This window comes from Panthera uncia, chromosome D4 (assembly GCF_023721935.1).
Source record: "Panthera uncia isolate 11264 chromosome D4, Puncia_PCG_1.0, whole genome shotgun sequence".
NCBI lineage: Eukaryota > Metazoa > Chordata > Mammalia > Carnivora > Felidae > Panthera > Panthera uncia.
In genome coordinates, this window is record NC_064807.1 from 68,876,823 (window position 1) to 68,948,911 (window position 72,089).

General features: G+C 42.1%; 2 protein-coding genes across 3 annotated transcripts in view; both read right to left on the minus strand.

The window, feature by feature from the left end:
* The window catches only part of TXN (thioredoxin), a 15,250-nt gene extending 11,953 nt beyond the window's left edge, over nt 1-3,297 (minus strand). Inside the window, exon 1 of the mRNA XM_049636985.1 lies at nt 3,182-3,297. Coding sequence (XP_049492942.1) covers nt 3,182-3,205 — 24 coding nt within the window. The 5' untranslated portion in view covers nt 3,206-3,297. The remainder of the gene's footprint in view (nt 1-3,181) is intronic.
* A 25,856-nt stretch (nt 3,298-29,153) lies between these two features.
* Nucleotides 29,154-52,387, minus strand: TXNDC8 (thioredoxin domain containing 8). Of its 2 annotated transcripts, XM_049636942.1 has the most exons (6): nt 52,271-52,387; nt 49,369-49,473; nt 44,137-44,196; nt 41,266-41,331; nt 30,199-30,264; nt 29,154-29,268 (listed from the first exon to the last, which is right to left on the minus strand). In XM_049636942.1, exons 1-6 carry the CDS (start codon nt 52,292-52,294, stop codon nt 29,206-29,208), a joined length of 384 nt encoding a protein of 127 aa, XP_049492899.1. In that variant the 5' UTR covers nt 52,295-52,387; the 3' UTR covers nt 29,154-29,205. The 2 variants fall into 2 exon arrangements, with proteins under 2 accessions (XP_049492899.1, XP_049492908.1); XM_049636951.1 differs by lacking the exon at nt 30,199-30,264 and having other exon boundaries at nt 52,271-52,384.
* Between the last annotated feature and the right edge of the window lie 19,702 nt (nt 52,388-72,089).

Below are 72,089 nucleotides of genomic sequence, written 5' to 3' on the forward strand. Positions count from 1 at the left end.
TGCAGTACAGTTACTTTTCTATATTTCTAATTTCCAACTCCTGTTTTTTGGTGAAGCAATTCACAAGTGGCATTCCCATGTCATGACTTCTATAACCTTTTCAGTTATTCAGGTACAAACTCTCACCCCACCTTCAGGGTGTGGGGAGATATTAGGTGTGTGTGAGGGGATGGGGAGAGAGAACAAATTAGAATTATAGAAATCATTTTTCCAAACCATCACCATGTTTTCCAGATGAATTTAATGCAAAGCCTTCACTAACATGATTTTTTAAAAGGTCAAACTAGCCATTCTACTGCAAGAACCAGGTTAGACAGGAAAAAAGTCAATGAATGATAACGTCCAATCAGATGAATGCACTGTTTTGTGAACATGGTTGGCTCCCAGTAAATACCTGAGATTACTTTCAACACAAAATATTATTCAAACACTCTCAAAGGTTCCCTCAAACCTTCTGATTTGCTGAATCAAATTCTAGCAAAACTACGTAAAATTCTGAAAAACAAAAAACAAAAAACAAAAAACAAACAAACCATGCAACAATAACTTTTGGCTTAACTGAAGAGTTACAGAGCCAGGTATGTGTAGAGGTCACAACAAATTGTCTTCTCCTGATACTTAAGTTGGTCTTAAAGAGACATCAATTGGAAAACGATTCAAGATTATCTCACGAGGTCTAACTCCCAGAAATTAACTATGAGGATAAATAAAGGTCCCCATCACGGACATAAATACTCAGAAAACAAAACAATGTATTTGGGGTAGATAAGAACAGATTCTAGGATTTCTTTTCCTAAACATACCCATTCTGAAGGTAATTAACAAGCATGAACGCTCATGTATAGAAGGTAGGCGTTCAATAAATGGCCGATGCTATTCTTAAAAAACAACACACAACTGGGTTGATTTCTTTCTCATCACACATTTACAGTCCACTTATATCTAAAATAGATCCCAGTGACTCTAAACTATCACACTTCAGAAAGAGAGGTCTTGGATGGCCAATGGCACCAACTTTAGCCCATCAGGATGGAAATCTAAGGTGTGTTCAATATTTACTAGTAACATTCAAATGAGTTTAACTTTTGATTAATGCCTCTGGGTCATAATTTTGAAGGTCAACTGATTATCAGGGTCTTTAGGCCCCAGGCTGTAGTCCTTTCTTGTGTAACCAATCTCCAGTCACCTTTGTACATGTCTTCCATTAATGAGGGGAGGAGGGTGCCATAACTATGACAGCTAAAATGGGGAAAGACTGAAAGGTGTGTTCTAGGAATTAATCGATTTTGTTTGCAGTGTATGGGGATTCTGAGACAACTACTATAAGCCACTCAAAGTCCTACTCTTTTAATGGGTTCTCACCTCTTAGGTTATACTGATGACATGGCCAGACCCTGGAGAACAACCCGTGAACTGATATTTGTCACTCAGTAGGTACTGAATAAAAATAGGAGGAACAAAACTCAATGACCTTTCCAACAAATGAGAGGGCTGCTAATTTTAATCTAAAAATTCACACAATAATAATAAAAAGGATGCCATTAGGAAAAAAAAAATTAAGGACAAGCAGATAATGAACTATAATCAATCAACATATATATAGGGAAAAGTTCAGCATCACTAAAATAAGATACAAGACCATTTTTCTTATTAATGATTTGGTCAAAGTTAGGGGGGAAATGTCACTGTTGATGGGGGTGGAGTAAAAGCACTGTCCTGTGTGGTTTGGGCATTTACAAACCTGAAATAAAAGGTTCATGTCCCTTGACCCAATCGCTGCACTGGAGGCCCTAAAAACTGCCTGAGTGTGCAGCAATGTGTTCAGATACTCAAATGATTACAAAAGCTTCTAACTACCTGAGAAGGGCTCAGGCTAAACTTGGCGGGGGGGGGGGGGGGCGGGGACGGGTAGGGAGAGGCTCAGAAAACAGGATACATAAAATAATCTCAACTACTTTGCAGGTGTTTCTAGGAAACAGAAGATCTGTCTCTGGCCAAAATTTCTACAATGACCATATACGTTTCCTGATTATAAAGTAACAAAAAGGGACCATTACAGAGAAACTTCCATTTTCGAAGCCACCCCAGCACCTCTGAGGTCCAGACATTGAAGGCGGGCGAGGGCTTGGGATGGGAGGTACCGCAGGGTAAACGCTTTGGAGGGGTTTTCCACTGTTCGAGCAACATCAATGTTCTCCCACTCACTTTTTTGACTGCATTTAACAAACACTTCTTGAGTGGCTACGGCATACCAACCAGACGCTATGTCAGGCTCAGAGTTTCCTGAGCAGCAGGGCATTAGGCTCGCAATAACTCTCGATGATGGAACACTATCCTGGACATTCCTAATAGGGCAGAACCACCACCTGGCGCGCCCGCCTCGGGGGCACTCCTGCTGCAGCGAAAACCCCCGACCGTGGGTGAATCACGGATGGGCAGGGCAGAGGAGGCCCCTGGGCCCAGTCTTGGGGACTGAGTCATTCCAAAGGCAGGGCTGCCGGAAACACGCCCAGCGCCGCAAGAGGAGGAGTCCCGAGGGCGCGGCCCCGGCCTCACTTCCTTACGGCCACCTGGGCCCCTCGGGCCTAGAGGCCGGACTCGTACTTGCGAGGGGGCTCCAGACCGGAGCCGCCCCCTGGCGTGGAGACAGCACTCGCCAAATCTGGGGCCGGGCAGCGATGGAGGCGCCCGGGGTCTTCGGCCAGGATACGCTCCCGGGGGAGTTCACGCTGCCCGCCCAACGTGGGTGATCACGCCGCCCACCGGGGAGGGAGTGGCGGCCCGCAACCCCGCGCCTCCTTCAAGGGGCCCTCCATCTCTTTGCCCGGCCCGTATCCAGAGACGGACCGGGTCCAAGGGCAGACTTCATCCCCTCAACAGGGGCTTTCCGACCACGGGGGTGCAGGAGGCGCCGTGGGGGGACGCCTGGCGCACCGGACACAGGCAGCGGGGGGCACCCGGAGCACGCCATCCAGAGCGCCCTCGCCCCTCTCCTCCCTTCCTCCGGGGCGTGCTCGGCCGCCTCGGGCGCGCCCAGGCCCGGGCTTCCCGCAGTCTCAGGCCGGACCGTCGCGTCCCCTGCCCCCAGGCTGCGGAGGGGCGCCTGCCCACCTCTCGCCCTCGCCCTCCCTGGCTACGGAGGCTGCGCGTCGCGTCCTGGCCTTCCCCGGGAAGCGCGTACCTTGCTCTCGATCTGCTTCACCATCTTGGCGGCTGGGGTCTGACAAGCGACTGTACAGACAGATGAAGGCGGATCGTAAACGCCGGACAGAGCTCGCAGAGGGCTCGGCCCGCCTTCCCTTTATAGCAACTGGGGCGGGGCGGTCGGGCGCGCGCGGCGTGCGTGTTGCGGGGGCGCGCCCGCTCGGGCCTCCCGCGCCCGCCCAGGCGCCCAGGCCAGGCCCCGCCTCCCGGAACCGTCGGGACGTCCGCTAGGGGCGGGGCCTCCCCGGGGGCGGGGCCGGCGCGGGCGCTGGGCGGGGCCCCAGGGAGTGCCCTGGACTCAAAGCCGGTGGCCCCGCCCGCCCGTCCGCACCCCAGCTGGGACCCGGGATCTGTCCGGGCGGCCGAGCGGCTTACGGGACGCGCACACTGTGCACGAGGGGGTGGGCAGGCGGGGACGCGGACGGCCACCCCCCCAGAGCCACAGGGCCACCTGGGAAGGGGTCAGCCGGCCTTAACCAAACGCCCCTGGGTTTGTGAAGGGGCCGCTTAGGCAGAGGTGGATTCCTCGAAAAGGCCCGCTATGCTCCCGCCCTCCAGCCCCGCAAACCCCACAAAGTGCTGAGTAACGCTGACCAGGAAGTATCTCTGCGCCCTCCTTTCTGGAGCTTATCGCGATGGTTTTCTTCTCTTCCTTTCTTCTTGTTCTTTTACTTTCACCCTTGAAAACGCTGCTCCAGCGTGACACTGCAGTTTGGGGTGGTAAAGACTGCCGGGAACGGGCCGGGCTCTTGACGAGCAGACAGATGCAGGCGGTGTTCTTGGCGTCTAGAGGGATGCAGGTGTGACCACGAGCTCCTCCCGACCTACCCGAGCCCCAGTGTTACTTTATGTAAAATGGGAACCATGAATAGTCTCTAACTCAGAGTGGTGGTGTTTTGAAAATTAAATAAAGTGCTTGGAAAGTGATTAAGACAAGTGCTTGGCACGGAGTAGGCACTCAATAAATAGTTATAATTAAAGCCGTTGTGCGTACTAATTAGGCTTGCTTGGTGTCATGGAGCGGGGCATGCTGATCTTGGCGATCTTATATTTATAATGGCGCCAGCACACACGTTTGTGTGAGTTTTTTTCTCCCCGTGGTAGAACCTGGAAGAGAGAAGTGGGTCGTTTGTGTTGATCCAGGGATGCATTTGCAGGTTGGGTCTGGCAGCAGTGGAGTTGTGTTAGCAGGCATTGTAAAGCCGGGAGGGCCCATCAGCAGCGGGAAGTGAAGGTGGAGAACTTGCTGAGCTGGAGAGAGAAATGAAGGCATTGACGTGGGATGATGTTGGGTGGGGGTCTGGGCAGGAATTTTCAGGGTGGAACAACTCTGGATGAAGCTACATGTAGGTGTGATTGGCTGGGATGGTGAAACGGCCCCCTGCCTTCCTTGTCGCTGCTCTTGCAAACAGAGGAAGGAAGAAAACCAGAGGTTTTGAACCTATTGTGCACACCTTCTACAGGGTTGAGGAGCACATGGCCACGAGTAAGGCTATAGACAAGACACACGTTCTGAGGAGTGGCCCGATTGCAGAAACTTTCCCAGGAGAATAAGGACTAGTGGGGCAGAAGAGGTTTTATGGGGTACCAGGACAGAATATATAACTGCTTTTCTGTTGCTGTGTCTTTGGCCCAACTTAAATCCCAGTTTTGGGGCCTTTCCATTAGTTGGTACATTCACATGGGCAATGGCAATAAATCATGTGCTGTACAAAGGGGGAGGTACAGACCTTCTATGACCATCCAAACCACCCTCAGCTGATATCTCCTCTTCTCCAAGGACCTTCCAGATATACAATGACTCAGTTGGAAGAGGTACTGACTGCCCGCCACCTTCACAGGACCAATATAGAGTGGATATGGGGGATGCTACAATTTTAGAGAACACGAACTAGGAGGCTAGCATGTATGTTAAGAGCCCAGACTCTGCACTTAGACTCTGTGTTCACATTCCCACTCTACCACTTAGGAGCTGGGTAACTCTAGAAGAGTCTAAATAGCCTTTCTGTGCCTCAGTTTCCTCATCTATAAAATGGGGGTAATAATACTTCATGCTATTACAAGAGCTGAGTGAGCTAAAATATATGTACGCTGCTTAGAAGTATGCCTGGTACACAGTAAATGCTACATGAGCTATGATTACAGGCTATTAAGTGGAATGGTGAAATCCCTCTGGAATGATGGCAAAGGTGGAAGTGGAGACTATGAAACAGGTGTCAGAATCCTAAGTGAATTAAGTGATCAGGAATCAGTAATGAACAGTGAGCTCTATAACATGCCTCTCAAAGGAAAAGGATTTTTGTCCCCAAGAGTGGAAGAAAAATGAACTAAACCTGGCCCTAAAGAACAAGTCCCCGACCTGGAGGGACATGGGAAACTTGTGTCCCATTGTGGCAAGGAGGTGACATCCTGGGAGGCAAGTGAGGTGCAGGGGAATTGTTTGGGACAGCCCAGTGAGGATTTGTTTGGGTAGAGAAGTAGAGGTTAAGAAGAGGAGAGACAGGGTGATGTAAAGGCCTCCATTTGAGGGGTCAGTTCTGTGTCTTAGAACTCCCAGCTATAAGAAGAAATTCCAACTCAAACTGACTCACACCAAAAAGAGAATTAGTAACTCATATTACCAAGAGCTCCAGAGGTCTAAAGATGTCACAGGGCCACCTTCTCTACGGTTTCTTTCTCGGTAGGCTCTCCACCTTATGTGAGACTGGCCCCGGCCACTCTAGGCTTAGGTTCCTACCAGCCCCATAGTCCTGAAAGAAAAGCTTTCCTTTTCTTTGTTCTAGAAAATGTTCTGGAGGCTGACCTTCATTGACTTGAGTTGGGGGTGGGGAGGGAGGGCAGCCACCTTGCTTGAACCATTTTAACCAGAAGTGAGGAAATCCAGAGGGTTAGCAGAGAAAAGGGAAATGGATGCGGGACAGGCAAAAATGGCACTTCCATGTCATCAAGCAGAACAGGAACAAGTGGCATGGGTGATAGACTTGCTTTAGGTTTCTGGGTCAGCTCAGCCTGAGGCTCCATGGGGGACTGGAAAACTAGGTTTGCTGTCTTTGTAGAGGTCCGAATTTGAAGAAAATGCAGCTCTAGGGTTTCTAAAGCAAGCTTTTTCTCAGATCATAGATTTCCCTAAGTGTGGCCCTTGACCATCTCATTCAGCATAGCTGGGGGTACTTGATGACGCTGGACCACACCCAGACACATGCATGGGATAACAATTTTTTGAGGTAGATCCATGGGATCTGCATTTCAAAGAAATATCCTTTGGAAATATCCACTATGGAAAACAATTTGGAGGTTCCTCAAAACTTTAATAATAGAAATACCATATGATCCCGTAATTCCACCAGTAGGTATTTATTTGCCCAAAGAAAATGGAAACACTAATTTGAAAAGATGTATGCCCTTCTATGCTTATTGCAGGATTATTTCTAATAGCCAAGATATGGAAGCAGCCCAAGTGTCCATGGATAGATGAGTTAATAAAAAAAAAAATGTATACACACACAATGTAATATACTCAGCCATAATAAAGGATGAGATCTTGCCATTTGCAATAACACAGATGGACCTAGAGGGTATTATGCTAAGTGAAATAAATCAGACAGAGACTGTCGAACATACCATATGATTTCCTTTATCTATGTGGAATCTAAAAAACACAACAAATGCATAAACAAAAAGCAGGATCAGACCTATACATACAGAGAACAAAACTTTGGCTGCCAGAGAGTGGTGTGGCGGCAGGGGTGGGGGGGTGGGGGGATGAGGTAGGGGAAGGGGGAGGTGGGAGGGAGGTTTGGAGGGGATAGGCAAAATGGGTAAAGGGGGATGGCAGATACAGGCTTCCAGTTATGGAATGAATAAGTCATGAGGATAAAAGGTACACATAGGGAATAGAGTCAATAATTTTGTAATGACATTGTATGGTGACAGATGGTAGCTACATTTGTGGTGTGCACAGCATAATGTATAGAGTTGTGGAATCAATATGCTGTACACCTGAAACTAATATAACATTGTGTGTCAACTATACTGAAATTAAATACATACATACATACATACATACATACAACCAGTCCTTGGGGCATGGTGGGGGGGCTTGAAGATTGTTTAGCAAGAGTCGATTTGAGAACATGGTAAGTGATATCAAAATTGGGAGCTCAAAATACCATAGTAGAGAAGATGACTGAAGGAAAAGGAACACACATGTGGAACGATCATTGAGTGCCAAGCCTAGAGCTGGCTGTATTGTATCATTCTTCTCAACACTGCCCTTGGAAGTAGATATTATTCTTTCCATTGTACAGAGAAGAAAATCAAGGTTCAAAAAGTTTATCTGGTCACATCAAATGCACACTGATTCTTTTTAACACTGTACTTCAGGTTCCCAGCCAGAGCAATTAGGTAAGAAAAAGAAATAAAAGGCATCTGAATTGGAAAGGAAGAAGCAAAACTCTCTTTGCAGATGACATGATCTTGTATATAGAAAATCCTGAAGATCCTAAAAACTATTAGAATAAGCAAGATTAGCAAGGATGTAAGATTTGTCTCAATTTACAAAATTCAAAAACAATGAATTACTTGTATCTAAATTTAATAAAAGAAGTATAAGACTTGTACAGTGAAAATTGCAAAATCTCATTAAAAGGAATGAAAGAGTTAAGTAAATGGAAAGACAGCCCATGTTTATGGGTTGGAAGACAATATTATCAAGGTGTTAATGCTTCCCCAATTGATCTATGGGTTCAATACAATCCCTGTCAAAATCCCAGGTGCTTTTTTTGCTGTTTGACAGCTTTGACAAGCTGTTCCTAAAATTTAGTGGAAATGCCAGGGACACAGAATAGCCAAGGGAATCTTGAAAGAGAACAAAGTTGGAGGACTTACACTTTCTAATTTTAAGACTTACTACAAAGTTACAATATTCAAAACAGTGTGGTACTGGCAAAAGGATACTCATATCAACCAATAGGATAGAACTGAAAGTCCAGAAATAAACCAATAAATTTATGTTCAGTTCATGAGTGCAAGACCATTCAAAGGAGAAAAGATAGTATCTTCAATAAGTGGTGCCGGGACAGTTGAATATCAACCCACATGCAGAAAGGATAAGGTTGGACTTATACCTTACACCATTTATAAAAATTAACTCAAAATGGATCAAAGATCTAAACGTAAGAGCTAAAACTATAAAGCTATTAGAAGGAAACATAAGTATAAATTTCTGTGACCTTGGATTAAGCAATGATTTCTTAGATATGATAACAAAGAACAAGGAACCAAAAAAATGAGATAAATTGGACTTCAAAACTATAAAAATTTGTGCTTCAAAGGACATCCAAGAGAGCAAAAAGACAACCTACAGAATGGGAGAAGTGTATTTGTAAATCATGTATTTGCGAAGGGACTTGATTTTAGAATACATAGAGAATTCTTACAACTCAACAGTAAAAAGACAGCTCATTAAAAAAATTGGCAAAGTGTTTCTCTAAAGAATATATACAAATGGCCGATAAACACACGAAGATACATTCAACGTAATTAAACATTGGAGACACACAATTAAAACTACTATGAGATACTACTTTATACACACTAAGATTGCTATATAAAAGACAGACAACAGTGCACCTGAGTTGAGCATCAGACTCTTGATTTCGGCTCAGGTCATGATCCCAGAGTCATAGGATCGAGCCCTGTGTTGGGCATGTTGAGCATTGAGCCTGCTTGAGATTCTCTCTCTCCCTCCCTCTGACCCTCTCCCACACTTACATACTCTCTCTCTAAAAAATAACAAAAATAAAAATAAAAGACAATAACAGGTGTTGGTGCGGATGTGGAGATATTGGAATGCTCATACATCACTTGTGGGTATGAAAAATGGCACAGCTGCTATGGAAAACAGTTTGGCAATTCCTCATAAGTTAAACACAGAGTTACCAAATGATCTAGCAATTCCACTCCTAGATGTATACCCAAGAAGGTTGACAATATATGTGTACATAAAAACTTGCACACAAATATTCATAGCAGCATTATTCTTAAGAGCTAAAATGTAGAAACAACCCAAATATCCATCAACTGATGAATGGATAACAAAATGTAGTATATCCACTACACTATTTATTTGGCCATAAAATGGAACAAAGTTATGATACATGCCACAATATAGATGAACCTTAAAAACATGTTCAATGAAAGAAGCCAGCCAGAAAAGGCCACATATTGAATGGTTCCATTTGTCTGAAATGTCCAGAATAGGTGAATACATAGCATCCGTAAATGAGTGGTTTCCAGGAGCTCTGGGAAGAGGGGAATGGAGACTACCAATGGATATGGAAGTGTTTTTTTTGAGGTCTTAAATATGTTCTGGAATTAGATAGTGGTGATGATTATACAACTTTGTGAAAATACTAAAAGCCACTGAACTATAAAACAAAACTGAGATAAGGGTAATCTATCTGCCTTCACAAAATTATCTCATGTAAATAAATATGTTCTTCAAATTCTAAAAAAAAAAAAAAAAACAAAAAGAAAGAAAGAAAAGAAAAAGAAAAAAGAAAACCCTTTCAACTAAAGCCAGATGAAACCAGTTCTTGTAATTGTACTTTGGAAACCAAAAGGTGTGAGTTAATGTGAGTAGAATATCTTTGTCCAATGCCTTTAGCCACTGGTCTAGAGCCAAGGGTAACCTTGACTCCCGTGGGAAGGACAACTTGCTAATCTATAACCATCAATCAACCAGGAAGTACATATTTTTTATTATCTACTCCTTACCTAGAGGGTGCTGGCATGCCAAATCATTCAGTGGTACTCTATCAATAACCCAACTATGAATGATTATTCTTACAAACAGTTAAACTTGAAGGGAAGGAAACTGATCCCAGAAAAGGGTTTTACATGCTTGGATCCTTAAGACCTAAAAGAAGTGTTCAAATGAAATGAGATACGTAGTTGTCCAGGACATCAAATCCTGGAACCATTTAGATATCACTTGACTACGAAGAAGTAATTAAATGGTCCAACAAGCACATTCAAGATTATTTTGATGTGGCAACTTTGAGGGTATGGTCAAGGTGTCACAACCCAAGATATAAAACACATTATCAGTCAGATTACTTTGTTATATTGGCCTTTACCTTTTGTTCATCATTGTAACTCAGCACATGTTTGTGAGGCATGTTCTATCATGACTCTCTTTCCCAGGGCAATAGGGCTAAGTCCTTAAATTAGAGTCTTTATCAGAAATAAAGGTGAATTAAAGAGAGAACAAAACTTTAAAATGTATCATTGTATGTAATGTATACCAGATGTGAGGTGATCTTCATTTTGCTCATAAAGGATATCTTTACTCTAATAAAGCACTTGGAATTTCTCTATTTCTCCATCCATTGCTACTGCCCCAGTTCAGACCACTTCATCTCTTAACTAGACCACGGCCATCCACTGGGAACCTATCTCCCTTCTTCCATACTTCCTCCCTATACTCCATTCTTCACACAACAATATGTAAATCTGAACATGTCACTCTACTTGAAACCCTCCAATCATCTTTTCATCGTTCCCTGAATAAGATGATGCTTCCCTCAGTTCCTCTCTTCAAGATGTTCCCACTTTGGGATCAACTCCTAACTCACGGAAGAAGACACGGGAGTCAGACCCCCAAAACATCAGCTTTATTCCTAAAAATGCTGGATTGGGGCACCTGGGTGGCTTAGTGGGTTGAGCATCTGACTTTGGCCCAGGTCATGATCTCATGGTTTGTGGGTTTGAGTCTTGCTTCAGATTCCCTGTCTCCCTCTCTCTCTGCCCCTCCCCACTCACTTGTGCATTCTCTCTCTCTCTCTCTCTCTCTCTCTCTAAAGCAAATGAACATTAAAAAAATAAAAAAATTAATAATTAAAATGCTGGATTGGAATACAGATGTGTAGCTATAACCAGACCTTAGGAGCCAAAATTTCCCTGTAGAAACACAAGGGCTGAGGTATAGGGGTTTCGTCTCTACTTACTTCAGGGCCCTTCCTGTTTTATTTCTTGATAATTGCAGAAACCAGTAAACACTTTGTCTAAAATGGCATGTTTATGGTACCATTACCATGTAAGCACAGTTCTTAAAACAACTGGAGAGACACTGAGCTTTTTCTCTTCTTTATCACTTTTATAATTTACAGGAAATTCATTGTAGTGTTACTCACACTTAGTCATTTTCTCAGGAACACATTTAGAGAACTATTAGAAATTTGATAACTGAAATGTGTAACCTAGCACTGTCCCACCTCTGCCCAAACAAACCAAACAAACAAACCGAACAAACCAGTAGGTCAATTTCATTTAATCCTGAGTTGCAGGCAGGGTTTTATGAAACAGTGCTTCTTGCACATTATTATAAAAATTATTCATAGACCTCAAACAGATATTTTAACTTTTAACTATTCCCACAGGCCATGAGCTCTTAGTGGAAAATGTGGCTTGATCACCAAACACTGAAATGCGAAGCAAAACATGAACTGGTTGAATTAGAAGGTAATATATCAGGTAAACTCTCTGGGGTTGGAACACATCATGCCCTTCAGGAGAAACAGAAACCAAAAATGTAGTTCCAGAGTTGCTCATTTCTTTCTTGAGAGAGAGAGAGAGAGAGAGAGAGAGAGCGAGAGAGAGAGAGTGTGCACACAGGGGAGAGGAGCAGAGGGAGGGAGAGAAAATCCCAAGCAGGCTCCATGATCAGCACAGAGCCTGATGCTGGGCTCGATCCCTTGACCCTGGGATCATGACCTGAGCCAAAATCAAGAGTCACTCAACTGACTGAGCCACCCCCAGAGTTGCTTCTTTTGGTTAAGCTCCGCAGACTGCTTGGAAAGCAAGTGGAATACCGCTATGTCATAACAGAACAACACTGTAGCAAGTGCTTTGCCATATCAGTTCCTTCCATATTGCTATCCTCACAATGACCATGTGACTCTCTAGAGCAGGTAGGAATATTCTTTTGATAGGGAGGAGACAGAGACACCCAAGAGAGGTGGTTTGCCTGAAGTTACATGGTATAACAGCAGGATATCCTGGAGAGGACTCTGCCTGATGGGGACCTGAAAGTCCCAGGACTTGGTCGCAGGCCTGGCTGTGACTGTCGTTCATTCTAGACAGTCTCACACTGTCCAGTGAGTGGATGGACCTCATTGTATCAGTTAGAACTCTGTCTGTTCCAAGGAACAGGAACCAAAATTGACCTAGAAAAAGGAATTTGGCAATTCTGGGGCTAGGTCTGGCCTCGAAACTTGAGGAAAGAAATCAAGTGACATCACTGGGACCGAGTTTCTTTTTCATCTTTTGGTTCTACAACCTTTGATTCACCCAAGTCTACCACTTGGGCTAGGCTGGGGCAATGAGAAACAGGATCCTGTAGAGGAACCTTCAGGGACCCCTCAGCTTATTTAGGACGGAAGGCTTTGGCTTTGCTGTCCCTCTTAGAGTTCACATCATGAGGGGGCCATACTTCCCTATGGAGAAAGGAGGGATAGATGCTGGGTACCACCCCCCCACCCCCGCCATCCCTATGTTTTAGTAGCCTGTGCATGTCCAACACTGCCAGTTGTTAAGAGAATCTTTGCTTCATATTTGGCTTCTAGAGCCATGCCAGCAGCTCTAGCTAAGAAAGAATAAACTAGAAAGGGTCAGAGAGGGTGTGTCCGGCATATAAGCACCACGTACAACAACCTTTATAATCACTTAGCCAATAGTCCATGACACCCAATATCCCCTGGTATGTGTCCAAGATACAAATTTCATGATCTAGAACCAAGATGCTTCTTTCATATCTAGAGAAGAAAGAAGGGCAGCGTTTCCAGTCTACAACCATTAGTTTAATTAAACTGCTTCATTATTTGGCCCAATGACAACCAGTAAGTTAACATCAGCCCCTGCTCCCCAAGAGGAAACATATTATTCTGGGAAAGTAAGAAGGTTAATAGAAATACGATATAATTTAGGAGCCAAAAAGTATTACTAATCCTTTTCATGTTACAGGTTGTCAATGTATTCATACTATTAAACTTAATAATAGGGTGATTATATGAGAAGAGGTTACTTTTATCAGTCACGAGAGGCTAAAGGAAAGGAAGAGTCCTAATAAGGGAAAGATTCGGTCTATGCCAGAATTTTGTAATCCTTAATTTTGAATTCATCTAACATTCCAGAACTGCTGCCATTTCACACTTAGGTCAACTGAAGCGGGAGACATTGTGTGAAATTCCTTAAGCCACTGATAAAGCAGAAACTTTACATATATATATATATATATATATATATCTCAAACAAACCCTAGTCTCCCAGGGCCCAGACTTCAGAAGGCAGTACCACGCTGCCTCTGCTTTAAAAATGTTCCTTGCCTCCTTTGTATCCCATCCTGATATCACTGCTCAAGGAAGGGTTCAAGTTTTGGTAATGGATGTTGAGGTTTGTGTGGTAAGAATTCACAGTTGCAAGCAAGCAACGGAAGCTTGTGCTGCAGGATTTCTTCTCACGGACTTTCTGGTAATGATGCAGAACTGGGCTTGGAAACTGAGCAGGAGCGAGGGAGGGAGATAGCTGCATGGACCACAACCAAATAAAAGTCACAGACCCAGTCTGGGGTTTGGAGAGAGCTGCCACTGCCACCGAATACGCCGCCACCCTTGGGAACCAGATGGCCCTGGATTATAGTTAAATAAAACAGGATGCTTAGTTAAATTTGAGTTTTAAGTACATAGTGCGTGAGATTTCAGAAGTATTGCTATGCCCCATCCAATATTTGAGATATACAGAAAAAATTATACTAAACATTAGGTTTTTACCTGAAATTCTGATTTAATCGTACTCTCATTTGCTGAGTCTGGCAACTCTATACTGGATGTATTGTTGCTATTGCCACTGCTGTCCCTGGAAACCAGCTACCACAACCACTCAAACGGATACGGATCTTTCAGGAGGCTCTTTGCATCATGGGTTCCAAAAGGAACCTCACTGAAACAGTTATGTTTGATTGGTGGTGCCTCTGTTACATGCCCCTCTTCCAAACGCAAGAAAAGTTGGGAAAGCTGATGGTGTCTCCATTGTTAGTGTGGTAAATGGCCTGTGTCTTCCACTAAATCTTAAATTTCTCAGACACAGGGTTGGGGCAGTAGTCAGGTTCAGATACTGGGGGGAAAATAAAATCAATGCCTACCTCATTTTCCTTTGACATAAATTCCTCCTTTTTCTCATTGTGTAGTGACCAGTGAGTTGGGAGCCAGGAAAGAGAAAATAATTCTCTTTGCCAGTGACTGGTTCAATAACCCAGATCTAAGCCAGTTAGCATCAGGCATCCTCTTGGCCACAAGGATTGTTGCGGGATTGGACATGTGATCCAATCTGGACCAAAGATGAGAGTGAAGTCCACCCGAAGATTATAGGGAAAGTTACCTTATTCCGGAGACTTACATTGAAAAATGATCGTGAAATGCCTGGGCGGTGGATTAAGCGTCTGACCCTTGGTTTCAGCTCAGGTCATGATCTCATGGTGCGTGAGATTGAGCCTCGTGTCGGCCTCTGTGCTGACAGAGAGGAGCCTGCCTGGGATTCTCTCTCTCCCTCTCTCTCTGCCCCTTCCCCACTTATTCTCTCTCTCTCAAAATAAATAAACTTCAAAAAATTATTTAAAATAAATGAGTTCATCTTCCTGCAGTTGTTGTGTTGGGTACTCGTGGCGCCTGAAAATTCTGCTCCCTCTTGCTTCCAGCCTGAGATAAAGAACACAGAGAGAAAACAAAGGCAGAAAACATCAGGGTAATTGCAGAGAGGTAGAGCTGGAACCACTGGATTAAGTCCCCCGATGCCTGTCCTACATCTGGACATTCAGTTCTGTGCACCAATACATTTTTGTTTGGCTGAAGCAGCACCATGTTGGGTGTTCTGGTACTTATAGCCAAGAACAACCCACTGGAAAAAGGCTTTGTGAATATGTGAGCCACTTTTGTAAGCTTGTCATTTGTTGAATTCCGAAAGTTTAGCATAATATGTTTTGATTGAACTAGAAATGATTGCTGTTATGAACTTGTGAGGCCAAGATTAGTATTTAAATTAATGCAACACAAACAACTAGAGAGCAGCCTCGCTAAGCCCGGGAGAGAAGCCCTTTATGATTATTGCCAGATTGTTGCTCTTTCTGCTTTTATGCCCCGCGGATGAGCCAGCCTCTCCGGGAGTACCCTCTGAGGAGAGAAACATTTAAATTCCTGGAAAGGCCTGCGGTACAAACATACACAATATTTCAGAAAACACTTCCCACCCTCTTTCTTTCTTCATGAGGCGGACAGCTGCTTCTTTGGCCTGCCTAGCAACCCTCCCCAGTTCTTTGGGCGATAACACCCTGCTTTTCCTTGGGAGGCTCTCTCTCCTCCATTTCTAATAGTCCCACCGAGCCCAGCCATCCAGGCACACCCGCTCCCACCACGAGGCCGGAGGGTGAGCACGTGACTTCAGACCAAACTCCTTCAAAGAACGTAGCTTTCTAAGCAGTGATGCTAGAGGGAAACTCACTGGGATCATTCCTACAGGGATTCTTCATGGGTCTCTGCTCTTGACACCCCTGGAAATGCCTGATTCCTGATTTCTGACGCTCGATTCCAGAGGCCTCCCCAGTGGCTTTGTATCGGGTAGCCAGAGTGAATTTCTCTTGCATGCTGTCAAAATCCTTAGCTGATACACTTCACCAAAGCAATCCTTGAACACACCAAGCCTATATTTAGGAGATACATTCTTTTTTTTTTTTTTTTTAAGTTTATTTCTTTTCAGAGAGAGAGAGAGAGAGAGAGAGAAAGAGAGAACATCCGAAACAGGCTCTGCGCTGTCAGCACAGAGCCCAACGCAGGGCTCGAACCCACGAACCGTAAGATGGTGACTTGAGCTGAAATCAAGTCAGATGCTTAACCGACTGAGCCACCCAGGTGCCCCTAGGAACTACATTCTTAATTTTTACTAGGTGTATATATAAAGCTTTTTATAACATCTTCCATCGTGTGCCTAAGTTATCATATAATCAATTATTGACAACAATTTTATCGGGAACTAAAGTCTTGGAAATGAAAGTTAATTTTAAGGATTTATGTTTAAAACATTGATATAGCACTTACCGTGTCCAAGGCATTGTTTATTTGCTTAATCCTCATTATACTCTAGGGGCGTAAATACTGTCATTATCCTCATCTTACAGATTTTTGAAACTGAAGCAGAGAAAGGTTAAGTAACATGCTCAACATCACACAGCTAGTAAGTGGTAGAGCTACAACTTGACCCAGGACTATCTGACTCCAGGCTGACTCCTACACACCGTGTAAGAGCTGGCATCCTCAGAAGCCTGAGACAAACTATGAAATTGACTTCTATGGCAAAAGATTAGTTCTGTGTAAAAGCAACTTCGTGATGGAACGTCTTCTAGTTCAGAAGCAAGAAAGATCAACAGAGTTGGCTGAGGCCTCAGGGTTCCGAACCAAATGAAAACGCCTTAGGATTTCCAGGGGAAAAAATCCTCATCTAATTAGTTAGAAGCATGAACTAAGTCCAAACACCTGCTGCTGTCTTCCTTTCACTGTTGCCAGGTGTTCTGCGAGCAGGCTTGGATGAGGAAGTAATTATAATGGCAGCGGAATATAATTAATTATATAACTTCAACTTATTAAGTTTATTTCTGTTAAAATTGCCCCATAAACTGGGATATTTTAAAGGCTGCCATAGAAAAGGGGAGACCAGAGGACTTAAGCCTCTTTTCCATTTGACTCAGCTGTGAGTCATATCCTCCAGTGCGAATTCTCTCATATCGCAATTGTTAACTCTAGTAAATATCTGTGGAGCTATTCGCCTATTCATTCAGCTAAATGTACGGAGTACGTGCTAAGTGCCAAGCACTGTCCTAGACCCTGGGATTAAGACAGTGAATGAGCAGATGAAAATCCTTGCCCTTATGGCGCCGCCTTCACGGCCCTTATAGTTCTTGTGTGGGGTTGCAATTCCACGGCCACAAAATTGAAAAAGCCTGAATTTCTCCCGGCTCTGGATCGTTTCCATTGCAATCATGAATGGAAGAATGGGGTTGCCCGAGGGCTGTGCTGAGCCTGGGAGTCTGTGCAGGGTTAGCTGGCCTGCTACTTCCAGAAATGCCCAAGAGAAGGACACTGTGGCTCCAGACTGCCTGGCAGAGGCCATGGTATCTGCTGGGAGATAACGAGGATTTGTCATTGTGTGCCTGGAATTTCATATGAATACACCGTGCCCTTCATATATTCGAACACACCTTCTTCTCAACCTAACATCCAAAAGTAGTAGCACTCACTGCACCCCCTCAGATTGCCGCCTTGGCCTCGTCCTTTCTCCTTTTGTAGCCGTTCCCAAAGGCGTACCCCCTTCCCTGCACCCCACACCTTGGACATGAACTTCTTGCCTGAAGATGGTAAAAACTAACTAGTTTGAAAATGAAAAACCAAGAACTGACACCTTCGTCTCAAAATAGCCAACAGCCTGTTATTTCAGGGGAGTTAATCTCAGAAGGAAAAATGGGTCAAGCTTAAAAAAACAACTCACATGGCACCACCTGGGTGGTTCAGTTAAGCGTCCCGCTCTTGGTTTCCACTCAGGTCATGATCATGGTTCGTGATCAGGTTCGTGGGTTCAAGCCCCACATCAGGCTCTGTGCTGACAGTGCAGGGTCTGGTTGGGATTCTCTCTCTCCCTCTCTTTCTGCCCCTCCCATGCTCATTCTCTCTCTCTCTCTCTTTCTCTCTCTCAAAAACAAATAAATAAACTTTAAAAATTAAAAAAAAAAAACTCACATGGATCCTACTGGTACAGCAAGAACTTGGGACTCTGTGAAACACAAACCAGGAAAGGACAATCGCTGATGGCGTGGCCGTGTTTCCAGGGCTACGAAGAACTAACTCTTCGTGGTGAGTGTATCTGATGAAGCAGTTCCAGCCACCGACTGGGAGGCTAATGCCTAGAAATCCCGGCAGGTGTCGTCAATGACGATGGAAGCCCAGAAGCAGCTGCTTTTCAGGAGCTTGAGGATGAAACTGGCTATAAAGGTCACATTGCTGATGGATAGATCCAGGTTTGTCGAACTTTACATACCACATGTGGTGACAAGAACTATCAATGCAGATGATGCTGGCTTTGGCTAAGACCAAAGGACAGTGGCCATATGTTTTGGTAAATGAGCCCACCAGGCTCCTTCACCAAGACTTTGTATTCAGTTTGGTTGCATATAGATTTGAAATGAGCTTTTTCATCAAAGAAAAGCAACACGGAACGTGATGAACAAACAGACAATTTGCCAATGCACCTATTTTCACATCTTCTCTGCAATTGAGGGGTCTCTTAGAAGCCATGACCTCTCCTAGGTGCCATCCACGGGGTGTGGTAGTGATGGGGACATGGCCTACGATATCACACTTGGGTATAGCTGTTCATGTTCTCAGCATTTCAGTTGAATTGCGAGCATTGCTACCGCATGTGTTATTTGCTATTTATAACAGCTTCCTGGTTCTTACCTGAAACCTCTGTTGACACCTGTTGCTAAGATCATCTTGCAGAATGGGTGCCAGCGACAGGGAAGAGAGTCCCCCAGATAGGAGCAGGTGAGGCATGTGTAGTGGAATGCTTCTTTGGGAAATGCTACTTGGCTAATCCTATTGATGGAACAGAGGGTGGTTTTGTTTGGAAAAAGCCTCAGTAATAAGAAAACATTGGGTTCTAGCTTAACTGGTAGGTTTTTCTTTAATGGTACACGGGGTGTCTTATATTCAAGGGCAACCTGGAGTCTATACAATACAGAATTATTATACCCATTTTATAGGTGAGAAAGCTGAGACACAATAATGTGAATTAACTTGCCCCAAACCCCATAGCTTGTGAGTGGCAGAGCCAGGATTTTATCCTGAACTGTGCAGTTGATTTAGGGTCTAGACACTCAGTTAACTGTTGCACTATACTATTCCTCGGTATTCATGCAGCCTATTAGAGGAGGTTATCGCAGACTGATTTACTCAATTAGCCAACCGACTGATTCACTGGGTGCCCTATACACTGGGGACAGGCCCAGCAGTGAGCAAGAACTTGGAGCTACCCTCAGAGAGTAAGTAACTTAATAAGGGAATAGATCTTAATCACGTTACAGGAATAAATGGAAACTTGCAACATTCAGTAACAGAAAGGAGAACCATACAATGCTATTCAAATATAAAACGAGGGGCCCCTTTTCAATCTGGGAAATCAGAGAGGGCTTCCTGGAAGAAGACTCCTTTGAGTAAAGGTAAGTAGGCAAAGAGGTTGGAGGGAAGAGCATTCCAGAAAGAGGAAAGCATGTTAAAAAAGAGCCTTGTGGTGGGAAAGAGGTTAGCACCTTCCTAAACTAGAAAGAAGCCAGAGTGGCTGTAGTGTGTGTGTGTGTGTGTGTGTGGTGCACTTGTGTGCACAGGTGGATGCCAGAGTGTTCTGAGATGAAGGCAGAGAAGTAGGTTGGGGTAAGATCGGGCACATCCCTTGTGGCCAGCAGTGATGCTCTCCCAGAGTCTCACCGTCCCATTACCGTTCCCCAGTTCTAGTTCAGTAAATCCGAAACTGTCCCAAAGTCTGATTCATCCTCTGTGGATGAGAATATTTTTTCTGAAAGCCCTTGATAAACGGCTACCCTGTGTAAGATACAATTATTTCCTTTGCTTTTCAAAACAGTTCTCGTTGCTTGCTCTGGCTCAGCATATGATGAAACTCACCCAGAAATAAGAGAGCTTTAAAAGGGAATTCAAGTGTGGTAATATGGCTGTCTCAGCGGGTTGGGGCTGCTGTGACAAATTCCCCAGGTGAGGTGACTTGCCAACAACAGTAATTTATTTCTCACAGCCCTGGAGGTTAGAAATCCTAGATCAGGGTGCCAGCATGGCAGGGTGGGAGCCCTCTTCTGGGTCATAGGCTTCTATTTTCGCATGGTGGAAGGTGCTAGAGAGCTCTGCATGGTCTCTTTTTATAAGAGCACTGATCTCTTTTATGAGGGCTCTACCCTCAGGACCCAGTCACCTCCCAAATGCCCCACCCTGTTTGGTAATGGTATTTCAACATATGAATTTGGAAGGGGACACAAGCACTCAGACCATAGCAATAGTTTTCCAGATTTGTAAATCATTATGTATAGAAAGATGGTTGAAAGTTTATTTGTCTATGTGGAAACATGTGGCCTAGAGAGAGGTATGCAATATATTGAGATCATATAAATTAAACATACCATATTTAATTTGTTCAAAGATGCATATTTTTGCATTGAAATTATGACATGTCTTATGACTAAATATACACATTATGTGTCACATACGAATTATCAGCATCTTATCTTTCTTGGTGATATATAAAATAATAGTCTTAGAGTTGGGAGTACACTGACCTCCAACAAAGTAGAATGTACAAGAGTCAAGTTCATAGAAGCAGAGCCTAAGACAGGTATTGGGGTTTACCCAATTTATTGAGGAGTGCCTTTTCAAAAAAAGCCTGTCAGGGAGGGAGTGAAGCAAGAGAGGGAAGGGACAGAGGTAAGCAAGGTCTCAGGTCAAAACTAGCATCTGGCTGATCCGTAGGAAGTGGGTTCTGAAGCATAAGCCCCATCATGGTTTTACTCTCTTAACGCAAGGGGCCTTTTGTGCCTCCCTCAATTAGCTAGGCATTGACTATGGGCTGCCTTTAGAGGGTCATAACCTCTTGAGCAAGGGGCTCCCATCAGCCAAGGTTAATTCTCAGAAGAAGGGAGGCAGCTGGGAGCCAATATCAACCAATAGTCACAACTGAGGGTTGGGGACCTCCACTTGGTGTAGAAGATCTGAAGGGACATTACAGCATCCACTGGAGGAATCTTGCTCAGTTTCAAGGTTCATAGTGCCCACAAAGTAGAAACCAGCGGCTCTCAAGAAGAATAATCATAATCCTGTCATGGTGTGATTTGCAATGTCCTCAATAATATCCCTACACTAGACTCATCACCAAGTGTCCTAGGGCTGTTTCTTCCAGGTCCCCTGAGGACAGGGCAATGGGATGCTGTCTGAAGTCACAACAGCCACAGGCACCGAGCCATTCTGATTTGCATGTGGCAGATCTAGCTCCCAAAGGACTTCACAGACTCTTAACATCCTGGGCAGGGTAGGGGGGTGGTGGGTGGTGGTTAGCCCAGAGATGAAACCATAAAGCAAGTGGGAGTGTGTGTTCTGTCCCCTCCTCCATCTTTCTAGAATCTTGTGCCCTCTCCCAGCATCCTTTTCTCTACCCACATCACCACCACTCTCCCTCTGCCTGATCTCTAACTTTGAACTGTTCTCGGAAGCTTTCTTTCTTTCCTTTACCCACAAGAAACTTACCTTAAAAAGTGTTACTTAGGAGTTTGATGTGTTACCACCTGGATACATTTGCATTTTAAAGACCACTGGCAGAGGATACAGTTTACCAGAAGGAAAGGAATAACTATTGGTGTAATTTGAGGCATCTGGAGTCCTTTAAATTATTCAACGTGCACAAGCTCCCCATACAAACTACAATCATGGGGTGAGTGAGTAAAGAAACTGCAGAGAAAAGTTGGGAAGATCTAACTCCGCTCACTTATTTTGGCACATAGACCAATCAAGGCCATTGGGCTTAGCTAATTCTTCTTTTTCTTTCTCCCTGTATCTTGGCTTTCTCTGCACAAAACAGTGGCCAGATGGATGGCATTCCCAGGCTCAATCAAGGGCACAGACAAGGATGGGATCATTCCAGTATATGAATTTTCCCCATTGCACTGATAACAGTAACAGCAACGACACAACCAACAATTACTGAATGTTTTCTAGGTGCCAAGCTCCTTTTGATCCCCAAGCCTTGGAAATGAGTTGTCAGTGGACTTTCTGGTTAATAAGTGCTACACCTCAATCTTTGGATCATTTTTACCTGAATCAGTTTGGTGAGTACACATTTGAGCTGACCTAGAAATGAACACAAAAATGATCGGAAGAAACAATTTGACCAAGGTTGTGTTTCCTAGACTGATGGGGAGGAAATCCCCCTAGGCATGGGGCAGGGGCGGGGGGGGGGGAGATTCTGGCTCAACTAAAAGGGGTGCAATAAGACAGAGGGATGAGGTCCTAAGGATACAGAGCTGTATCCTTACAGCTTAGAGGATAAGGGAGCTTAGAGACCACACAATTCCAACCTTCTTATTGTATAGATGAAAAAAAAAAAATACATCCAAGCTAAAGCAAATTGTCTAAAGCTTCAGAGCTCCAAGCAGACTTGGTGGTCATGGTGGTGACATAGTTATAAAGGCAGGTGCCCATAAGGATGTTGCTAGGTTTAGGTCAAGGTATTTTCATACGGAAATATAAGTTTAATGATGGCTGCAGTGGAATTAAGCTGGGAGCATATAAGGATGAAGACTGGAGAATGGCTTCTATTTGATGAGTATTCATTTACTGAGAGTGGATTAGCAATCATTCTGGACTCCCTTCTCCAGCAGCTGGTGAGAATGGCAAGCACCATCTTAAGGAGGTATGTTCTCCAAGGTGGGCGCCTGTGATTAGAGCACATAGCCAATAGAACATCTTGGTGGAAAATGTGAGAAGAATCGTTTTTATGCCCAAACTGTTCTTTACTATTTTAAGAAGGAAGTGGCTAGTGTTTTTTTTATCTCTAGCGTTTCTTATCTGCCCAGATTTAGTCTATCAGGGACTTATGAAAGGTAGTGTGCGGTCCACTAGTCACCTACAAAGGTTAGTTTTTGGTCTTCTCCAACCAACTGTGGTTAAATATCATCAGCTTTATGATAGGCTACTACAACACTACATTTCCAACACTTCAGTCTCTTTGGAAGTCTAGAAGACGACGACTGTTTATTGCACATTTTATTAGAGGCCCTTGGAGGATAAGAAAGAAGTAAAAAAAAATTAAAAATAAATAAAGCCTATGTTTACATATTCAAAAAGATTATAATCTGGCTGCAAGAGAAGTGAAAGCCTCATCATCCTTACCATATTCATTAACACCCTTGAACACTTGCTATGGATAGGTACCATACAAAACACTTCATGCACATGATTTCATTTAATACTCACATTGACCTTTAGGAGGGTCCATTATAACCTGATTTACTGATGAGAAAACTAAGCCCTGGAGAGGCTTCCAGCTTGGCAGTGGCTGAGTCATAACTGCAAACCCAAGTCTGTCTGACTTTAGAGCCTGTGATCCTTCCATCACTGCACACTGCCCTTACAGGAAAGCTTTACGGCAAAGCATGGTGATTAATTGCCAACCTGATTAATAGAGGCAGAACTGGCCCCGACATAGAGGAGATCTGTTCTTGGCTGCTGACGCTATTTATTCTGCCTGGTTTTGGATTCCGTACACTAACTTCTCACCCTTGTAATGTGATTTGTGTGGGAGCTGATTATAGACTTGTAAAGTATATAGAAGCCACGCAGTGTGTGACTTGTTATTATATGTGTTAAAGACCAGGTAGAGAATAATTCAGACACCTTTGCTCCTTCTGACAGGTCTAGTTTATAGATTATGAATTAAACGTGAGCACATTGTCTTTCCCCCTTCCAAACCTGCATTTCTAGGTAGAGACAGAAATGTTTTCCCCATCTTAGCTGGAATCTTAGGGTTTCCTGTGTGTGTCTGGGCAGCATTCATCCATCCAATAGTTACCAAGTCTCTACTAAGTGCCTGGTAATGTCCTCAGTACAGCACGCACAAGGATGGAAAACCACAGCCTTTGTCCTTAGGAAGCTGAGCCTCATGGGAGACAAACACAGGGTTGCTAGCTTTTGCAAATAAAAAATACAGGATAGCCTGTTAAATATTGCATGCAACATACACTAAAAAAATTATCCTGTTTATCTGAAATTCAAATTTAACTAGGTCCCATGTATTTTAGCTTATAACTGTAGGCACACATGAAAACCCACTACATCTGACAAAAATATGGCGGCTCTAACGGTTGTGCCCACAGGACCCCACAGACACCCAAGAGGACCGCCAAGGAAAGCTTCATGAGACTGTGTGGGCCAGCTTAAAGGAATAACGCATTTGCTGGGGGATCTTGAATAAGATTTGACAGGCAAGATGCAGGGAAGGAAATTCCAGGAAGAGTACAGAGTCTGACAGAATGCCTGGGGTGTGTGGGCAAGGGGAGAAGGGCAGAGATGAACGTGAGGGTCAGGTCAAGAAGGGCTTCGGCAGAAAGACAAATGATTCAGAACCTCATTCTGGCATCAACAGGAAACCCTCCGATCTAATACTTGAAAAAAGTTTTTTTTTTTATATACTCAGATTTTGGCTAAGGAAGGTTTCACAAAATGTGGGCCATGGACCAACGTTACTGTGAGAGGTAATTTTAGGTAGTAATTTCTGATGATTTGGGACAGTATGGGGAATGCAGCATTAAATAGCCTTGACTCGCACAAGGGAGGGTGGGAATCTTTTTTCCAACTTAAAGCTCTTAATTTTATTTGTATGTGTACAACTTAAAAACATTAGCGAACTTTATTTTTTATAACAGCTTGGGGTTTAAGAGACATTAAGAAAGTACAGTGCGTTCCCATATATCTCTTCTTGGTTCTTTTTTGTTACTGTCTTTCAATTACTTCTTATTACTCAAGATGAAAGTTTTGATTTGGTGTTATTCTATCCTTTTTTTTTTTTTTTTTTTTTTAGGTAACCTCTATCCCCAACGTGGCTCAAACTCATAATGCTCAGAGTCTCATGCTGTTCTGACTGAGCCAAGCCAGGGGCCCCGATTCTGTTCTATCTTTAACACCTAATAGCTGTTCTTTGTGTTGGAAGAGAGGGTGAGGAGACAGAAGAGGGAGAAGGAGAGAAAGGGAGGGCGGGGAAGAGATCATTCAGGCTTTGAATCTTTGACAAACCACAAAAATCAGTTCTTTTCAATGTATTTGTCTATGAAGGCTTTCTTCCACTTCTGAGAACAATATTCATCTTCCATTTAAGTTCTGATGACAAAAAGTTTTGTTGCAAAATGAATTTATTCCTATACAAGAAGTAAATAGGTTGATAATAACAGTGGCATGTGGATGACCAAAGCTTAGAAAATTCAGGGCTAAGGTACCCTAGCTGAGGCTGTCCTCTTACCTGGTGGCACACTCCCGCTGAATCTTTTCAGCCTTATGGGGCTTTCTGGGGGAAAGCTCCACCTTCTCTGGGAGAAGGAATAAGGATTGCCTGGGAGAGCAGTGGCTTTGCAGGAGTCCAGTATATTGCTCAAACTCTTTCCCCGGCTGCTCTTCTCCGACTTCTCATTCTCATTCCCATCTGGTCCCATATTCCTTTTCTTAAAAGCCCTGACAAGAAATATAGTCAGATGGATGCTTCCTTTTAAGAGGATACCAACATGAAAATCCCAAACATGTGCCCATAAAAATTTGATGAAAACAGAAGGGCTCAAGACTTTTAAAACAGCGAGTACCCATGATACGTCTAAAACTTGGCATTTTCAGCAACATTCTGGGAGAGAGGACTATTCGTTGACGGAAATTTCTTTGAAATCCATTTTCTGGATCAGGGTGCAGGGGCTTGTATGACATCAATAAAAGGACTGACCAAGGCAGTGGATTTTATTTGCCTTGAGAGAATTTTTTATTGGTTCATCTTTCCTTTAATTTTCTCTAGCACACCTGGGTTCACATTTGGATGCAATCAGTTACTAGCGGTGTGACCTTAGGCAAAGAACTTCATCTCCCTGCATTTGTAAACTGAGAACAGTACTACCCTGAAGATCAAATGAAATAGTGTGTGGACTTCTTGAGCCTCATCGTTTATCAAGAGTTGCAATTTGTTTTCCCCATTTCCTCTTTGGTTCTATTGCCTCAATAATGATTGCAATTGGTCCCTTGATGTACATTAACAGTGGTGCTCAACGTCAGTGTAGATCAGAATAATCCGGATTCCTCTCATGATTCCCCAACCCCACCCAGCTTCTGATTCAGGGTGTGGATTACATGGGAGAATGTGCACGTCTAACAAGTTCCCAGGGGACGCTCCTGGTCCCAGAGCCTCACTTTGCAAACCTGGGTACCATGTCACCCCTGACAAAGATGAAACCCTCAGGCAACGGCTTTCCGTTGTGACTCACCAGAACCTACTTTGAGAAACATATTTTACATGGTGACCCTAGTATAAATATACGTATAACTGAACAAGTTCCATGAAATGATAGTTACCATTGCTATAGTAAATATACTCTGACATTTCTTGCTTTGTTTTAAGAGAATGCTGACCCACTAAATTGCATTTTATGAACCATTATTGGATCATGCCTCAGCTAGAAAATCATGTTAGTGCTTGATAACCAAATACTGCACTGGTAAAAATGTGCACCTCAGAAATAGACCACAAGGCAAAAATTAAGTGACTTCCCATTCTCTTTTCCTATCAAAATAGAAAGGACATTATAAAAGCATGGACTCTTTCCATTTCTAGGCAAGAGAAGTCACACAGGAACCTTGCCTGCTGAAATGGGATGGAGCAGACTGGTCTCCAGGGAATTCTCTTGAACTCTGACGTGTCCTGTTTTATTGTTAAAATGATACGGCGGGCCTGAAATAACAATGAAAAAAATGAAACCTCTGCCCGCTCCAACATGTACAGAGACGCTACAAAATGTAACACGCCCGAGGCTGCCAGAATGATTCCATCCACATCTGGGCATGGAACTCATCCTCTACCCTGTCCTCCACTCTAGAGACGTTTTTCAGGCTGCTCTTTCCAGAGGCCAGCGACTAGTATGAGTTGACTTTGGTGTACAAGTGTCCTTGACTTTCATTCATAGAACTTGTACCTATGACACATTCACACAGAGAACTGGACCTTTCCATTGTCACCAGCTGCATCATGATTTCCCAGCCATCTTCCCCCACAGTGGCCTGTGCTCTGGGGATGGGTGAAGGCCTTAGTCAAGTTGATAGGCGTATTCACTCACTCATACTAGTGCCAGTGCTGGTCTGGCCCCAGGGGCCTCAGCCTGGCCAACAGCTTCCTAGCCCATATTCTTTGCCCTTCCAGCAGCCTGGCCCTCTAGAGCCGGCTAACTCCAGGCTACAGTCCTCATACCTCATCTGGCCTAGCCTCCGTCGGAGCCCTACCCAGAGTTCACCTGGGCATGGTAGAATGGCATGTCTGGGGACAGGGCGTGAGTGACAGCTTCAGGACCCCTGGGCTCTTGCTTTGGTGCAGGGAGGTGCCCCTCTTCTTCTGTCCTGCCTGATGCACTTAGCACATCTGGTCCCAAAGATTTAAAGATTAGGGGCCCTAGAACCTTCCATCCTTGTTCCTGTGGTGAGAGCAGGCTTGTGGAAAAGAGAAAAGCCAGGCTTGATTTGGGCTCCAGGGAGACAAACAGCTGAACCCCACGAACAGAGTGCACGGCTGCCTCACCCCATGAAGGTTCCGTCTGTCCTTACCCCCCGGCGGTGGGGGTTTGGGCTAGAAAGAAGCAAAGTATCACTAACAATACTTGATATTTTTATGAAAAAAAAAAAAGGGGGCAAAAACTTTTTTGGAACCAAAATGCTCTTGTAATTGTGAGGTCTGAGTCTGTTTGACTTTGAGGCCTGCAATTTTAGTAACACTTCTCCTCATCTTAAGATCTCAGTCACCATTCTACTGGGAAGCTACCTTTCAGGATGAAGACTGAACAATGAAGGAGAACTAGCTACAGCAATGGACAGATGATTCAGACAAAAACCGAAAAGCAGAGGACAGAAGTACACAGAAATACCCTGGGCTCCCCATCTCTATCCCGTTCATGTTGCTGACTGCATGCGAAGCTGGCTATATTTCTATCTTTGGATTCTATGAATCAAGTGTTATTCTAGATACCCGTAGCAGTGCTGGGGACAGAGTAGGTGCTCAATAAGTATTTACTGAATGATTAAAAGGTGTCCCTTTTCTCTTAAGCTAGCAGCTCTTGGTGTCCTCTACTCTACGTTGCAAAGAATTCTAAGATTTTGTCAAAATCTCAGTCATTAACAGCTAGGGAAAGCTGGCCCGACTTTACGACTTCAGATCCCCAGCGTTCACCTGATGGCAACCCCAAGTAGTCAGTGTGAGAAGAACTGTCTTCTCTGGGTCCTAAACATCAGAGCTATCTCAGTTAACAACAAAACATCGCAGGTAGTAAAAAGACTTTCTGGCTTTTGTGTATGTATATGTGGATTTTTTTTTTTTTAATTTATAGAAGAATTTTAGAAAGGCAGTGGGGAAGAGAAAAATGACACCGTTTTAATTTAAATGGATGCATCAGAGAAGAATTTTGTACCACAAATGATGGCTCAATTAGAATTGGCCTCTACTTAGGGCTCCTGGGTGGCTCAGTCGGTTGAGCGTCCAACTTCGGCTCAGGTCATGATCTCACAGCTGTAAGTTTGAGCCCTGCAACGGGCTCTGTGCTGACAGCTTGTACCCTGGAGCCTGCTTCAGATTCTGTGTTTCCCTCTCTCTGCCCCTCCCCCACTCACGCTCTCTCTAAAATAAATAAACATTACATTCAAAGAAAAAGAAAAAGAAAAAGAATGGCTTCTACCTATTTGGAGTACACCAGGGCAATATGGTATTTATTTGTTTCTTGACCACTGTGAAGAGTTCCATCTTCAGAGATCTCTGGAAAACCTTCTTAATGGCATGGTATGACTTAGCTGTGCAGGGGCTCTGTTGTGAAGGTCATAAAAACGTCACCTAAGAAATGTGCTCAAGTAAGTGGAAAGCTAAGTTAGAGAATGGGAGTGATACATTCTTTGATACTGCAAGAGCTTTAAGCAATTGTGGAATGAGATTGCGGGAAAGTGGAGTTCAACCTGTAAAACATTAGAAGGGGGACCGATCGAACATTCCAATATTCGCTGCAAATAAAAAACACAAACGCATTTGCTGTGGCCTTTTAAAATGTTGCAAATGTATTTCGTCTCAGAGATCGGCTTACATTAATTCTTGAATCTTCGCTTCCAATTTTTGAGCATCAGCTCCACAAAATTCAAAAATCTGTTCACAAATACACAAAGGTGAGATATTTATTGGTTCAAATATCACAAAGATGTTAAAGCTTTGAGGGGTTTTTGTTTTTGTTTGTTAAGTTATCCTCATTTCCATTGTCTGAAAAATACTTAAAATATAAACACACAACAAGCACATTACATTCATGATGTTTCCATTATTTGGCACCTTTTCAAAATTGTTTATGCTTATATTTTGCCAGGTTTATATAATTCTCCATAATATTCTTCTAAACTGATATCTCAAACATAGAATATGTTAGAAATGAGAAAACTCAATCATTGAAACCTCTCAGAGCCTTTTTGCATTGGTCTTGAGAACTTGTTAATTCATAAACATGATTTTCTGAAATCAAATGACATGTGATTTCCCATTCCCTGAACTTTGCCATAGGTAATAGTATTATAATTAATTGACACTAAGAAGCACATTTTCTTTTCAAATTGTCACATCTCTGACTCAGGGTGTATTTCATAGTGGATGGTATATTTTGTTTGGAACACTTTTTAGTAGTATCTAATGGGGCATCTGTAAATGGGCATCTCATATTTGGTGAAATATGGAAGTTTAAGACCCTTACCATGCATTATCACTTTAGTACCAATTACATGAAGTGGTTGTAGAGAAGGCAGAGTGTGAGTAAACTGAGGTTGGGATTGGCTGAAGATTTGAGCTTCCAGTAAGGGAAGTTTCAGCAGCCAGAAATGGTGTTAGGCCTTTGGGGCAGGGTTTGGAAAATTCTAAAACAATTGCAATGCTCAGTGTATTGCAGAGAAGAAACTATACCTGCTTCTAATGATTCTGCTTCTCCAGGCAGCATCACTCTATCTGGGTGCTGCCTGGGGGTATCATGGTTCATTCTATCTCTTGAAAGTAAACCCCAGACTTGTGACTCCATCTTGATCCCATTTCACTTACCGGCTCGCTCATGAATCCATTTCCATTACAGCAAATTGCTCTTTTGAGTCTTGAGAATAGAGTCACCTAAGTGTGGGTGCAGAATTTCATGATTTATCTGGGTTGCCTGGTTTGTACCCATTTCCTCTATAAATAGTTCTCTTGGCATTGGCTGCCAGGGGAGGAAGGTGTCAGAAAGGATCTGCAAAAGTGTCTCTTTTCTAAGAGTCAGACAGCAGCTGGATGGTGGCTATAGACATGAAGGGAGTTTCAAAATCCTCTGAGACCAGAGCAGGTACCAACACAACAACTCCTGGCAAGAACACAGGCAGAGCTTGGCCACTTCAATGACCAGACTTGGCCAACAGTTTTCCAATATATTTATTTCCAATAAAATATAAATTTTATCAATTTATATTCCACCAGCAGAGGATGAATGTTCTGGGTGTTCCATATGCTTGACCACACTTGGTGTTTATTGCCAGTTCCTTTCCATGTTAGCCATTCTGGTGGCTTTAGGGGATATTAAATTTGCCACCGAATTTCATGGATTTTACTTCATCAACTTTCCCTTGGACTTTAATAAGAGCTTATAACTTGTCTGTCTCCAGTCTTGTGCCCCTTAGTTCCCTCCTCCCCCTTGAAGCCCGTAAACACAAACCAGTCATGCTCTCCTTCTCTGTAAAATTCTTCAGTGTTTCTCCACCACCATAAAATCCAAGGTCCTTACGGGGGTTCCTTGATTTTGTCTTGTCTACCTCACTGTTATTCTCCACCTTAAGCTCTGACCTTTAGTAACACTTCACAGTTGGATTCATTTATTTATTTAATTTAACAAATATAATAAGCATCTACTATGAGCCAAACATTGTGAACATACCAGACAAAAATCACCCCCCGGAGCTCATATTCTAGGGATAATTTTATACTATTGTATTAGTATCAAAAAAATCCTGACATATTCCCACGCTATTTTGTAATTCTTGCTTCTCCCCATTTCTCACCCGTTAGTCTTAACCATTCTTCAAGATTTAACTCCGGAAGTCTTTGTGATCTCACAGAACCTATGAATTCCACTGCTCAGGAGTTGATGTTACGTCTGCAGCCATTGACCAAGGATGGGGCCTCTGCCTTATTTTTTTCCTCTATATTTTTAGTATTTAGCTAGGAACCTTATACAGAGTAGGTCTTCTGTTAATGGTTTTAGGCCTGAAGAGAGTTGAACTAAGCTGATTTGTGGTCACTGAAGGACAGACCCAAGACTCTAGGGAGTGTTAAATTTCAGAGACTAGGTGTTATCTGTTTTATTCTTTGTCCAGTTTGCCAAAGGCAAATACTATGTGTCTGTCTAGCATGGGACTTTGCATATAGGAGTTTCATAAATGTAGTTAATGAATGAGGAGTGGCTTAGTGATAGAGCTTATTATATAATAGCTTTCTTTTGAAGAGCTCTATATGCAAGGACACTAGCATACAATTTTTGCCCAAAATGTTTTCTTATTTTCAACTGAATGTTTGGTTGTGTCTCTCAAAGGCCTGAAGCATTAGGAAGCAACGTTTCATTCTCTCTTCTCAATGTCTTCAGTTTACATGCACCGTTGCCATCTGTAATGACCACTAATGGAAATGATGAGCTCCAGTTGGCAGAGCCCAAAGGGATATGGGGTGGCTATCCCTGCATTACAGAACCACCTATGTCCACTAGTCCCTTAAAAACATCTTTCATTTTGAAATTTTTAAATAAAGATTTTATTTTTAAGTAATCATCACACCCAGTGTGGGGCTAGAGCTCATAACCCCAAGGTCAAAAGTTGCAGTTCCACCAACTGAGCCAGCCAGGTACCCCTCATTTTCAAACACACACAAAAAGAGAACAATAAAGTGATTCCCCATCCCCGCATTTACCCATCGCCCAGGTCTAAACAGAGGCAGGGTTTTTTGTTGTGTTTTTTTTTAATGCCAAAGACATTCAATCACCTACAAAAAGTATATTACTGTTAGTGAGAAAATACAAAGGGTCCAGAGACAGGGATCCCTTCCTAACAAATGGACTTCTGAGAGTATCCATTAAGGGGTCTAATGATGCATACATAGACTAATTACAATAAAACACTCTGGCCAGTTGATAGGCAATTAAGAATACTGAAGTTAGCTTTGGAGCAGCTGAATGAAAGCTCCGCAATTTTCCAGACATCTTTACTGAGTTAAAAACAACAACAAAACCCTCAAAGCAACAGCAACAATAACAACACAAACAAAAAAGCCCAAACAACCAACCCACACAAGACACTTTTTGGCAGATGGCTCTAGAGATGTTTGTACAATCCAATTTTATAAGCTGTGTGATGTTCCTTTTCTTAACAAAGGGTTTGCTAAGGCATTATATCTTATTAATGAGATAGGAAGAATGTATCTAACAAGAGAACGTTTAACAGTGAGTGCCTCCACCTATTGAGAGCTAGACAGTCTTAATTACTTTTTGATCCCATCTTGATCTGGGCTCTCCAATCAACTAGACCCATTCCTTCCCCCAGAACCATCTGCATCACAATGCAGGTGTTTGCACACTTCCCCCTCCGCAGGACTTTCACAACAGGTTGCAGGGCACGCCTTGCAAATGCAAGTAGCTCAACTGTGGGTTTTGGCGTGTGGCAAAATCAAACTAAGAAGGCAGGGCCTCTTGGAAATAGTCTGTTTTGAACAGCTTGAATTTACATGCATTTGGATTCAAGAAAAAAGCGTATGAAAGTAATCTATTATCTAATTTTTTCAAATGTACACTCGCCTTCTTCTCAACTTGTTCCACTAGTGAGATTTCGGTAAAGTACGAACTTACTTTCATTCTCTTATAGCTGATTTAGAAACTCTGGCTACATATCTGTTTCTTAAAGCACTAGTGGCATAAATAATGACTAAAGTGCTTTTCTTCTTCTGTGTTAGGGGGTTGACAAATGTTTTTGTAAAGGGCCCAATAATACCTATTTTAGGCTTGGCAGGCCAGATGGTGTGTGTTGAAACTACTCAAATCTGCTATAGTAGTGTGATAGTAGCTAAAGACAGTATTTAAACAAATGGACATGTCTGTGCACCAGTAAAACTTTATCTACGAAAACTCGTGGAGGCTCAGACTTGACCTTGGGGCCATAGTTTGCCATCAATTGAAGGTGTTGGATGGACACATGAAGCTGTTTGAGAGTTCATTACTGAGTACAATGTGGTTTTCTGTTGAAGGGGGGAAGGAGCATGAGTCTAATGTTGTGGGAATTTATTGTAAAGCCACACTGAGAATAAGGAAAAGTGATTTTGGTCTGGCCAGAGGAGATGTCATTCGGCCAGTTACTCAAAGTATAGAATGAAAATTTGTTCATGAGGATAATAATGGTTTTGGAGCCATTGCCTTCAATGACCTAATGACCTATACTCGGCATGTTTCCATTGGAAAATCTACTCAACTGTCCAATATTGGGAAATTCCTTCACTGACTTTTCCCCAAGTTGAGGTGAGCTTATCAGTTGAGCCTAGACAAAGGAATGAGTTCATGATTATCCCCTCCCTTTTTGGGGTGTTCTGCCCAAGGGACAGGTCTGTTTTCCTTGCACTGTCCTTCTTTTTCTGGAAAGCACATCTGAAGCAGGCCTAAAGTAGGTCTGGAAGGCTACCACCCTGTGTCCTCACTTTTGGAACTTGAGAGTTGTGAAAAACAGCAATATCTCCTTCACTTAAGTGGGTGAGTTTCTCCTCTGCAGCCAAAGATTCTCCCCTAGGCAGTCATCTCAAAATCTAGGCTTCAAGGAAATAATAGGAAGTCTGTTGATATGAGTCCACACCATGTTGTGTATTTAGCACAATTTAGCGCCACTGCTACTTACAATAAAGGTGATAGCTTGATTTTCCACGTGACTCTGTGTGAGAAGCGTTAACACAACAGATCTGGTTCCTTATTTCTTGCTTGTCTCCAAGGCAACCATGATTGATTCTTCACCAACCCCCCAGGGAATGTGTCCCTTTCCCCACCAAAGTGTTCTTTGTATCAGTGATTGATGATTTTGTTATATATACCTGGAGTGATGGACCAAGCCCACTGGCTTGCTTTGCATAAACATCAATATTGATGATGTGCACCTGGTTTTACTATTGGGGTCCTAGTCTCCATTGTCATAGCTGGTTGTGTAGCAATGACTGCCTAGCAAGAAATGTCTATGTGACCAGTCCCCACATAAAATCCTCAGATCCTGAGACTCAAAAGAGCATACCTAGGCAGAGACAAACCACATGTGTCCTTGAAGTTCATTGCTAGAAAGAGAGACAGAGACAGAGACAGAGACAGAGCACACCTATGTGTTCCTAGCCAAGGAAGAACATCAGAAGCCTGTGCTGGACCCTTTTGGACTCTGCCAATGCTTCTGCTTTGTATTTTTTGTTGTAATAAATCTCAGCTGTAAGTAGAACCTATTACTGGGTCTTGCGAGTCCTTGTGGCCAATCACTGAATGAAATACTCCTATATTTCAAGGATTTAAAATTTAGAGGACAGGGCTAGGACAATGTTGTAAAATTTAAGGGGCTCTCAGAACTCAGTAATCAAGATCATTAATATTTTAATGGTTTTTTTTTTTTAATTTATTTTTGAGACAGAGAGAGACAGAGCATGAGCAGGGGAGGAACAGAGAGAGAGGGAGACACAGAATCTGAAGCAGGCTCCAGGCTCTGAGCTGTTAGCACAGAGCCCGACGCAGGGCTCGAACTCACGGACTGTGAGATCATGACCTGAGCTGAAGTCAGACGCTTAACCGACTGAGCCACCCAGGTGCCCAAGATAATTAATATTTTAATAAATATTTTAAAAATCCATAATGAACAAAATATCAAAAATTCAAATAAAGACAGGATTCCACCCTATACTTGCAATTTCCTGCCTCACTTGCCTCGCCCTAATCCCTGCTCTGGAGAAAAGAAGTATATAAGTAATTACTGTCTTTCAGTTGCTAACACCTAGAGCAATATCCTTAGCATTAGTGTTAAATGGTGATAAATGCTTGCTGCCCATCTCTCTCTCTCTCCCCCTCCATCTCATTTAGTTCTTGCCCCTTCCAGTCTATTAATCTGTGCCTATGTATCAGCTGCTTTATGGGGCTGAGTAACTTCTTTTTTGGATCTGTACCCTTCAGAGCCCTGAACACCATGTGAGAGTTTTGTTTTTGTTTTTTTTTTTAATTTCCCCTGAGGTGGAACCCCTCTGTGTCTACCTAACACAGTCCTTAACAGGTTGAATATCCCTGGGTAGGTAACTCTCCAATGTTAAGATGACTTAGCTTAACTGGTCACTGTAGTTATTCAAAGAGTTTTAGAGGTCTCTCCTAACCAGTGTTTCCAAATTTCTATTTTGTCGTAAATTTTCAGGAAGATTGGTACACAGATTATGGGGCTCTAGCAATAGCCATATTTTATAGCATGTACCAAGTCCAGTGCTAAAGTGCTTTATATATCATCACAAATCTTCATGACGACAGTTCAAAGACACATGATATAGTCCCTATTTCACAGAGAAGGAGACTGAGCTCAAGGTGGGGAAGGCACATAACCAAGGTCATCCACGAATAAGAAGCAGACCTGGGATTCAACCCACAGCTGTCTGATTCCAGAGATGACAAAAACTAGTCACAGACACTCTTTTGGGCATGGCTCAAGTATTGTTTTTTATGAATTTGAACTGTGAGCATTTGGGAGGGTGATTCTCCAAGGACCACCATCCTCCTCACTTCCTATTTTCTCATGTATTGTCCTTGCCTGGCCCTTGAAGATTCCAATCCTGTCCTCCTTCAAGCATACCACAGTGCTGCCCATTGGAGATTCTTTTCATGTCTGTACCTACCTCAAGGAGGGTGTCTGTTGGAAATTACTTCTATAACCTCAGCAGGAGCCCTGCTGTTCACAAGGAAAGGAGCAGGAGTTCCTCCCACTAGATGTGAGCCTATGAGCTGAATTATTCATTTGTAAATAACTCACTTATTAGCATCCATGCATCCGTATCCCATTGTTCTTGGATTAAAGTGTTTTGAGAAGCCATTTACTCTCATATCAAAGAATGAAAGATGGAACCAATTTCGATGTTGGATAAATTTAAGCTGTTGGCCAAGAGTTGCTAAATCTTTGTTACTCTTCTTTTCTGCTGTTCCATTGACATATGTCAACTTTGGTCTGGAAGCAATGCTATAAACCTGGGGGATCTACTGATGGGCTTCAGAGGCTCAATGAATAACTAATATCATATTCACATTGCAGCTTATGTGTATATGTGTATTTTTTTTTTTTTTTTTTTTTTTTTTTTACTTAGAACAGAATACAGTGTAATATTCTGGTTAAAAAAATCAGCCAAAGTTTTGGATGTCCCATCTGAGAGCCACCACAGATTCTTTTTTTCTTAACCACAGTTAATCTTACTGGAACAGGATGTGATGTCCCAGGTGAAAACACTAAGGATTACAGCAGGAGGGAATAATCCCACTTTATTTATTACCTGGAATTTGCTTTTGCTGTCCTTTACCCTAACACTGTAAAATAATTACAGCTGCTGTTTATGGTACAACCCTGCTAGATGACCATCCAAATCTGCATAAAAACTTCCAGCATCACAGAATGCCCATTGACTGCAACCCTGGGTCATAGTTATATAGCTTTATCTGTTCTAGTTTTTTAAAGTTTTATTTGTTTATAGCCTATGTATTTTGAAAATATTTGAAATGAGGTAGAATCAAGGGCAAAATAAAATAACAAAACCATTAAAGCACGATTCAGTATGGAGATGGCAATTAGGGAATTCCAGGCAACTACAGATAAGGGAGGCTATTGTATTTGAGTCAAGGAAGTAATCCTGAGATTATTGGCAGCAAGAGAAAAAGAGAAACCCAAGGGATCCCCTAAGCCTTCTGATATAATGCAAGGGAGTAGATCAAGGGAGGCAAATATTCTCCAAACTCTGTCTACGAGGAATAATCACAAGGCTTTTTACACAATGTACATTTTAAAAGGCATAATGGACAGTGGTTCTTTGCCAGGTGTTTTACCAGAAATGTGAGGACATTTCTTATAACATCCCTTAACAGAAACTGGACTCAAAGTTGTTGTTGTTTTTTTAATACTAGATAAATAGTACTTAACTGCTTCCATAAGTTAATTTTCAGGTGTTATGTTTCAGATGAAAGAGAGATGGAAGGAAGTGGTCTCAAAGAAGTGAATTTAGTTTTTTTTTCTACCCCCAGGAGAACAATGAATGTCATTCCTAGTCAATTCTACTGAGGAGGGAAATTCACATAGATGGGTCCTATCGCATGGCCATACCCAATTTTCTCTGGTTCCATTGATTTTTCCTGTGCAGACCATTGCAAAGTAGAACCTGGGGGGTGATTTCAGAGGTCTCAGGTTTTGACTGCAGCTCTGGATGCAATGGTAGAAGTGGGGACCCTGCAGAAGCCCTAGATGGATGCTCAGATGCCAAATGCTGGGGACTGAGTGAAAGAGGTAAAAAGATTTGCAATACTGTCTCTTTAGGATCTCCTGCCCCCATTTTTTTGCCATTGTCTTTTGCACAGAAGATTGATACTCTTTGTTAAATGGAAGCCAGCATTGTAAATATTTTCTGCAGGTTTACAAATGATTTTTAAATTGATCCAAGTATGAATCTTTCTGGAGATACATACAAAGCTCAGAAGTAGACTTACTTGTATATTATGACATAAATGATCTCAAGGTTTTGGTTTTGTTTTTTTAAATAACTTCATAACCAGGATGCTAAGTCAGTAATATTCAATGAGACACTCAATTCTCAAGAAAATATTTTGGGACAGGGGTATTCATTTTATAATCAGAGGCTGGCTACCTGACTTTGGAGTTAGAAAATAGGGAGGTGGATCAGCTTAATGCATTGTGTCATTGATTCAGTTAATTTTATTCTCCATTAACTAAGTGGCATAAAATTTAAAATCGAGATCCTTCACAATGCCTAAAATACAGGCATTTTGTTCCATCAATTCAAAAGGGATCCATACCCTGTAGAAACCAGTTAAGAAATAATTGAATATAAGAGGTCACCCTACCCCCAACTGTGAGTTCTTCCACCTACATACAGAACTGAGACTAAGCAAGGCCAAGCCTTTTCTCAAAAGCATAGCTATGGATTTGCTCAAGAGCCTAGACACAAAGTCAATTGAGACCCCAAAGTTTTATTTCATAAAACATAGAACAAACTGTTGAATGGCAGCAGATCTTAAGCACTATCATCAGCAGGAGAGATGAAATCAGACAGCTGTTCTGAGCTGGAGAGAAACCGTCCCTGAGTCAGACTGACATGAGGACAGAATCAGGAGGGGAGGCAGAGCAGACAGGGATGTAGGGCAAAGACATCAGCTTTCATTTATTCATTCACTTGCTTACTCACTCATGAATCAAACACAAAATGAGTATTTTCCACCTAGGGTGGATTCTTCTAGACACTGACATGAACTCCTCTAGGTACTGGAAATAGTAGGACACAAATACATGACATTAAGGTCTGGGTCAAACATAAATGGGCTTGGAAAGGTAGACTGGGCCAAAATTATGGAGAAATTTAAATGGAAGACTTGATTAGGAGGATTTAGTCTTGATTCTGCAGACAACAGAGGGGAAGGGGTATCCAAATTTAAATAAGGGAATGACATACATGGAACTATGCCAAGCTCTATTTGGAAAAGAGAACAGAGCTATGGTGTGAACTTGGAGGTGAGAGAGGCTATTGTACTTGTTCATGTCAAAGGTCATTACAGCTGGAACTATAGGTAAGGATGAAATTACTAAAGGAGAAGAGGTAGAATGGGAAAAAGAACCTTAGGAAACACTTATATTTTGGGACAGCAAAGGAGCCAAAGGAGAGCTTGGGGAAAGATCAGGGATGGAAGCCAAAAGACAAGGAAATTTCCAGAATTAGAAGCTGATTAGTTATGGTGCTTTTGTATAACCAAGGAATACAAGGATTGAGAAATGGCTATTTGAATTAGGTGCTGAAAGAGCCTTGGAGACATTTAAAAGAGCAGATGAAGGAATAAGTGGAAACTTCGAATTGAAAGCAGTAAGTATATTCTACTTCTTCAAGAATTAGATCATGAAACAAAGGAGAGAAGTCTGAAAGAACATTAATTTTGTCCTTAGAAGTTTTTGGTTGCAAGTAACAGAAAAAACAACCCCAGGTCTACATAACTCATGGAATCTATGGGAGTAGTTCAGGCTTCAGGCATGGATAGATTCAGGGTTCAATCGGTGCCATTGGTATTTCCTGGTTTGACTCTGCTTTTCATTGTATGGTGGCTTCATTTTCAGGTTCTCTCTGGTGGCAAGCTAGCTGTAGTACCTTCAGCTTCATATCTTCCCAAGTTCAAACAAATCCAATGAAATCAAAAGAGAAGGCTTTTACCTAGCTGCTTAAGCCACATCCTAGGATTAGCTCTGGTTGGGTTTAGATTGGCTTGACTGGAGTCAGGGGCCCATTCCTGATGGGGATGAAGTTCACTCACAGGTCTAGCCATGAAGATGGAGCCTTAAGGAAGCACATGGACCAAGGATGGGCAAGGGAATGGTTCCCTGGAAGAAAATCAAAGAACTGCTGATAGAGACTGAAGAATGGCTGACGGTGGCAAAAGGGACTGTCCCAACACCAGGTTTGAAAAGAGAAAACTGATGGATAGAGGCCTGGGGCACAAGGGAGGGAATGCGATCAAGGTACAATGGATGAAATCCATTTCAAAAGGAGGATGCTTTCTCATTTCCGAGATGGAAGAGAAGGAGAGGATAACAAAAAAATGACACAAAAACAATTTGATGTGTGGTGGTGGGGAGGGGAGCTGAGGTGCATGTGCTCAATAGCTTCACTTTCAAGTAAACACTCAAGAGGAGTGGTAGGTAGTGTTAATTCTTTTTGAAAAATTATTTAAATCTATCGCGCCAATTCTATTATGGTAAATACGCAACAAATAGAAGCTGAGAATCAAATCCTACACTTAGTGTATCAACTACTTTCATTCTTTATATAGTAGACACAATCTTCACAAGGTTTAAGCATGAATGTTTTTGCTTTACATATGTTCTTCCTAATGCTTTAAATTGCATACTATTTCAAGTAGATATATCACAAATCAAATCACTGAGCAGTTCCACGAGAAAAGACATACAGTTTACTTTCGTATTTTATTAGAAGTAATTCTACCATTACTATGTACTTAGCTGCTTATTTTTCCTTCTGGTATTTCTGTAGCAAAAGTTCCCCAAAATGGGATGATTGTGTGAACGGGAATATACAGTTTGTTCCTCTTAAGCGTGTTGCAAAGTCACCTTTCATGAGGTACGTACACTTGTCAGTGTTCCCAGCCATACGTGGAATTACTAGTTTAATCACACACGAAGCATTTTAGACATTTTACTTCATTAACATCTTTGTGATAACAACTACCCTAACGTGCCGAGCACTGACGCACATCAGGATGGGTCTACGAACTTGAGTCACGTAAATTCATTTATTTTCACAATACCCTGTGAGAGGAAAAACTTAGGATCTTTGTTTTTACAGATAAGGAACCTAAGATCCAAAGAGGTTCTTAAGGAAAACGCTAGGTAGTGATAGAATGGATATCTGAACCACAGAAACCTGCAATGAGAGCCTGCACGCTCAACCACTAGCTATACCGACTCGGGATTGTTCTTGATTAACATTTTCCCAAGTGTTGCTAACAATCCGTATACATTTGTGTGAGAATTTCATCGTGTCCTTTTCTGTAAGATTCTTTTTTGATGGGTCTGCCCCATCAAAAGGGATATTACAGGGATAGTAGTGGATATTTCTTACGGATTTGGAAACCTCAGATGGTCTGAATGTGGAGATTTTTTAATAATTCATGCATTTTTTTGTACGCCTTGCCAATATGAAAAGTTCAGAAACGAAGCATCACGTTGCTAAATATTAAAAATAAATGCAGTTGTTTCATCCACCCAGGATACCCCAGGCCTTTTAAAAAGATTCTGATGATCCTATAATTCAACTCTGCCAGTTACCATGGAAACATACCTTCTGGGTTTGCTTGAACATCTGAAATGTGGGTACTGATCTGATGTGACAAGTTTGGGCCAACTCCTGGGAAAGGAAAGAAATGGCATGAGGTCACAATTTTGGTATCCTCTCTCTATACAGAGCCCAGAACTTGGTGACTTCTCAGGAGGCATGTCTGAAAACCCAGGGACAGTTAACACTTTATTGATTCTCCTGCCAAGCCTTTTTCTAACATGTCTTCAAAGCCTCCAGGAATGTTACAATAGAAAATGGCTGCTCCTCACATTCCTGAGGCTTCTCATCCCAGAGCCCTAGGAGAGGGCTGGGAGATGGATGCCAAAATAGAACAGATGCTGAAGGATGAAACGAGCTCTATTTAAAAGAAATTGTGAGGGGCGCCTGGGTGGCTCAGTCGGTTAAGTGTCCAACTTTGGCTCAAGTCATGATCTCAGGGTTTGTGGGTTCAAGTCCCACGTCCGGCTCTGTGCTGACAGCTCAGAGCCTGGAGCCTGCTTTGGTTTATGTGTTTCCCCTCTCCTTCTGCCCCTTCCCCCCTCGTGCTCTGTCTCTCATTCTCTCTCTCAAAAATAAGTAAACATTAAAAAAATTAAAAAAAAAATAAAAGAAATTGTGAAAGATTACAGAGGAACCTCACTGGAACCCAATATGGAGACAGCATATTGCAAAAATAAGGAAGAGTAAAGGTATCCTTATAATGCACACTTGAGACATGGGGTGATATACTGGTCTTGCATTTTAAGTAAGGTTTACAGGTCTCTTTCTTGTAAGCCCTACTCCCCACTTCACTGCCCATCTTTGTGAAAGATGAACCAAAAAAAAGCAAATATATCAGAATTCCAATTATTTTAATCCATTACAATCTGCTCTTAAATACCCGTTTTTATCTTGTTTAGAGTCCAAAGAAAATTAGCCACCCACAGGATCAACAGAATTGGACTTTTCTCTCTAGTATACCTATCATTTTATGGGGTGAATCTCTCCCCTGCTGCCTGTAACACACACACACACACACACACACACACACACACACTAAATTATAATTTTCATGATCACAGCAATGATAATAAATTACTGTTAAAAAAATTGTGTATTTTGTTTCTCCTTAAAAGGGAAGTAGTTATCATCAAAAAGGCAGACAATAACATGTTTTTGTGAGGATGTGGGGAAATCAGAGGCCTCATGACACATTGCTGGTGGAAATGTATGGTGCAACTGCTTTAGGAAACTCAACAATTTCACCCCTAGATACATACCAAGAGAAATGAAAATACATACATAAATGCTTATACCAGTATTACTCCTAAAAGTCAAAAGGTGGAAACAACCCAAATGTCCATCAACAGTTGAATGGCTAAATAAATAAAAGGTGGTATATCCATACAATGGAATATTATTCAGCAATAAGAAGGAATGAAGTATTGATACATGGAGGAACCTTGGAAACTTATGCTAAATGAAAGAAGTTAGTCACAAATGACCACCTATTTGATGATTCAATTTGCGTGAAATGCTCAGAATAAGCAACTCTATAGACAGAACGTAGAATTACGGTTGCCCAGAGCTGGGACAGAAGGAACTGGGGGTAACCAGTAGAACTCCAAAAGTGTTTGCTTTTTTCTTTTTTGAAGTGGTGAAAATGTTCTAAAATTAATTGTAGTCATGGTTGCACAACTCTGTTAATATAAAAAAAGGACAAAGAGATAATGATCCTAGATGTATTCTGAATGCATAGTATATGATTCGGTTTAAAGGGCACTTAAACACTGTCGCACTTTGATAAAGCTTGAAAGAAATGGGCGAAATGGAACTTCTATTATGTTCTGGATGCTATGTCATATATTTTATGTATTTTATCTCATTTTATATTCTGTGAAGTATTATTTGCCCTGTTTTACAGTGAAAAAAACTGAAGTTTATAGAGTTAACTGATAAGAGGTCACAAAACTATTAAAGAAAAGAGTGGGTAAATAACAGATTTTTTTGTTATTCTAAAGCTCAAATTCAATCCAATATGTGCAAAGATCACTTGTTACTGTTTTTTCCTAGTTGTAAATGAGCAAATGTTAGGAAGAATAATTTTTGGGGTACCTTGTATATATTAATGAGGCACATTTAAAAAAATATATTTTTTAAATGAGAGAGAGAATGAGTGGGGGAGGGGCCGACAGAGAGGGAGAGAGAATCCCAAGCAGGCCCCTTGCTTGGCATGGAGCCCAACCCAGGGTTTAATCCCATGTCTGTGAGATCATGACCTGAGCCAACATTAAGAGCTGGATGCTTCACCGACTGAGCCACCCAGACACCCCCTTAATGAAGCACATTTTGACTAAGGGCATGAGGTTGATTATTTTGGGGGAAGGAGAGGAAAGGAGGCTCTAGGGAGGGACAGGAGGGAAGGATTTCTTGGAATTCCTTGTGATGTTTTAAAAAACCCACAAAAACCACAACCATAGCAAGAGGAAAGCAAGATATAAATGCATTGAGCTGGGTTTCAGACATTGATTAATAATCTACTACAAGGGTAAAAAACATTTTTCACCTTGAGCCCAACACCACCCAACTGGTATTGTCTGTGTAGAGCCAATTCTGCTGAGCATGGTAAATGGAGAAAAATGTTGGGATTGAGGAGTGGAGTCTGTCATAGTAAGGGAGGGGAGGGGGCCCCGGGAGAGTCACATACTTGCTGGGTTTTGTTTTTAAAATTGATACAAAACACAAGAACATTACGAGGAAGTTTACTACCATTTATCACGAAAACATCATGAAATTGTCCTCAACTTAAAATTGATTATATAATCACTGAGGTGCTGTCAACGATACAGCATTTGGATTTTATGTATCCCCCACAGAAGGACTTAAGATTCTTACCTTAGAATCATCCACATCCACATTAGCAAACATTACATTTTGGTATTGCAGAGACATTGCCTTCAAATTAAAAGAATAAAAATTCCCTATTAGCTTAGCGTTAATACTAAATTACATACTAGAATTACACAGTCGTCTTTTGGCAAAAAACAAACAATGAGCAAAAAGGTTGTTCATGAGAGCTAAGGATCACTCTGGCATTTCACTACAGGCTAGAACTGGAAGCACCAAAGTCATATATGGGATGATACAGGTCAAGCAAAGATCAGCGGCAGAACCAGAGTCTGAAGAACCAAACTGAAGATCAGAGTTTCAAAGTTAGGAAAGGGCACAAAGTGAAGAAATGATGACATGTATGTGGTGGGTCCAGATTTACCCTGCAGGGTGAAGGGACGGATAGTAGCTTTTTCCTGGGGTGGCAAGAGGTGCAAGGCTGCCTTCAGTGGTCTTCAAAATACAGGTCCCTGAGGGGTGCCTTGGTGGCTCAGTCAGTTAAGCATCTGACTCTTGATTTCAGCTCAGGGCATGATCTCCCAGTTGGTGGATTGGAGCCCCACATCAGGCTCTACGGTGACAGTGCAGAGCCTGCTTGGAATTCTCTCTCTCTCTCTCTCTCTCTGCCCCTCCCCTACTCATGCTCTTTCTCTCTCTCAAAAAAAGAAATTAAAAATTACAAAAAAAAAAAATTACAGATCCCTGAACCAGATACCCAAACTCTGCTTTGACCTTCACCTCTTGCCAGGCTTTTTAGGAGGCTCTTATGACTGAGATGATACAAAAATATGTGTGTCGACCCTTAGCCTAATTGCTTTGTGCTTTTATTGACATCTTCCATGCTGTACTATGTACTGAAACTGTACTTCCCAGGATCCTTTGCCAGCTGTCTTCTATGTAGGTTTTGCCAATGGGATGCATTTGGAGGAAAACAGAAGGTGTGAAGAGGGAAGAAACAACTCTCTTCTGCTTCTGTTTTGTTCTGAAAGCATCTCTGGCAGCAGTGGTGACAAAGGTATTTGTAATGGGTCTGGGGGTAGTAGATGCAGCAGCAGCAGCCTGTAAATATCAGCTCTTGGGTTTTTTTTTTTCTTTCAGACAACTGTGTTCATACTTTAAGGGCACTTAATAGCATCTTGGTTTGTTTGCATTAACATCGTATCTCAAGCATTTCCAGTGACCTATTTCTAATGGGACCTCTCTCTGACAGGACCTCTCTCTGATCGTATGGGGTGTCCAGAGACAGTGGAGACAGGAAGAAATGCAGCTGTCACTGGGGGCTGCTCCCACTGAGAAGCAGGAAGCAGCATGACATGGATTAGGTGGATATGTGCTGAGTTCTACTGCAGGCAGATTCTCTCCAGTTGTTTGTTCATGGATTGTGACTGAAGTGGGAGCTCTTTTTCACTGGTCCATCAAGATTGTGAAAATGGAGAAAAACTCTTAGATAACAGACACAAAAGCCTTGGGGATTTCAGAGTATTTTTTTAGATAAAAAAGCTGATTTTGGTCAGCAGTCACTCAATGTCTGACAGGAAAATGGTGTCACCCACAAACTCTAGGGCAATTGTCTTGCACTTTTCGAGTTTGAAGATATATGGATGCTTCCCAACAGGGGTCATGGGAATAGGTTTGAACTATGTGGACATCTAATTCTACTTATGAAGGTTTCAGAGCCTTGCAAGTCTATCAGGAAATAGGGAATATGGCAGCTGTCATTTTGCAACAAGTAGTACCCAGAAGTCATGGCGTAGATATGGTTCTTTGCTAGGTCGGGGCTCCCTTATGGACATTGTCTTTCCTTGTTATCTCACTCCATCCACCTAGGACCTCTTCTCTGCCATCAACAACTCTTCCTTCTGCTCTGTTCTTCCTCGTATGTAGTCTTCTACCATTTGGTCACCTGTTCTGTTGGTCTCAACTCTAAAGTATCTCCTAAATTGGATCTTTTCTTCTTTCTCCAAAACCACTGCCTGACATTGAGATTGTCATCACTTTGGGTTGCCCGCCTTCGGTCTTTCTAAACCATGCTTATACAGCACTGCTAAAAATATTCTCTAAAATCGCTATTTGACCATGGCAAAACCCTTTTAAGAACTTCTGTTTTGACTATCTACAACAACTCATTAAGTTATAACACAAGATCTTTCTTGATTTGGCCTCAACTTTCTTTTCAAAGCTCCTTTGTCTCTGCTTCTGCTACATACACTGTAAGTTAGCCTCACAGACCACTTGCGTTTTCATGATCACATCATGTAATTTCTAAAGAAATTTATAACCACTCCTTTCCTAGAAATGCTCTTATCAGGGTTCTAGGTCTGGTGATCCTCTTATCCCAGGGTCAGCAACTGCACCATGTAGAAGAAATCCAGGTCTCCACATGGCCTTGTAAAGTAAATTTTATTGGAATACAGTTTGCCTGTTCATTTGTGCATTGCCACTGGATGCTTCTGCACTACAACAGCAAAGCTGAGTGGTTATTACAGAGACCATATGGCCCGCAAACCTGAAAAGATTGACTGTCTTTCCTTTACAGAAGTTTAGCTGGCTAACTTCCATTCCACCTTCCCGCAGAGCCTGGAAAGGAAAAGAGATAGAGATTCCTCGGACTCCCTTGAAGCTGGAGTTCTGGATGCAAATTGGTCTTATCAACAAGATAAATGTAGGAGAGACTTGGAAGTCAGAAGTGAGAAAGCAGCTACTTTCTTCTTGTTTTCTTTGTCTTCTTGTCTTTGGAAAGCAAGACTGTGGGTATTGGGAGTGGCTGTGCTGGAAGCAGCAGCAGAAGCCAAACTCAGGATCTGGTGCCCAGACATCAGCTTCCTGGACGTCCAGAGGCACCTGTGGCCACAGTAGCCTCCTGATCCTGGTTCTGATTCCCAACTGCTGCTCTGTTGCCAGTTTGTTTTTTCCTCACAGCGGTGGCCTCCCATCTATACTCACTTCTGATTGTGGCGAACTTAGGATCCCCAAAAGTGGGTCTATGGTGTTCTGAGTCATTCCTATTCATCTAATCTTTCAATAATTTTATAAGCAATTTATTCCTTGTATTAACATTCTTTTCTGTTTAGGGACGCCTGGGTGGCTCAGTTGGTGAAGTGTCTGACTCCTGATCTTGGCTCAGGTCATGATCTCATGGTTCACGGGTTTGAGCCTGCTTGGGATTCTCTCTCTGCCCTCTCCCCGCCGCCCCCATGCTCTCTCTCTCAAAAATAAATAAACATCAACAAAAATTCTTTTCTGTTTAATTTGGTTTCTGTTGCCTGCTTTGATCTTTGACTAATAAAGTGACCTAGAAGAAGGGATGTCTTTTCTCCATGCCTATACGCACCAGTTTGAAAAAATTACACACATGGTAAATGACTACATTATCATGCAAAAGTTCAAACATAACAAGAAAAATAAAGCAATCCAAATTTAACACCCTTTCACTGAAAAAAAAAAAACCTTCTTTGATATGCATCCTTCTGTTCCCCTTTTCTCTACATATATGTGGGTTTATATATATACACGTACATATATGTGTCTATTTTACATACATGAGACCATACTATATAAATTTTTCTACACTGCACTCTTTTTACTTAATGCTATGTTGTCTTGGAGATGATGCCACCATTCCATATGGGTCTACTTGATTCTTTTTAACATCTGGATAGTATTTCAGTATGGACATGCCAAAAGTTATTTTAAAACTATATTTGCATTAGTCTGGATTCCAACAGGAAACAGATGGCACATCATTTGGGAGGTTTATCTCCAAAGGGATAACTATAACTATGAAGGTAGGAATGAATGTAGGAAGAGCTGCAGGAGCCTGGACAGAACAGTGGCACAGCTGTTAATGCCCTTATGGCAAAGGTATGACAGGGAAGTTACAAAGCCTTAGATTTCATTGCACTTTCCGAAAATGCCCCATATTGGCTGTTGGAATTTGATCAGCTTTGACTTTGTGGCATGTGAGTATATTTATACTCTGGAAGCTGAACATTGAAGACTTTCTTTAAGTTTTGAGTATCAGGATAAAGGGGACTGTGAAATAATAAAATGCTTCTTCTGGATATTCCAAGAATTTTAGGTAGAAAATGGATGTTGAGGTATCATGTAATCAATTTCTCTATTTGAATATAGGTTTATTTTATTTTATTTTTTGAAGTTTATTTATTTATTTATTTTTGAGAGAGAGAGAGAGAGAGAGACAGAGAGAGTGAGTGGGGAAGGGGCAGAGAGAGAAAATGTCAAGCATACTCTGCACATCAGTGCAGAGCCCAATGTGGGGCTTGAACTCATGAACCATGAGATCATGCACTGAGCCAAAACCAAGAGTCGATGCTTAACTGACTGAGCCACCCAGGTGCCCCTGAATATAGGTTTATTTTTAATTAAATGTCAAAAGACTGTGATTAGAATGAATTCAGGTGGATTTAAGAGTTCAAGTTGAAATGGTAGAAACTTTGCTGAAAATAAACCAGAGTGTTTTCAGTTATGTAGAGAAATCAAAACTTCTTTAAATTTGAAGAAATAGCTTTCGCAAAACTGACCATAAGTGAAACTTCTGCATGATGAGGAGAAATGAAAATGCCAAGTTCTTTCTGTGGCATGTGATACCAAAAGTAAATAAAAGTTAAAACTTTTAAATGGGGCAACAAGGAAATTAACTAGATGAAACATTGTATAGACATTAAAATGTTAATTTACAGACCCTACAAAAAACATGAATGAATGTGTACATGGAAAATAGACCTGAATATAAATATATGATTACAACTAAGAATATTTTACTAAAACATTTTATAAAGTAGATCAGACATGAAAGGAACATATAAGACATAAGTTTTGATAATAGGGTTGAAGGATGGGGGAAGTTTATCCTTTCATATTATAGTTAAAAATAAGTATCATGTTTTTCTATAATCTATTCCAATATTTGGAAGTTATGAACTCTGGAAATTTGGTAAAATGCCATTATTACGAATAATCCATTCATTTGTACAACTGTACTCTTTTGTACATCTAGATTTTCCTTGCAGAATTATCCATAGACAAGTAGTATTAATCTTCTGGTGTGTGTACTATGATCTAAATAGACATCGGTATGTTAGCTTCAGGATAATCAGGATGCTTCGAAAAGTGATTTCATATGGCTCATAAATGTAAACTTTTAAGACTTACTGAAAAAATTATTAGAGGATTTAAAATTCCTTCTAAAATTGTGAAATATATATAGATGATACTTACATGAACAAGAGGATAAATCTTTTTGCAAGGACCACACCATTTTGCTGAAAATTCAACCACCACAAGTTTGCATCCAGCAGCTTTCAAAAATCTGCTAAATTCATCCTGAGACCAGAACATAAAAGAAAAAATATGCATAATCACTAAATCTCAAAAGCCTTGCAGAGAATAAATGTTCCTCATTTATTGAAATGAAGAACTTCAGTTCCTGAAAACCTTAGCGACGTACCCCACCCTATCGTTCTCAAGGGGACACACCTTTCCTAAATGTCCCTGAGGTCACATATATTGATATTTGCAAGTATACATAGGTGGGAGTAAATCTGCAAAAAGTGATTAGGAGTGTATTTACCAAATGGTGGTTGGTAATGGTTGGTTACCTCTGGGGAGAAAGTGATATTGGCCAATGAGAGATAAAGCGTGGAGGGTAGTGGTGGATGGTTGTTCAAGCTGGACATCTAGATTTGATTTTTTTAAATAAGGACCTAAACATGCATTACTGGTAAAATTTAAAAGGAGAGGAAGTAACCTAACACCTTGAATCATTTCTTGTTTTGCTTTTGTTTTGAAGGGAAATCATTACCAAAGCTGTTGTCAAAAACCGTATATTTAAGGATTTGACATGCTTCTTGTTGAATGTCTTAAGCGAATTTCCCATCAGCTGTCCAGATCACCTAAGTAAATGTTTCCTTTCCTGGAACCTCAGATCATTTTATCTGAACTTCCTTGCTTTATGAACACTGACTGTCCACACGTTATTTCATGCATGGCTTCTCTTCCCCAACAAATCCCTACAGAATTCAATCCTGATTCACTCCTGAACCTCCATGGCCTCTGACTGGGCACATTACAGTATGTGCTCATGGGGTGTTTAGTTGATGAATGATTTGCTAATATATAGTGTTCTGCTCAAGATTTATTTTTCCTTTTCTCATTGGAATTACAATGATAGTAACTAATTTACTCTGTGCCTGGTGTTCTCTCCCTTAATCTTTACAACCACCCTATTGAGTGGGTATTATCTCCATTTTACAGATGAAAAAATGAAAGTTTATTACTTTCTCTCAGTCAACCAGTTGGCAAATGGTGTAGTTGGGATTGCTAACCTAGGCAGCCTAACTCCAGAGTCCATTTCCTTCACCACTACACAAACCTACACAAAATCATCTCCTGAGTTCTTCCTAGTTGTGGGGCTCCCTTGCCCTCTCACTGGCCCTAATTCCATCATGTGCTCATCCCCTCGACCAATCATTAAGATGGGATCACTAATTAGATCAAGTCAAGCAGTGCCTATCACTGGAATTAGGGATGGGGTTAATTGCATACAGATGGCACGCCGCTCTGCAGTAAGAGAATCTTAACAATTACGTTGCCATTTGATTCAGTTTCAAGCAGGTGAAACGGATGACTTAAGGAAGATACACTTTCTTCCTTTACCCATATTCCTCTAGGGTAGGGGGTACTTAACTCCTCAGAGAGCCATGCCAAGCCGCAATTTCTCACTTGCTTCTGAAATCATGCAGTAGATGCCATCCTCACAAGCCCTCAACACCCTCACGTTTGAGTAGTTGCTGGGATGTAAACTGGCCTCACCAGACCTACGAATTTGACTTGGCTAAGTTCTCTGCAGGGAATACCCCCATAGGGTACATATTGACTTGACATGTACCTATCGAGACCCATGCTGTGCCAAGTAATGGACACACTGCTAGTATACAGCTGTGGACAAAAAGCCAGACAAACTTTTCCCTGCCTTCGTGGGGCTTACTTTTAGAGGGGGAAGCCGATGGTAAAATCAAGAAGTAAAATATGCAGTGTGTTAGTGATCGTTGCTGATAAGAGAGGAGAAAGATAAAGCAGGAAAGAAGGAAATGAGCTGGATTAGGGTTGTAGTTTGGGTGGCCATGGTCCGCCTGGAATAGAAGGTGACATTTAAATACAGACATGAAGGAGACAACAGGCCCTCAGGAGAGGTCTCCAAGGAGGAGATGGGAGAGGGCTTCTCAGGGGGCTAGTGAGACCCTGGGTTATTCTGTGAGATTCCCAGAAAATCAAAAAAAGAAGTACCAAAGTCATCGGCCAATGTGTGCTATTTTACAACATTTTCTCATAGCAAACTACACAGCGATGCCTTCTTTCAATCTGGCCAGCCTCATTTTCATGACCTTATATATAGCTGCATTTGGGGAAAATATCAAAAGTCTAAGTCTGAGGGTGTTGACAGATGGCAAGCCCAGGCCCTATGCCTTCCCTCTTCCCTCCAGGTTCAGGTTCTCGTGTAACAGGGCCTGACATCAGAATGTCTGGGTTCTAATGCCCACTTCACTCCTAAATGGAGTAGGACCATCACCACTCTTAAAGGCAATTTTCTTTGTAAATAAACAACTCTCCCTGGCCTATATATGCATTTAGGTTCTTGTGGCAGTAACATTGGACAATGGATAGAAAGTGATCTTATAAAACACCACCTAAAGGATTGTTGATACTATTGGCTGTCATTTTCCTACCCTAATCCCAAGGCATGTCTGAGGTTTCTGCTCTCTCTTAGAATAAGAGAAATATGTGGACTTTTACTTTCATAGAATGTTCCAGGTACAACAAAGGTAGAATCAGTGGGATCAGGTACAGGATGGGATGTGTTAGGAGTTGGTCTGGATCCAGCTAGAGTCAGAGCAGGAAGTGAGGATCAGAGAGGAACAAAACCCTTCTGATCAATTTATCCCTTGGCTACACTCCAGATAGTGCCATCCCTCGAGCACAGAAAGGAGAGACATAAAAAAATCTCCCCTTGCTACGGAGCAGTGAAAGAATATGATTAGGGGAAATCATTCTTAAAGTTTATCAAGTCTGTTCTCAAGGTGGTTTCTTTTGAAATATCAATGAAGCCAAAATAAATACTTGCCATGTCTTTAATAATCTGAACCATGATTTACTGGGAATTGCTTACGAAACCTTCCTTTTGGTTCAGCTGGCTCACCGCAGCAGTCTCTTATTAATTAAAGGATCCTAGCTGGAATAGAAGGGTAACTTCTCTATGACATCATTAAACGTGACTGTCTCAGAACCTAGAACTTTGGCAGACTTGAAGCTAATTTGACTTTTAGGTCAACATATGGTCAGCCAAGAACCAGCCAACTGGTTGTATGCAGACTCAATAATGCATCTACTTTTGATCTTCTACCATCTATTTCCATGACCCCTCTCTTCCTTCTCCATTCCTTGCAACCACCAAAGGAGAAATAAGCAAGCTAATATTAAGTAGATGAAGGTTATTTCATTTAGGATTTTGAAGGGATTATCTTGCAGTAGAAAAAAAATATTAAAGCCTTCATCCTATAAGTTTTCTACATATTAGGTTTTATGAGTCATGGATTCCTTAAACTTTGTTATTTTGCTCTAATTTTAGGAGGTAATGAAATTTCACTTTTACGGACTGGATCACAGGTTGGCAAACTTTTTTCTGTGGAGAACCAGATAATTTGGGCCTTATGGACCACATGCATGTGGTCTTTGTTGCATACTCTTTGTTTTTATTATTATTATTATTATTATTATTATTATTTTAAGTAGGCTCCATGCCCAATGTGGATCTCAACACGGGGCTTGAACTCATGACTCTCAGATCAAGACTTGAGCTGAGATCAAGTGTTGGACACTTAACTGACTGAACCACACAGGTACCCCTATAATCTTTTAAAAATGTAAAAACCATTCTTAGCTGGTGGACCTTATAAAAACAGCATTTTGCTAAACCCACACATGGTGACTTGTTAATTTTTCAGAATTTAAAGTCAGAGAAAAACCCCAAAATGGCCATGACCAATGTTCCCAAATCTTCTGTAGAGGAATAGCAACAAAAATGAAAGAAGTTGCAGAATTCTATAATAACACAAAATCGGCAAAATGCTCCTTTCTGGTTTTTCCAGACATCCAGTCATGTCTCTCAGGAATGAGGTGCCTGTCTTTCCTTTTCCTTTTTGATGAAGTACCAATTATGAATATTTCCTGTATAGCCATTGTAGCAGATAGCTGACAGTCACCTCCCAGTACGCATTTCCTTTACTTTCCTCCAAAAATTCACTGATTTTCCTTTGGGCAAATTTATCCCTCCTCCATTTTATAGCAGCTATGCAGTTTGTGTGGGATTAATCTCACCCTAAATCCAGGGTTAGACCCTAATTAATCCAGCCAACAATCCTATCTTTAGGTCAAGGGTTAATGAAGAGAGAACAAGAAAGCAAGTGAATGGCATTTCTAGCACTTGTGATACAGTTACTAAAACTTTCTCTTTCCTCATTTAGATATAAACAAGATGCTGACTGACAGCTCTTATAAAACACACAGGAACCCAATCTTTGTTTAAGGCCTAGATTCCACAAAGATGTGAGGAGACATAAAAGACACCTGGGTGATACATTGATCCACTGGATTAAGCGTGGCCGGAAGCTCAAGCTAAGTCTGGAATTTACATTTCCATAGACAATAAATCCCTTTATAGTTTAAATTGGATTCATTGGGGTTTCTGACACTTACCTGGAAAATATTCAAATGCAATATGATAGAAATTTCTCCACTTGGGTCAAACTGCAAGAACGACTCACATTGTCATTGGGGTTTTAAAATTTCTCATGTAAGTGGCACCCGGGTGGTGCAGTCGGGTAAGCATCCGACTCAGTTCTGGTTCAGGTCGTGATCTCACGGTTCATGAGATGGAGCCCTGTGTAGGGCTCTGTGCTGACAGTGCAGAGCCTGCTTGGGGTTCTCTCTCTTTCCTCTCTCTCTGCCCCTCCCTCACTCGCGCTCACTCTCTCTCTCTAAATATAAATAAATAAACATTTAAATAAAATAAAATTTCTCACATAAGGAATGCAATAATAGGGGAAAAATCTAATTTTACGATCAAGGAATTTCATTTCCAGTTTGTAGTATGTTCAGGCTCAAAATATTTGTTAATGCTCTGAAATACCCAGGGAGAATGTGGAAGGAACATGAGCTTTGGACTCAGAGAAATGTTATTTTTCTACTTCATGGTATAGGACAGATGCTAAACTTGGATAAAATAACTTGGTTTCAAATATGAGTGCTGCTATTCTGCGACCTTGAGCAAATTATTGCTCATTTCCTCATCTGTGAAAGGGGGTAAGTTCCACTGCATAGGCATATGGTGAAAATGAACAGATATTTAAAAAGTCTGCTCAAGTGTATATAATTTCTAGCCCAAGCAGCAAAAACATGCATTCCATTCTGGATTCCCAAGGTGATACTTCAGAAAGGGGTTTCTTTTCTTTTTAATGTTTATTTATTTTTGAGAGAGATGGAGACAGAATGCGAGTGGGTTAGGGGCAGAGAGAGAGGGAGACCCAGAATCCAAAGCAGGTTCCAGGCTCTGAGCTGTCGGCACAGAGCCCGACGCGGGCCTTGAACTCACAAGCTGTGAGATCATGACCTGAGCTGAAGTCGGATGCTCAACCGCTCAACTGACCGAGCCACCCAGGCGCCCCGAGTTCTAACCTCTTAGAGAATAAAAAGCAAGTAGCAATTCAGTGTGCTTCATTCTGAGCAGGCAGAACTCAAAAAAGGAAAACAAAAGTATAGTTGTTGCCTACATGTCCACAAGACTTCAATGGCACGCTATGTTGGCCATACCGTAGTGTTGGCCAACATTTATTAACGAAATGTTTTAGGAATAAACAGAGCCTCTTATTCATCTTGCCAAGAGTCATGCGATCTGGCAGCACTGAGCCTTTAGTCTTGTATTGCGTAACTGTCAGGTGGAGAGTCGTGACTGTCCCTCTGGAGGCAGCATACTCTTTCCTGTTAACTACAATCCCCACCTTCTTTTCCCGCTTCAAGAACTCAAGGTAGAGTGGCAAGGTGCCTTTCTGTTGTGAGTGTGCAGCTATTTGACGTTTACTACAATAGGTATTTGAAGTGTTTCTAATACTTTGTCCACTGTCTGTTCCATTCCTTCTTCATTGCATCTAGGGTGTTTTACTTATTTATACTACTTGCCTGGCATCTCAAACTCACTTGAGTTTGAGATGCGTGATTTTGATTTTTCTACCATCACAGCCAGGAATTTTCTTCGTGGCTCTATATTGAGGATCATATCTCCTTTTCTCCCTTTTTCATCCAAGAAGGAGAGATGAATGTTGACACATATTGAACATCCTCCAAGCCCTCAGTTAAGAACCACTGCATTGAAGTGTGGGCATCACTTTCATTTAAGTTATCTTTTAAGTACCCAGTTAGTTAAGGTGACTGTGTCCACTTTACAGGTGAGATGATGGGAGTACAACAAGTTTAGATAACTTATCTTTGCCGGAATTAATTTAGAATTCAGGTGTGGGTCACCTGTCACATAAGGAGGAACACGGAGTCAGCTAAAATATGCAGGTCTCTTAGAAAGCCATTTAGCAATGGATGAACTGAACTCGGAAAGTGAATTCCTTTTTTCTTGGCACCAAGATGACATCTACAATTTCTACCCTCCTTTTCCTCACAGAATGAGCTCTTCTTAAACTTTTCTCCACTGCATTTGTAAAGAAAATAGTACAGAATTAACTCTCAGGCTTCTGTACTGACAAACTCCTGCCCCATCCTGGGTTTCTTGAAAGTTGAGGAAGGCAAGGCCACTAATTCCGCCCTTCAGCACATATAAACTTTTCCACAGAATTTGCTAAACTGCCTGCCCAGCCCAAAGGCAGGGAAACTACAAACTGACAGCTCACAGAAGTCTGTTTATTCTTAACCAGAATTAAACACTATTAAAACCCAGAAAATGGCCAGGTTCATAGAAGCGGCCATCTTCTTTTATTGTTTGCAGAGAAAGTGCTTAGTGGGTTAAGCAGGGCAAATTTTAAGTTCTGGAAAAAAGCTGCTGGTCAAGTCTTCTCTAGAAAAGAGCAATCCAGCCTTCCCCTTTGCACTTGACTGCCTTCTTTGTTTCCCTGACATGCACTCACAGGTACTTTCCTAGACTCATTTGTGACCTCACTGCTGGAATCAGGAAGCTTCAATGTAGGCTGGGTGGAGTCTGTTTGAGAAGTCAGGTGTGTGTGTGTATGTATGTGTGTGTCTGTGTGTTTTAGTTTATCCAGAGTGGAATCCGGAGAGTGGGCTGTGGATTTTAAACCTTGAAAAAATTGGGAAAGACAGAAACAACAGAGAGTGGGCAGAAGAGAAGTAGAGAAAAGAAGAAACGATAGCTGAGGAGGGGAAAAAAGGAGAAAGGACAAAGCGAAAAACAATTTTTTTTAAGAAGAAAAAATAGATAAGTCATTCATATGCATTACTTGTAATCCCTCTCACAATGCATGGAGTCACATCAGAATGTTAGGAACTACAGAAATAGGTAGATAACTATCTAATATAAAACTCAGATCGTTATTAGTCTTATCCTAAGGAAAAAAAGTCAGTTTGTGCTCTCTTACCAAACGTCCTGGTGAAATCTACCTCTTCTTGGTGGAGGTTTAGGCTTTGGGTGAGTGGTGAGAGGGAGTAAGCTCTAGATCCTCAGGGAATGACGGGAGCGGCTTCTCTAAAGTACTTTGCAGGAAGAGCGGAGAACTAGACTCACTAATAGACTCTCACCATTCAGTATGCTCCACAGGCCAACAGTATCAGCATCGCCTGGGAATTTGTTAGGGCAAATAAAGGGGAAAAAAAGAGGTTAGAGAGGGAAGGAGCCAACACATAAGAGACTCTTAAAAACTTAGAACAAACTGAGGGTGGATGGGGGGGTGGGAGGGAGGGGAGGGTGGGTGATGGGCACTGAGGAGGGCACCTGTTGGGATGAGCACTGGGTGTTGTGTTGAAACCGATTTGACAATAAATTTCATATTTAAAAGAAAAGAAAGAAAGAAAGAAAGAAAGAAAGAACCCAGAAGCTACAGGAACAACAAAAAGAATAATAAATGCACGAAGGAGGATGAACAGGTAATTGTATACAGAAAGGATCAAGGATGTACAAGTAGGACGTTCCTTCTGTGGAGAAGAGTGAATTCACTTTAGTGCCCTAAGACTTCGCTATTCAAGGTCATGTAGACACCGGCATCACCTGGATCACCTGCGAGCGTGATAGACATGTAGACCTTCAGACTCCAACCCAGAGCCACTGAATAAGAGTCTGTGTTATAAGATACCCCCCGGGGGATTCTTGCGTGCACTGATTTTGAGAAGCGGTGCTCTAGAGGGAGCTTTCGATCAGGGAGCTGTCGTGAGGACCGGGAGCACTTGCATTAGCAAGTTGCCTGAGAATCTTGAGGAATGCCAATTCTCAGACCCCACCCTGGAACTACTGAATCAGAAGCTCTGAGGGTAGGGCCCAGATGGGTAGGTTTTAACAAGCCTTCCAGGTGATTCTGCCGCATGCTCAAGTTTGAGAACTACTGGGCCAGAGTTTTTTTAAGCAACGGGAATGATTTAGGTTGGTCTGGTGTTATCATGTCTTCAACGCCATCATGACGCAAAAGTCTCATTCGAAATATTTAACACCCTGAGTGACCTGGAGGCTGATCATTCAGAAGGGACAACAGCTGTGCATCTGCTCAGTGGCGGGGATGAGGGCTACACTGCCAGGTATCCAACACCTTCAGTTGCTGGATTTGGATCCAGGATGTCCTAGGGGAGTGAATGGGTCAGCCTCAATGAGGGGGGACATAGGGGTGGGGCTGGGGGCAGAGGCTACTCATCTGCCATTATATATCCCATTAATTCAACAATTCGATTATAGCATTATATATTCCAACAATGCAACAACCGGTTAAACTGGCCATTCCTACCTGTATTGACTGAAGATCAGCCTGTGATATCGACGGGAAATGGCAATAATAGTTCTTCCCAGACGTCAGGCGGGCAACTGCAACATTCAGATGTGAGTTCTTTACTAGGCAAAAAAAAAAAAAAAAATCTGTTCAAAATAAACAACCGTATTTGCTTGGAGTTTCAGTGCTAAAGTGGGAATTTATAAACCTTCTATGATCCCTTGACTACCAGGAAGCAAAGCCGTGCTAGGGCCCTAGGCCAAGGGCTAGTCTCAGGAACAGAACAGGAAGGAGCTCCATTATTTGAAAGGCACTTGGCAATGGCTCAGGGTGATGGGGCAGGAGTCACAATGGTGGACAGCATGAATCGTATACATCTTGGATTACACGGAGAAGAAAGACCCAGATGGAAAAGGACCACTCTCCCTCTCCACTCAACCCCGGCAGCGTGCCTTCAGGGAAACGAATGAAATTGTAAGTGTTGAAAACTGGGCCAAGGGCAAAGCGTTCACAAAAGTGAGTTTCTTAGTATTAGGGCAGTAATTATGCCGGAGCTAATCCTGCCAACATGGGGCAAACGCATGCCTCTGGCTTTTGTGGGCTTTCTTCCGTGGTGCTCCGCTGTGAGATGTGGCAACCATGGTAAACACTTCATTTTCTTCATATGGCCCAACTCCAGACTCTTTATTTGCTTTCCTTGTCACCCCCATTTCCACAGGAAGCTTGCAATCTCTCCAACAGACGTGATGCTCCTCGTAGAAATCTATAGTTAGCTATATATTTCTGATTACTTTTATTTTAAAAGCATTTGGAAATACTGAAAACTAGAAAGTAGAAAAGTAACCAGGATACTATCTCTAAGATTGTATTACCACGACTATGTGTATTTCGATGTCACACACACGTTTATACGCATTATGCGTGTGTTTGGGTGGGGGGTCCCCGCACCAACAAGCAATTCTGGGGACACTAGCTGAGTGTCCTACAATTCAACTCAATTCTGACACCGTGTACCCAAAGAGAGCATTCCACGGGTTAAGAGTTCGGTCCCAAAGGACACCCCACCCCAGCCCCCAGCCCTCCTTCAGACACCAGTCACAAGCTTACCTGTGCTTCTGAATGGCTGGCTATAAATAAGAGGCTCCAAGACCCTCTCCTCTGGTTCGATTAATTTGCTAAAGCGGCTCACAGACCAGAGAAACATTTTATTTAGTAGATCACCAGTTTATTAGAGAAGGAGATAACTCAGAAACAGCCAGACAGCCGGGATGCAAAGGCAAAGGATGCGGAAAGGGCTTGGAGCGCCCATGCGGTCTCCTGATGAGCCATTCTCCCTAAATCTCCATTTGGTCACCAACCCGGGTCTCCGAACGCTATCCTCTTTGGTGTCTATGGAGGCTCATTACCTAGCTATAGTTGATTAAATCACTGGCCACAGAAGAGTCAACCTCCAAACCCATCCCTGAAGTTTGGGAGGGAGGTGGTCCAGAAACTTCCAGCCCTCCTATCACGTGGTTGGTTTCCCTGGCAACCAGCCCCAACCTCAGGTTAGCTCAGGGCTTTCCGAAAGTCTCCTCATTGACACAACAAAAGCACCTTTTCTGCTCTTATCACAGGTATTTATAGGGTTTGGGGAACTCTGCCAGGAACCGGGTGGAAGAGCAAATATTTTTTTATTGTATATCACAATATCACAATATGTGTAATTCATTTTCACTGAATTGCCATGACACTATTACATGATTTTGTATTTGTTCTATTCCTTAATGCTTAATGTTGTGCCAGGGGCATTTTCCATTATCTAATACAGTCCATGATTTTTAGTTGTTGCATATGAATTTTTCATTTGGGTGCATTATGTTTTAATTAACTTTTTCCTTACTAAGTTTTTTAACAACCTTACAATCGTAAAACAACCCTGTGATGAGTGTCTAATAAATCACTGCCGACACTCTTATTTCTCTTAGAGTGATTTCTTAGAAATATAACTATTTTTAGTGACTTTAACGTGTAATGTCAAACTTTAGTCTGGTGTGCTTACACCACTTTGCACACACCAGCCGTCCATGAACTTGTTATTATGCTTTTAATTTGCATTTCCTTACTAATGTGGTTGAACACATTATTATTTTTTTATACAAACTATTTCGTATTTGCCAATTTGTTTTTACTAGGTCTGTTTGATTCTAATTTGTAAGACAATCTTTGTATTTTAAGTGTTTTAGTAATTAATGTTTTTTTTCAGGTACAGGAATTAAATTTTTTTAGTCAAATCTATTGATTGTGTCTTTTGACATGTTTTGCCTTGGTTATAAGATTGAAACGATACTCTCATTTTGTGGTTCCTTATGTGTATAATCTTTTTCCTAATAACAAAAAGTAATGCTAGTTTTTACATTAAATTTTTTAAATTAAAACACTTATAAAAGCCTAGGAAAATCAAAATACACTGTAAAAAAAAAACAAAATTCAACCAAGTAAATGTTAAGATCTACTAGGTAGAGGGGAAATCCAAAGGGCTACAGAAAGTGAGAGGTTTTTAAAGGCAGACCCAGGAAGTCATAAATTGAAAGAAGGATTATTACTGGTGAAGTAACGTTCACTTGGGGACAAAAGGGCTTTAGTAGGTGGATTACCTTATCCTCCTTTGGGGAAAAAAGAGGGCCTTCGTGATAGATTACCTCATTGGTACTGACCAGGAAATTCCTGACTGGTGAAAGGTTACATTTCTGGGGGTTTGAAATTGCAGTTAGGTTAAGTATTAAGTCTTGGTTTACTGATGTGGGACCTTAATCTAAGTGATGCCATTTTGGGCCTATGGTTTTCTTTTTAACAACATAAAGGATAAAAGATGTACCCATCTCTCAGCAAATAAAATATTACGTATACTCTCTGTTGTATCCATGTACATTTTAATCTTTCTTTCACTATTTGTTGTTATGGAAAGAGATGAGGATATACACATATTTCTCTAGAGTCAGTTTACTGAATGTCAATCAATTTTTCTCCATTGTCTTGCGATGTTTCCTATACAATCTACTGAAGTCATATCTAATAAAGCATGTGAAGTATTTTTCCCTGCAGTGGTTCGTGTGTTTATTCTTGCCTCAGACTCACATCTATTTATTACACATTTAATGAAAATATAGAAGCAAATATGATTATTTGCTCATTGAAAACTGTTCTTAGCTCTGAAAAAAAATATCAATGCTGGTAAAGATATAATAAAAAATAGTTTTGCAGGGCGCCTGGGCAGCTCAGTCAGTTGAGCCTCTGACTCTTAATTTCAAGTCGGGTCATAATCCCAGGGTCGTGGGATCAAGCCCCACATCAAGATTCTGTCTCAGGGTACCTGGGTGGCTCAGTTGGTTAAGCCTCTGACTCTTGATTTTGGCTCAGGTCATGATCTCATGGTTTGTGAATTTGAGCCCCATTACATTCTCAGTGCTGACAGCTGGAGGTCTGCTTGGGATTCTCTCTCTGCCCCTCCCCGACCCAAATAAATAAATAAATAAATAAATAAATAAATAAATACAACTATTAAAAAAATCTTTTAAAAAAAGGGATTCTCGCTCTCTGCTTCTGCCCCCTTTCCCACTAGCGCACTCTCTCTCTAAAATAAATTTTAAAAAACGTTTGGCACATGAAAGACAACAGAGTATTAGTTTATGACATATGGAGATACCAGCTGTATGAAAGTTCAATATTTGAACATTAAATCCCCCTGTGCAGTGCAGATTTGAGATGATGTATAAGAAAACTAAGGTTGGATAAGTAAACTGGGGTCAGAATATGGAGGGTCTTCAAAGAGAGAACTTTGAGTTTAATAAGCAACCAAGAAGGGGTCTTGAGGATTCTTGAGCAGGGACAATGATGAGGAAAAGCCATTAGTATGATAATGCTCTATGGGCTAGAGGCAGAGACACTGGATTCAGAGAAGCATGCTGGGAATTCTAGAAATTCATCAGTGATAGAATGAGGAATTTTCTTTTTCTTTTTTTTTAATGCTTTTATTTATTTTTGAAGGAGAGAGTGAGACAGAGCATGAGCGGGGAAGGAGCAGAGAGAGAGGGAGACACAGAATCCGAAGCAAGCTCCAGGCTTTGAGCTGTCAACACAGAGCCCGATGCGGGGCTCGAACCCACAAACTGTGAGATCATGACCTGAGCCAAAGCCAGACGCCCAACCAACTGAGCCACCCAGGCACCCCAAAATGAGGAATTTTCAAGAGTGGCAGTGTAGCAGAAGGCAATGATTTCTTCACATGTCAGACAGAAACCATGGTGCCCACTCAACAAATATCTGTCAAGTTTCCATATACTCTAGGTATATAAAGGACAGGAAAGAGAGAATGCCACTGTTCTGGGCCTCATACCTTGAAGAAATAGTAATACCACTGATGAAAATAGGAACATATTTGTCCTAGTGTGTGGACTGCTGCATACCCTTTTCTCACTTAATTCATGATAAGTAACCCCCAAGAGCCTCTGTCCTTGCCATTTTTCTGTACAATAACTTCTAAGGGGAGTCCAAACATTACTGTGGCTTTTTTCTGGTCCACCAATCCTTAAGGAGAAGTCCAATTGTGGTTACTGTTCATGTGCTCTGACCTACTGGTGGTCTTAACGTCCCTCCCTCTCCCCAAGTCCCATGCAGGATGAGTTCTTCTGTGGGCCCTTTGCACCAGAGATCTCTATCATCAATTTATGTAAAAGCAGGAAAAGGGTCAAACTGATTTTATGCTACACCTAGGTCTTAGAGAAAAGTCCTCAAGGATGGTCCAGACCATCTCATCAGGGTAAAAGATCACCGACACTGACCGAACTTCAGCATTTTGGTTCCAAATTTTTGGCTCATTTCAGTTCCTTACTTGACGATCATGAAATCAGCAGGAACTCACGGACCCCAGCCCTGTTTGCGGTCCAACTATCCGACCTTCTCACACTTTCTCTGTATCATCATAATTTCTGTTAATCTGAGCCTCTTGCTTTGCCTAGTTTAGTCTACTTATCTTGCTCCTTGAATTTGATCCCTGTTTTAAAAGCCTTCAGATCACCTCTGTAGAGCTTTTTCCTCAGGCTCCACTCTGCTTCTACCCTCACCTAACCATGTCCTGGCTCTGATCACCTCCTCTTCCGAAGCCCACACATAGCTTCTACCTGACCTATATACCAACTACCTGACCTATAGCTGGACATTGCCTTCCCCAGAATCTATAATTAGTTGCCATGTAATTTAAAATGTCAGTAGTTCACAATGTTCTTCAAAGGGTACCATGATCATGATCTCTGATTGCTCCAAACCTAAGCAGTTTGAGAACTGCTGATCTATAAAATGGGGCTCAGATGACCCGGCCTGCCTACCTCACGGAGTTGTTGTGAGGATTAAATGAGATTATATATGGAAACTGGTTTTGAAAGCTTTGAAGTGCCCCACAAATCCATGGGATTGCTACTGCCATTCTTCTGAGACCAAGCAAACAGTCACTGGGCACCTATACTGAGGCATACAGATGAATGAACAGTAAGGCCATTGAGACAGTAAGTAGAACCTAGGTCTTAAATTTATGACATGGAGCTTCTCCTTGGTCTCTTTAGGCCAAATCCTCTTTTGGGTTTTGATAATTCGATTTCGTTATAGAAGCAAAACAACTCACATAGAGGATTTGGAGTATATAGCTCTTTAATTGGACCACCTTCTCTTTCTCTTCCCTCCCTCCCTCCCTTCCTTTCTTCCTCCCTTCCCCATTAAAAAAAATTCACAAACCATGCTTTTCTACACATAATATGGCAAACACAAGGAGTGTTTGGGGACAGAGAAGAGGTAGATTTCATTATATGTGAGTCAATTTTTCTAGAAGCTGTTGGATGGTCAGGTAAGTAGCTCAATCACCTGTAACTCCCTAGACTTTTGCCACTGTCATCTTTTCAATAATGCTCATTGGGACATATGCCAGGATCTAATTTGAGAACTCTACTACAATATGCTCTATGTGTTGCATGATGTAGAAAAGGCACAGTCTGCAATTCCCACCTTGCCTAAATGAACAATTCTGGGACAAAAACACCTTGTCATCGCCTTCCCTTGGCACTGGAATTGGTATTTAATCAGCCAGCATTGACACGCGAAAAGAGTTTGGTGCTTGAGTAAAACACTGTGCACTCCTCTCCCCTCATCCCCTCCCTAGTTGCCTTCCTCTTTCTCTCCCCCAACCCCCTCCCCCAAGAGATAAAGACAAAACATGAGCAAAACAGATGCAGACATGCCTAGGAGATTATATTATCACTTTCAAAAATGTAAAACCACATAAATTGAAGGTTTCACAATAAAACACAAGGCTTTACTTAATTGGCTAACTGGGGAGCGCATGGAAGCAGGTTAGGAGTAACTGGAAGTAGAGAGAGGAAGATTTGGGAGCAGAGTCTCAGAGGAGGGTCCACTGGGCAATGCTGGGGAACTTGGTCTCGAAACTGGAGTTCACAGACAATCTTCATAGGATGTTGGGAATGTGAGCAGTGCTATTTGCAACCACTATGCTAGATTGTTACTACAATGGGTGTGTGGGGAAAGAGACTTTTCCTCATTAGTAGAGTATCACAAGTCAGTGTGATAAACAGGTCAACTGTAGGGGCATGAATACTCAGTGGTGGGGAGGGAAATGGTGACAAGTTCTGGAAAGAACTTCACAATGTACATTACAGAGATGTCTCAGAGCCGAAGAGAAAAAGAATGGCAGATGTTACTTATTTGGGAAAACTGTGACAGCCTCAGGCCCTCCAGAAATGGTTGAGAATGCAGGAGAAGAGAGCTGGAGGTTCTACTACAGCAGCAGGTGCTTAGTAGGAAACACATCTAGAATATACAGATGCCACAGTCAAGTCCAGATTTCATGTGCTTCCAAAAATAGAGAAGGTGGACCCAATGCACCTTCAGAGGAGGCGTCAGTGCTTAATGCCACACATTAGATTCCTTCTTTTATGTTGGCTGGATAGAGTAAGACCAGATTTACCATCATTTTTCTGAGTCAATGCTACTGGCAGGGAGTTAACTCTTGCAGGTAGTCAGGGGCAACCCAAAGAGAGAAACAAAGCAAAAGAAATCATGTCCTTAATCAACATTCCTCCCTTTCTACTTGGAAACTAAAAAGCCTACCCTTCTGTGATATCCAGCAGCTTTAAAAGATGGAGGAGAAAACAGCTAAGCTGGAGACTGGACATGAACAATACATATGAAGAGTCTTGAGACTGGCCAACTTCTGGGGAGGGGGTAGTATCTGGAAAAGGGGACAAGGGGTGGGACTTCTGGAGGAAAAAAAAATTAAAGGAGAGTGAGGAGATGAAAGAAGGGAAGGTTTAGATTGTACCTCCCTCCACTGTTTTAGCAAACATCTAAGAGAGGACATCATGAAGGTCTGGAGCTAGAGGCCTCACACTGTCACAGAGAACAAAGAACCAGATAGCTAGAGGCCATCTAGAGGCACCCTCACCTCTCATTACTACGTCTGTTAAGTTTTATCACTTTTATTTGAGACAAAATTTTTTACTGAATCTGTTTCAAATTGTGTGTGTATGCTTTTGCTTAAGAGGGAGGATAGCCAAGATGTTCAACGGCATGAGGAAGAGAATACATCCTCACGTCAATGTCATATAATTTCACGGTAAAAGATGTTTGATAAACGAATCCAGCCAGGGAAGAGCCCCCAATGGAGAAGGCATTAAAGGGTCAAAGACAGAACCTATCACCTGGTTGAGTGAAGATGTCAAGGATACAGCTTGGGATATGCTTTGACCCTTTCCATACATCCTCCACTCTTTGATGCAGACAACTGATTTTTTCTTGATCTTAAATAAAGTCATTTGCAGGTGTGCCTTCAAGCTCCATTTCCCAACCACACTGCTACACCTATAAAGCCACCACTCTCTGGGTTTTGACAGTGATGTCCAATACCTTCTCATACCCTTTTATTATAATCCGGAAAGATTTCAAAGAGGATGATAGCTGCTTAGTGTTACCATTTATCTGCTCTCCTTGAGGCTGCAGTGGAGATAATCTAAACCGAGGGAAGAGGTACACATTCCCTGGGGGAAGGGCTAGTGGTCGTGGCCAAGGTTCTGTTCCTCACGGTTATTCCTAATGGTGTCACTCTGGGTGAGTCCTTCACCCTTGAGCTCCATTTTTTAAATCTGAAAATCAAGAGAGTCCTTGGCCCCTGAGGACCTTAACTTTCCCAAGGCCCTTTCCCCTTCTGGTTATAACAACGATTCAGAAAACTGTGCCATCAAGGGGAATGACCAGTTGTGATTGTTACTACAGAAGCTGATTTGGGAAAAAGCATACTTCCTAGGAGAGAGGACTATGAAGCAAAAGATCAGCACACCAGGTGAAAAGGGAAAGGGGATCATATCAGCAATCAGAAGACAAAGTCAGGGTGTAGGGGTGTAGTTCAGATACTACTGCCAAAGAGACAGGCCCTTCAATGTGTGTTTATGTGACTCACCAGGGAACTTGATGACAAGGCTGATGGTGGGTGGAGAAGGTAGTTTACGTGCGTGAAAGGGAATGATTCTGTTATGAGGCATTTTAGGGGGAAAGAAGTTGGATTTAGCCAGCTCCTTTTTTTCCGTTTTCTTCACTCACTTATTAGGAAAAACCAACAGAATTGAGGGGGGTGGTCAGGATCTGGAGAGGCATTCCACAATGACTCATACAAACAAAAACAATGGAGCTTAGGAAAGAGCCTTTTTCAAATCGAAGTTCAGGGTTTCAAAGAACTCATTTGTTTTTCCTTTATCTTGCTGTTTATTTTTTATTAACAACAGCAGGGTTGGGAGGACAAAGAGACTCAGAAGGCTTTTCACAGACCCAGAAAGCACCTCCAGAGACTTGGGCCAGCAATTCACCTAAGACTCTAAGTTTCCTTATGTTAAATATATTCATACAGGGCCAGGCACTGAAGATGTCATTTGATTGCTTCTTATTAAATCTAAGATACCACAATGGTAAGATACACGATTAAACTGCCAATTATATTATACCATGCCATTTGTAAGATGCATTTTCATCTTAGAGACGTTAAAAATATATTTTTGGTAGGGGCACTTGGGTGGCACAGTTGGTTAAGCGTCCGACTCTTGGTCTCGGCTCACGTCATGATCTCACAGCTCGTGAGTTTGAGCCCCGCATCAGGCTCAGCGCTGACGGCGCAGAGCCTGCTTGGAATTACGTCTCTCCTTTTCTCTGCCTCTCCATGCTTGTGCTCTCTCTCTCTAAATAAATAAACTTAAAATAATTTATAAAAATATATTTTGGATGAATAAAATGTATTAAATATCCTAACTCTTTGAATATTGTGGTTTGTGTTAAAGTCTAACTTTAACTGCTCCCTAGACACCATCATAGCTAGGGATGTGGTCAGGTGACTCCAGCCAAGACTTTATTAATCCTCAAGGCCTTTTTCTTTTTCTTTTTTTAATTTTTTTTAACGTTTATTTATTTTTGAGACAGAGAGAGACAGAGCATGAGCGGGGGAGGGGCAGAGAGAGAGGGAGACACAGAATCGGAAATAGGCTCCAGGCTCTGAGCTGTCAGCACAGAGCCCGACGCGGGGCTCGAATTCATGAGATCATGACCTGAGCCGAAGTCGGACACTTAACAGACCGAGCCACCCAGGCGCCCCTCAAGGCCTTTTTCTAATACCTGGGTCAGAAGGCTGAACGCCAAGCCAGTAGACCTAAGTGGAGGAGACTTTGTGCTGTGTTGGTAGCAGGGGCACTGGGTGGTAGGGTATAGGAAAATTGATTGTCTTAGCAACTTGAGAGCCAGCCATAACAATGGGCCAAGGATAAGAGTGCTCTTCAATTCCAGTTCTAGAGCTTGACCGTATAGTTATCTCAATGTTGTTCCTTCTTCAATGGAAGAGATTTGGGGCCATCAAGGCATCAAATCCATAAGATCCACAGAATGTTTCATTTACCTGTCTAGAGTATTGGCAATGTTGCATTGTAGCTAATGTTGCCTGTATTTCCTGTGAAGGAATCGTTTTTGGTATTGTAACATCTCCTCCAGTCTAGTCCAGTTGCCTAGAGAGAATATGGGCTTAGAAAAGAAAACAGCCTGGGCTACAATCCCACGGATGGCTAGTGTAGTAATGGGACTCACAAGGAAATGTACTCAACTGAGAAAAACTGACTGGTTCAGTAAACTGTGCGAGTGCTTACTTCTTTGTGTTTGTCATCCTCACGACAACGGCAATCAAAGTAGGTCCTGTTATTGCTTCCATAATGCAGATGAGGAAAGGGAGGCTCTTGGACAAGCACCTTGTCCAAATGATGTGGCCCATAAGGCAAGGGGCCAGGATTTGAATGTGGGTGGTTGAATTCCAGAGCCTGTGCTTTTCATCACTATATCCATAAATAAGAAAGAAATCTTGCCATTACGGAGATTCAGACACATAAACTCGCCATGACATAAAGAGAAAACTGCCTCAAAAGATATGTGAGCAAAGTGCCCTGGAGCCCAGAGGAGGAAGCTATTAAGTTCAGGGATCTTTCATAATACGAAAAGTGACTATGAGAGCAAGTCAGCTACATTTTCTATTTTTTTTTAAGTTTTATTTATTTTTCAAAGAGAGAGAGAGAGAAACCGAGAGAGAGAGAGAGAGAGAGAGAGCATGGGTATGCATGTGCATAAGTCAGGGAAGGGCAGAGAGAGAGGGAGAGACAGAATTCCAAGCAAGGCTCCACACTCAGTGTAGAGACAGATGCGGGACCCGACCCACAATCACAAGATCACAACCCGAGCCAGTATCAAGAGTCAGACGCTTAACTGACTGAGCCACCAAGGCACCCCTGCACTTTCTTTTTAAGAAGGGACTTCCTTTATTGTTCTATAACCTCAGACCACGGGTTTCCCAGATACCATGCATTTGCCTATTTGTGGATTGAATGGCAATACCTTTTCTCTAAGGCTCATGGATGTATATCAAACACAAGGGTTTTCAGCGAATAGCCAGTAAGGGTGATGTAAACATATTGTTTGGTTGTGGAAAATTTCACCCACACCCCAAGGTAGAGAGGACAGTATAATAAACCCCGAGTATCCCCTGCCCAGCTTCAGCTGCTTATCAACATTCTGCTGCTGTTCTTGCTTTAGCTGCACCTGCCTGACCCGCACTTTTTTTTTTTTTCCCCTGGAGCATTTAAAAGCATATACAAGCATCCATTTAGTTTCACTAGTAAACACGTCAGTCTGAATATCTATTATACCAAGCCTTAAAATATTAACGACAATACCATTATCCCAACCAATGAAATCAACAATAATTCCAAATATTCATCTGATATTCAGTCTGTGTCTAATTTTTCCTGATTAATAAGCACGCTTTTAACAGAAGAACTTTTACTTCTTTTGTGCGGAATAGAGGCGCACAGTTTTCCCTCTCAGTTCTATTCTGGCATATTTGCAAAGACACAGCCTTTCCGAGGAGCGATTTAGGTTGTTAAGAAGTAAAAATAAAATGAGTTTTCATAGATCACACATAGAACGTAACTGTATTTGTAAGGTTAAAGCCACTAAATAAATTAAAAAAATTTTTTTAACGTTTATTCATTTTTGAAAGACAGAGAGAGAGAGAGAGAGAGAGCATTGAGCAGGGGAGGGGCAGAGAGAGAGGGAGACACAGAATCCTTAGCAGGCTCCAGGCTCTGAGCTGTCAGCACAGAGCCCAATGTAGGGCTTGAACCCACGAACTGTGAGATCATGACCTGAGCTGAAGTTGGACGCTTAACTGACCGAGCCACCCAGGTGCCCCAAAGCCACTAAGAAAATTGAAAAACAAATGCCTGGTAATGATGGAAGCGAAATAGCATGTGCCAAGGTGAGGAACTAGGCTGCAAAAATCCTATTAAAGTATAAGCCTATTCTTTTTTTTTTTTTTTTTTTTTTTTAATTTTTTTATTTTATTTTTGGGACAGAGAGAGACAGAGCATGAACGGGGGAGGGTCAGAGAGAGAGGGAGACACAGAATCGGAAACAGGCTCCAGGCTCTGAGCCATCAGCCCAGAGCCTGACGCGGGGCTCGAACTCACGGACCGCGAGATCGTGACCTGGCTGAAGTCGGACGCTTAACCGACTGCGCCACCCAGGCGCCCCGTATATAAGCCTATTCTTGAGACACTAAGGTTACAGGCTTCTGGTTCCATTTCTGCATTTTGGGGTTTACCCAAGATTTGAGTGTAGCAAGCTGGGCAGTGGCTTAAGACCAACGTCATGAACTATTTTAATAGGAATGAAAAGGCTTATGGTGTGTGTGTGTGTGTGTGTGTGTGTGTGTATTTAAGAGAGCTTCTGAATATATCTGACCTGTTGCTTCTCCTCTGAATCTTAGTATCGTGCGTGTGCATGCACACACACGCACACACACTCTCACACACACACACACACACACACACACTCACACAGAGTATATTCATTCTATATTGGATATCCACGTTGGTTTGTCCGTTCTACTCATTGGCATTGTTGACTGGGAGGAATACTGAAATGAGAAAGGGCATAACTCACTCTCCCTGTTCCTATGAACTTGACCTTGGGAGAGAGGCAGGGGGTTTAGAACGAAGTCACCAGCATCTCAGAACTCAAGAACAAATGGTAGAAAAAACAGTGTGGGGGATGGTGACTACCACGGTGGGGTTAGGTGAGAACTGGGAGTAGAGAACAGTGACACAGGTAAAGGGAAGGACTTGGGCAAAGGCCTCGAGATGACAACATGGGCATTCTGAAAACTGAAAGCCATTCATCATGAGGTCTTCTCAATGTGGCAATTATGACTTATGGAACATTTTGGGCTGCCCTTTAAACATAGCCTAGAGTTATTTGGTGGGACTCTCACAAAAACCAAGGCTGCTTTGTGATTAGGAACACTTTCTTTTCCAAACGCCAGAAACATAGGCTGTAATAATAAACTACCATGGTTACAAAGCTTATTTGGGGTTGAAAATGCCAGCCATATTCTAGCTAAGGTTTGTTGTCTAGAAAGTGCTGTGGCTGAGTACTCAAGCCTAGCCTTGGACTTCAGGAGTTGGCTGGTAGTTCCTAGATCTTGTAGGCATTGTTTCTCGGTAACTCAGTTTTCTTGGGTTCAAGAGAGACCTTTGCAGAATTAGCTGAGAAGGGTTGGGGAGGGGCTGAGAAGAGGGAGGGAGGCAAACAATTATTCAGCCATTGTTTAACATAAGGCATCCGCATAACTTCTTTTGAGACAATGCAGGACAAAATACATGTTAAATTACAAAGCAGCATACAAACTGTAAGGTGTGCAGAAAAGAGTTTGGAAATATTTCCCCTTTGATTATACACTTCATAGAGTCTCAACAACAGTTCTTTTGAAGAATGTGGTATAATTGAGAAACACATGTATGTAGTTTTTGCTTCTTTTTTGTGGTCTTCACGTGAATCCATTCTTTCAGGTTTTTCTAGTTTGTCAGTTCACACTCTTTATTACCTTTGCTGATCGGACACACTTTAACTTACAGAAGCATAAACTAGCTTGAGCACTCTGCTGGGGAAGTCAAAGATCCAGTGGACATAATGAAAGAAGGAATCTCAATGATTCAGAAGGGCGAGGATCAGGTGTGTAATTAGACAGGTCGGGACTTATGAGGGTGGAGGGAACACACCAGAAAATGTTTTCTGTGAGCGGTGGGTGTGATCCGAATCTCTCTGTACACTACGGTAGTCAGTACTGTAACTCTTACAGACACCCAGCCGAGCTCTGTGTGGGTTTCTTTAAAGTAGCATGGCTTTGTTCACAAAACCTAACAGCCCAGAATCGTTCCACCTGAAGAGCGCATATTTTAAGTGGCTTTGCCTGTTGCTTTCCGTGGCTAGGAGCATGTGGACGTGCAGCCCTTACAACACGTTTGCAGCTTTTCATTATTTTCAAAACAGCCCATTTCA

What these genes read in the sequence shown, in the direction of transcription:
- TXNDC8 (XM_049636942.1), bottom strand. Translation starts at nt 52,294, where the DNA reads ATGGTTCAGATTATTAAAGACATG. An exon ending in TTCAGATTATTAAAGACATG is followed by an intron (nt 49,474 to 52,270) that starts GCAAGTATTTAT and finishes TTCTGGTCTCAG; the next exon opens with GATGAATTTAGCAGATTTTT. An exon ending in TGGATGTGGATGATTCTAAG is followed by an intron (nt 41,332 to 44,136) that starts GTAAGAATCTTA and finishes TTCCTTTCCCAG; the next exon opens with GAGTTGGCCCAAACTTGTCA.